At 32.3% G+C, this 60,948-nt stretch overlaps 6 protein-coding genes and 1 pseudogene across 7 annotated transcripts; 5 read left to right on the top strand and 2 right to left on the bottom strand.

Moving 5' to 3' along the window:
- Positions 1 to 703: 703 nt before the first annotated feature.
- On the top strand, positions 704 to 5,819 carry LOC131616118 (zinc finger BED domain-containing protein RICESLEEPER 2-like). 2 transcript variants are annotated; one of them, XM_058887369.1, is made up of 8 exons: positions 704 to 869; positions 1,035 to 1,156; positions 1,642 to 3,692; positions 3,773 to 3,842; positions 4,002 to 4,201; positions 4,315 to 4,384; positions 4,481 to 4,648; positions 5,115 to 5,819. In XM_058887369.1, the coding sequence occupies exons 3-4, from the start codon at positions 2,249 to 2,251 to the stop codon at positions 3,829 to 3,831; spliced, it is 1,503 nt and encodes a 500-aa protein (XP_058743352.1). In that variant the 5' UTR covers positions 704 to 869; positions 1,035 to 1,156; positions 1,642 to 2,248; the 3' UTR covers positions 3,832 to 3,842; positions 4,002 to 4,201; positions 4,315 to 4,384; positions 4,481 to 4,648; positions 5,115 to 5,819. The 2 variants fall into 2 exon arrangements, with proteins under 2 accessions (XP_058743352.1, XP_058743351.1); XM_058887368.1 differs by having other exon boundaries at positions 5,132 to 5,814.
- A 13,175-nt stretch (positions 5,820 to 18,994) lies between these two features.
- On the top strand, positions 18,995 to 21,930 carry LOC131617999 (transcription factor bHLH19-like). The gene is made up of 4 exons (XM_058889272.1): positions 18,995 to 19,124; positions 19,273 to 19,686; positions 21,139 to 21,516; positions 21,667 to 21,930. The coding sequence occupies exons 1-4, from the start codon at positions 19,077 to 19,079 to the stop codon at positions 21,745 to 21,747; spliced, it is 921 nt and encodes a 306-aa protein (XP_058745255.1). The 5' UTR covers positions 18,995 to 19,076; the 3' UTR covers positions 21,748 to 21,930.
- Positions 21,931 to 24,557: 2,627 nt separating this feature from the next.
- Positions 24,558 to 25,728, top strand: LOC131617998 (ATP synthase subunit delta', mitochondrial-like). The gene is made up of 2 exons (XM_058889271.1): positions 24,558 to 24,900; positions 25,141 to 25,728. The coding sequence occupies exons 1-2, from the start codon at positions 24,652 to 24,654 to the stop codon at positions 25,483 to 25,485; spliced, it is 594 nt and encodes a 197-aa protein (XP_058745254.1). The 5' UTR covers positions 24,558 to 24,651; the 3' UTR covers positions 25,486 to 25,728.
- Positions 25,729 to 26,572: 844 nt separating this feature from the next.
- LOC131617997 (putative clathrin assembly protein At4g02650) lies at positions 26,573 to 29,078 on the bottom strand. Its single transcript, XM_058889270.1, has 2 exons — positions 28,875 to 29,078; positions 26,573 to 28,521 (listed from the first exon to the last, which is right to left on the bottom strand). The coding sequence occupies exon 2, from the start codon at positions 28,459 to 28,461 to the stop codon at positions 26,686 to 26,688; it is 1,776 nt and encodes a 591-aa protein (XP_058745253.1). The 5' UTR covers positions 28,462 to 28,521; positions 28,875 to 29,078; the 3' UTR covers positions 26,573 to 26,685.
- A 5,166-nt stretch (positions 29,079 to 34,244) lies between these two features.
- LOC131617996 (FCS-Like Zinc finger 3-like) lies at positions 34,245 to 35,395 on the top strand. The gene is made up of 2 exons (XM_058889269.1): positions 34,245 to 34,463; positions 34,768 to 35,395. The coding sequence occupies exons 1-2, from the start codon at positions 34,303 to 34,305 to the stop codon at positions 34,931 to 34,933; spliced, it is 327 nt and encodes a 108-aa protein (XP_058745252.1). The 5' UTR covers positions 34,245 to 34,302; the 3' UTR covers positions 34,934 to 35,395.
- A 5,350-nt stretch (positions 35,396 to 40,745) lies between these two features.
- On the top strand, positions 40,746 to 42,330 carry LOC131617995 (F-box/FBD/LRR-repeat protein At1g78750-like). Its single transcript, XM_058889267.1, has 3 exons — positions 40,746 to 41,269; positions 41,368 to 41,813; positions 42,003 to 42,330. The coding sequence occupies exons 1-3, from the start codon at positions 40,794 to 40,796 to the stop codon at positions 42,020 to 42,022; spliced, it is 942 nt and encodes a 313-aa protein (XP_058745250.1). The 5' UTR covers positions 40,746 to 40,793; the 3' UTR covers positions 42,023 to 42,330.
- An 8,916-nt stretch (positions 42,331 to 51,246) lies between these two features.
- On the bottom strand, positions 51,247 to 60,576 carry LOC131619817 (uncharacterized; annotated as a pseudogene).
- Between the last annotated feature and the right edge of the window lie 372 nt (positions 60,577 to 60,948).

The following is a 60,948-nucleotide window of genomic DNA, read 5'->3' as shown; positions in this document are numbered from 1 at the left end:
ATTCTCAACAAAAAAAAATCCAAGAAGCTCATAACTTAAAGGTTAATGCACAAATAATTCAATTTTAAAAAAAATAATAATAAATCCAAAATAGGAGTCTAAATTTTTTTTATCCATAGACAAAATAAAATAGTAATAATCATTAAAAACTCAAATACAGAAATGTGAATACTAGAGTTTGAACAATAATAATGACGTCTAATATAACAATATTAATTTTTGTTAGTTGAGTTAAAATTAACAAACAAATAAAAGTCCAATTTAAAAGCGCTTAAATATACTTTTGTACTTATTTTTTACACAATATCACCATTCTTCCTTTCTTATTAGTGCAGGAGCTTGTTTTATGTTATTTAAATCAAATGAAGCAATAATTCTGTAAATTAATTTTTGAACTCAAACACTCCTTGAGCTTGAAGAGGCTCCATAGCAGCACGTGCATCGCATTGCATAGTAGTTTGTCCTAGGGGTGGACAGAATTTTACAATCCAGCCCAAACCGCCCTACCCAAGGGGCCCGATAGCTAGCGGGTCGGGTTAATTGGGTAACCGGATAACCGATTGGAGTACAGATGGGTTTAATTGGTTTATGTAGGTCGGTTTAGGGTGTTGATATTGGATCCAGCATAATCCATACCCGACCGATTCAGTAGAAGATATTTTAACTAGGGAGAAATGTGTGGCTTAGAAAAAAAACACTATTGAAGTCAGAAGATATTTTGCAATTTTCACTTAGAAATATAGGGTTTCGTTTCACTTTCTCATCTCCATCACTCACAACAACATCTAGAGCTCTCTCTCCATTAGGGTTTTTACAATCGTTTCCGATCTTCAATCGCCGCCACCGTTTGAGAACATACCGCCATCACTGTAACTATAAGTTTCTCCTTTTCTCTCTTTCTCTCTTTATCTCTTTCGTTATGTCTCTTTCACTCTTTATCACTTTCTATGTCTCTTTCTTTCTTTATCTCTTTCGATGTCTCTTTCTCTCTTTCTCTTTTGCTATGCTAATCCAGTTATTCTTTGTTTTATTAGAAAGATGGAACATGGAGAAGTGAACTTGCAAGGAGTTGAAGAAGTGAACTTGCAAAGAGCAGTCGAAGGTAGCTTGCAAGAAGCTGGAAGTGGAAATGCTAGCTTGCTTGGAGTGATTCAAGGTATTTTTGTGTGTAATGCTAGTTGTTAGTATTTGTATGTTGGTGTAAGATTTGTGAATGACATGTTAGAAGTTGTAGAACACGACAGAGGTATTCATTTTCTTCTATTATACTCTAAACTAAGTTTGTGTGTTTTCCTGTCTAGTGATTTGTACCTTTTATTAAAGGTTCTGGTTGTTCATAAAATGTGTTTTCGTGTTCATGATGTTTGATAAGTTCTGGCTGTTAGTGTTTGTATGACACTTTCTGAACAGGATGTTTGTATAATAAAAGTTTCGGTTGTTAGTGTTTGTATGATAGTTTCTGAACAGGATGTTTGTATGATTAAAAGTTTTGGCTGTTAAGTGTTTATTTGTGTGTCTTCTACTAAAAATTCTGGCTGTTAAGTTCCTGTGATGGTTGTTATTGTTTTTTTTTTCTGTCAATTCTGAATATATTGTTATTAGTTTAGGACTGATTGTTTTAGTTTATCACAATATTTTCAGTGCCGGAACATTCTGTTTCCCATGCTGAACCTACACAAGCAGAATCCACACTTCCTCCTCTTCCCCCTGCTAGGAAAAAAAGACTAGTTAATGCTAGTGGAACTAGGAAAACCTCGTCGGTTTGGTTAGATTTTAACATTTTACCGGATGAACCTGAACCAATAGCCGCGTGTAAACATTGTCATAAACGATACCGATGTGATCCTAAAACACATGGAACCTCCAACATGTTAGCTCACTCAAAAGTGTGTCACAAAAACCCCAACCTTTTACAAAAAGATCCCACACAAAGAAACCTTGTAAGTGGCGAGGGAGGTTTTTTAGGTTCAACAAGCCAAAGGTTCAATGCTCAATCATGTAGGAATGCTATTACTTCCTTTGTACTTCTTGATGAGCATTCCTTTAGAGTGGTTGGGGGTGAGGGTTTTAAGAGACTATGCAAACAACTACAACCACAAATGACTATCCCTTCAAGGAGGACTGTTGCTAGGGATTGTTTTAAGCTTTACCTAGCCGAAAAGCTAAAACTTAAAGCTTTTTTAAATCTGATTGTGCCAGGGTTGCACTAACCACAGATTGTTGGACTTCAATTCAAAATCTTAGTTACATGGCCATAACTGCACATTTCATTGACAATGAATGGAACTATCATAAAAAGATAATCAGTTTTAGCTTAGTTCCAAATCACAAGGGTGACACCATTGGTAAAAGAGTTGAAGATGTTTTGAAGGAATGGGGTCTTAAGAAAGTGTCAACAATAACCCTTGACAACGCAACATGTAATGACGCGGCTGTTTCTTACTTGGGAAAAAGACTTAGGAGCAAGAATGCTTTAATTGGTGTAGGGAGTTTTTTTCATATGAGGTGTGCTGCCCACATATTAAATTTGGTAGTGAGAGATGGACAAAAAGATCACGAGTTGTCTATTGAAAGTGTTCGCAATGCTGTTAGGTTTGTGAGGTCCTCACCACAAAGAGCTTTAAAGTTTAAGGAGTGTGTAGAAATTGTAGGAATAACATGTAAAAGAAAACTTGGTCTTGATGTTTCCACACGATGGAACTCCACCTTCTTGATGTTGGATGCTGCCGAGAAGTTCCAAGCAGCATTTGAAAAGTTAGAGGATGAAGATCCGGGTTACATGGAGTTTTTTGACCTTTCTGGTCCACCTTGTTCTACTGATTGGGAAAAAGTTAGGGCTTTTGTGATTTTTTTGAAAACATTCTATGCAGCAACCAAGTTGTTTTCATCTTCGCAAGAAGTGTCGTTACATTTAGCCTTTCATAATTTGTCGGACATTTTGTGCAAGCTTCAAGAAGCGTCCTTGGACATGAATTCATATGTGGCTCCAATGGTTTCAAATATGAGGATCAAATATGATAAATATTGGGGGGATGTTGAAAAAGTGAATCATTTTCTTTATTATGGAGTTATCTTTGACCCAAGGTTTAAGTTCGGTTATGTTCAATGGTCTTTCAATGACATGTATGGGGCTGACAGTGAACTTGCTAAGAAACATATTGAGTGTGTCAAAAAAAGTCTATTTAACTTGTACAATTGGTATAAATCTGAGCATGATAAGGTTGTTGGGGCTGCCCTCTTAGATGCACCATCTGGTAGCACTCCTCGTGGAGAAACATCTACCCAAACTAGTAAATCATCACTTTTTACAAGGGCTGATGCTTTTAAACAACACTTGAAGGAGAAAGACACCATTGATAATCAAAATGAACTAGAGAAGTACCTAGGTGACCCGTGTTGGGGAGATGCTGAAGATTTTAACATTCTTAAATGGTGGAAGGAGAATTCCACTCGTTATCCCATATTGGCTACTTTGGTTAGGGATGTTTTGGCAACACCTGTTTCAAGTGTAGCATCTGAAAGTGCTTTCAGCACTGGGGGGAGAGTTTTAGACACGTATAGGAGTTCTTTGAGTCCGGCAATGGCCGAGGCGCTTATTTGTTCTCAAAATTGGTTGATGCCTTCTGACGAGAGCGAATCAAATGTCCTTGATCTGCTTGAAGAATATGACATAACAGATTCAATATGTTCAGGTATTTTATCAAACAAAACTGTCTTTTTTTAACATCATTTCAACTACTTTAGCCTCACTATATTTTTTGGTATGTTGCAGAATTTCGTGTAGGTGTTACCATTGGAGCAACTGCTCCTGAGCAGGCTGGGCCTGTTTAATCCACCTCTAGGTATTTGCTTCTGTTATTGTAATTATCTTTACCTTTTTGCTTATTTTATTGTAATTCTGTTTATCTTTTGCTTCTATTATTGTAATTATGTTTTTTGTTTATGTTATTGTAATTCTTTTTACCTTTTTGCTTCTGTTGTAATTCTGTTTCTATATGCAGGAACTTTTTTGGAGTCATGAATGACTCAACTTTTTGAAGTCCAAACACACAACCAACCTACATCAGTTTCGCACATCAATTCCTGCACTGGGGTCGTTTGACAAGGATATTGATTTTTGGAATATTGATTTTTGTGGGATAGATTGCGGAATACTTTTGGATTTCTGGCATCAGTCTCTTTAGGGTCTTTGCAGCCTCCTGTATGATGCTACAAGTTTTATCTCTACATAATTCAGATACATATTTTTCTAGATTTGATATTTGAGTCTCTGTTGGAATTAAACATTTTAATCATTAATATCTTGTTTTTTAGGTCATTCCTGATTCTTTGACAACTTTGTCCCAGTATCTAAGTCACATGAGCCATGAATTTGATGCAATTGGTAAGCAAACCATTTTGAAATTTTTAGTTATCATCATTAGATAGCTCCTGCTGCATTCTTGTTATTTTAGAATGATGGAACATATTTTATTGGCAGTCAGAGAAGGGGAGAATAATGCCCAAACAGTTGAGGCTCATAGTAATGGTGAAATGGGATCTGTTTCTTCACGTCTGGGTTCAACACCGGAAAATATTTCATCACCCGCATCCTTGGCAGAAGTGCATACTTGGAATATTAATTTGGAATATTGATTTTGTTCTGCAGGTAATGATTTCATGATGAAAGATTGTAGTAATGAATTCTTTGCTAAGTGAATCATGTTGAAAATGGTTTCAATTAAATATGATTTCTTTGCTTCTGTCTTGATGATTCACTTTTTCAACATGGTCTAAATGGTATAGATATTATTCTGTAGGTAATGAATTCACTTTTTCACTATTGTAGTAATGAATGGTAGTAACAAATTCCTTGCTAAGTGAATCATGTTGAAAATAGTTCTAATAATATGTACAATAACTTGCTGTTAAATTCATTTTTTCACTATTGTAGTAATGAATGGTAGTAACAAATTCCTTGCTAAGTGAATGTGAATCATGTTGAAAATAGTTCTAATAATATGTACAATAATCTTGCTGTTAAATTCATTATACTAGCTGCTTGTTCTACATATTTCATTGTGTTTTACTTTTGTCAATGTTACATTTGATTTCTGAATCTTTACATTTGTCAGTATTGGGATGCTTGCAGGAGAAATTGAGGAGTCTCTTATTGCAGCTTGGAACAATAGCTCCCAGTATGGAAGTATGATGATGAACAAAATTATCATTAGTGTTGGTTGTGTTAATGTGTTGGCTTTTCATGTTAATTTTTATATCAAGGATGATTGTAATTTATATATTAACACAGTATTTAAGCTTCAACAAAACTGAATGTCAATTGAATGTCTAATTTTAATATAATTATGAAGGATGAATGTTTATTATAAATTTTAAATTTTTCAGCAATATCATTTATGATATATGATTTTTTTGAATTGTCAAAGAAAACAATTATTTGATTGAAAAGTAATCCGATCTAACCGAACCGTACAAACCGGTAATCCGACAAAACCGTAACCCGATCAAACCGAATGTGTTTTGGTCGGAATTGGGCTTTAATATGACACCCGAGGTTTGGGCCGGATTGAGCTTTTGGGCCCGAATCCAATCCTACCCGACCGGTTGTCCACCCCTAGTTTGTCCCTTCCATTTTCAAAGGGACGTCTTTATATAATATACCAAATGCAAATAAATTGACACTTAATGCTTATTCTTTTAGATGATCTTGACTCGCCCTCAAGTTCTTTAAAATAAATGTTTAGTTTGTCTTGAAGAAAATTAATTATATGAAATGATTTTATAAAATTGATTTTTTTAAAAAGTGAAACGAAAATAGAGTGATTTATATTTTGATATATTGAGTTAACCAATAAAAACCTGTACTCATTTAGCCAAAAACTAAGAAAAAATTGAATTTGGTCTACAACTTTCTCAGCACATAAAGTGTATGCTCCAACATTACCGGACGAAACTTAAGTAACTAACGTGAAACCTAAGTGTCTAATACAAGCAAATATGCTTTAAAAACACATATTTTATACATATATCTTAATCATTAGCTGCATCTCCAATAGAGATTGGAATGACATGCTTTTGCTGCTAATTCTAATGAAGGACTTGTAAAAATATAAATAAGGTGCAAAAGAAAGTATATATGGGGAAAATATATTGAAATATTCAATCACACTAAATTATTGTTGAAATCTAATAGTTATAGTCGGAGAGCGTCGAAAATATGAACGGTTAGACGTTTAGGATTCAAGAGATATTAACATTACATATTCACTAAAAATCTTAAGGTAATGAGTGTATGAGTCATTTCTTTTATATAACCAATAGTTTCTGTATTTCTAACCGATTTGAGATTTAATCACTCAAACTTGAATCTCAACAATCTCCCCTACAAGTGTGAGCACTCGCATCATTAGCCTTGATCCATACTAAAATACCACTTCCACTCCCTCATCGAGTCTAAACATGCCTCTGATACCACTTTTTAGAGAGTTCAAGAGTGCCAGAAATATCAAGGGGCTAAATATTCAAGATCCAAAAGACTTTGACACCATATGTGAACCCAGGACCTTATGTCAATGGGTCTACGAGTCATTTCTTTTATTTATCCAATATTTTCTCCATTTCTATTTGATGTGAGATTAATCACCCACTCTTGAATCTCAACATTCAATAATGTTAATTTCATTGGTAGTAAAGATGTGTGGGACAAAGAACAATCACAACCAATATAAATGGCTTCAACAAACAAAATAACCTACAATCAGTGTAAGCAAATCTTCAACAAGCAATAGGAAAATAAAATACGAGGACACAAAAAATTTATACACATAGAATTTGTCTACTCAATTTAATCAAACTGGTCTATTTTGGATGAGAGAAAATCTCTAATTCACTATACTTATAAATTTTTTTACAAGAGGTTACAAAAAAACACTCAAATTCCCACAAACAAACTTTATTTTCTATTTGAACACGACAACAATTTTGACCTATAATAACCTATAATAGCGCTTTTACTATAGCTATTGTAGGATCCATCCTTTAATAGCGCTTTTCTTAAAAAGGTTATTATAGGTAGTTACAAAAATAAAAAAGAGATATATGAGTTAAATAGTGCTTTCAATATAATTGCTTACACCACATTTGATAGCTTTATTTGAATTTATATTATTTTAGGTATACTTACTTTTATATACGTCAAAATATTTTTAATTGATTTTCCTTTTATGGTGGTTTAGAGGACTTGCTCATGTGAGGTGGAAGACTTTGTACATGAGTGGTGCACTTAGGTATAAGTGTATTTAGGGGTGATCTGTATGAGTTAAGATCTGTTTCATCTCCCCCTCTGGGGGAGAGGTGCTTATAGAGGGCATTTAGGCCTAGGGTTTAGAAAACCCTCAAGGATGACAACCGCTCCCTCATGACTAAGGGAGATTGTTGACCACCTATACTTCAGAGAATCATGGAGAACTCCCTCTTCACTGACTAATGGAGACAATCATATTGTACACATAACTAATGCAATGGGAGAGCCCCCTGCTCTGTCAGGATGTCTCTTAGGAAACGTTACTTATAGGTGAGGACTCTGAGGCCACCTTTTTTTAGAACCTCCACAAATATAACCCTACAAAGTCCCTTAAGTAGATGAGTTTATAAAAAGGCAAATTGTTTTCATAGCATTTTTCGTTGGCGAGGTACATCCTTTAGCATGGGGCGAGTATCTTGACCGAAGGCAACCTTTTTCATGAGAGGCGGGTCCCTCAATTTTTGGTGATTCTCTTGGCTGAAGGTGACCTTACATAATTAGAGGCGAGCCCCTCAACTTTGGGTGAGTCCCTTAAATGAAGGAGACCTTACTTAATGAGAGGAAATTTCTTCAGCTTATTGTGAGTTTTTATTTCTATGCTAATGTCTCTTAGATATCTAGACAGTGTGGGGATATACGCAATTTCATTTTGATTAGACTCTGAGATGTCAAAACATCAATCACTCTTGAAAGCTTGAGTGTTTTATTAGGGGAAAAGCGTGGGTGGCACATAATGTACCTCATAATGATGTTCTTTGGGAAAATCAATTTATCCTTTTTTTATTACATGTGTCTTCTAGGTGTAGAAACTTTCCCGTTTCTCATTGAAATAACCCAATTGGATGGATGTATGACTTGTGCTATAGGGTTTCCCCTATATAATTTTGGGAAAACACTTTCTTTTCTTCTTCTTTTTTACTTCTCTTTTCTAGAAAAATATGCCAGTTGATGGTAACGGTGGAAAACATTTTATCTCTTGTTTTTCTACCCAAGGTAACAATGGGAAATGAATCTAAACTTATTCACATTTGAGACATTGTGTCCATGTATTCTACTGCAGATGTGATCAAATGAGTTTCATCATGGCATTAGACTTTCCAACACATTATGTACAGAGGATGTGATAATGGAGCCTAGTTGAGAGAGAGAGAGGGAGGGAGAGGGAGAGAGAGAGGGGGCAAACATGGATACCTCAAGCGAGCCGCATGCTCCCTATTTTTACACCCACCTTCTCATTATTCAGGAGATGAGGGTTTTGACAGCTTTCAACGAGGTGAGTGTCCAGTTCCATTCACTTCTTTCAAAGAAGATTATTTTACGACTATCAACGTCGCCCCTTCTCATACTACCCCAAAATTATGGTATACTCAAGGCTATTCAGATAGTCTGTTGCAGCATGGGTCTGTCCCCCAAAGTTAGGGCATTCCTTTCTTTCTTTATAACGGATATTCTTTACAACTATGATCGAGTATTATTGCGCCCTTTGCACGGTGGATGTCTTTCTCCCCTTGATCATAGAGTAATCCAGATTTTGAGATTTGTTTGTTCTCTAGAATCGCGTATCCTCATAACTCAGGACCGTGAAGATGATGATGAAGTAAAGGTGTACACAGGTATGAAAGAATACCCTTTTGACTTGATCATGTGCTTATAACTTTATGTGTCCTAACAACATTCCTTTCTCTTCAGGGGACATGGTTGAGACCCTCCTTGATGATAAAAGAGAGTTCTTAGTTAAGATACAGATCGAACAACAGCGGGCGAGTCTTCTCGCGCCCATCCCCTAGAACGTAGCTATTGATGAGGGGAGGGAGGCAGTGTGAAACTTCACAGGCTAGAAAGCCCTGTCTTCCCAAGATTCCACAATGGGAGAATGCCCCCTTCGGGCCATCAGGGAGCTGCGAGGTAGTAGAAAGTGAGGAGAAAGTAGGGGATGAATTATCCCTTTCAAACTTTCTTTGTGTAATAGTCCTTATTTTAACACAATGGAGTTTTCCGATCGCCACTTTTCCTTCCCGAAGAATTCTCCAAACGATTATCAGTCACTCATAGGCATATCCTCCATAGGTTATTTGATCTACTGGAAGTCAAACTTTTGAGATGCTTTCTAGTGGAGAAATACCAGAGGGAAAAACATTTTGATACTATTCGAGGACTATAATCCAAGGTGAACCATATAAATAAGAGTGTTCATGAAGGTGGGATGACAGTAAGATTGTTGAGGAAAAAGTAGAAATGTTGTGAAGGAGCTTACCAAGAAAATGTCCATTTAGGCTCTCACCTAGTTTGAAGAGGTGGAACGCTTGGAGCAATCACTTAAGAGGGCTCGTGATACGTTGGAGATTCTGGTGGAGAGAGTTTTGCTACTCGATCAAGGATGGAGTTATGGCGATCTCCATCCATCATTTTGAGAGAGCGGGAAAAAAATAATTATAGTTGCTGGGATTTAAAGTGTGTCCCCGAGAAAGTTTTCCACTTAGTTATTTCTATATTCTATAGAATAGATTACTTATTTTTTTAATTAAAAAATAAAATAAAAAGAATGAAGCCATTTTAAAAAGAAATAAAAAACATAAACTGCAATTGCTGGAATTCGATAAGATAGTTTTTCCCCCTATTGTTAAGTGCACTGAGGAAACGACCAATTAATTTTTAATTAAAAAATAGTAGTTTCTAATTAATGGGACATTAATTCAGTTAATTTCCTGACCGAGCTAAAGCTTTGTTAGGAATGATATTATTTGCAGTAGTGGTTCTTAGGGATTGCTCCGTCCATCAAACTTTGTGAGTGAAGGCGACTTTAAGCTTTCTGGTACAGAGGCTTCCCAAATCTCATCTGAGAGAGGTTGGGGATCCAAAATTTGTGTCTCCATAGTAGGATCTATATCTTCCTGGCGCTGTTGGAGGTTAAGGACATTATCCTCACATATTTTATTGTGGTGTAGTAAATCGTTCATAGCGGTGCACATCTTTGTTATGGTTTCTTGGTCGCCAGCAGAATTGCTGTCGACCAAGTTAGTTGCTTACCAGCAGAATCGTTGTCGACCAAGGTAGTTGCTCGCCTGTTCATAATAATGGAGAAGATGATTGAGGCGGAAGGTGAATTAGTCTTTGATTACGAGGGTAACTCATGTCATTTTTTTCATAGTCTCATAGTGGACGTCAATTTTACATCCTAAAAGGTATCATAAGGGGTAACCTTGTTTGTCTAGGGTTGTCTAATTATCTATCACATATGAGTATGCTAATGCATACTCACATAGGGTTGTGAGAGGCTCAACTTATTTGGAAAATTGAATATCTTTTCTCCTTCTAGAAATAAGGTGTGTATATATATATATATATATATATATATATATATATATATATATATATATATATATGTGTGTGTGTGTGTGTGTGTGTGTGTGTGTGTGTGTGTGTGTGTCAGAGAGACCCCGTGAACCTGGATCAGTGGCCAAGAAGTGCAATTACCCCATCTTTCGGTAAAAAATGGAAGAGTAGGAAGATTGTATTCTTCTTGCGATCATGGAGGAGGTGGTTCTTCCTCATTCTTGAACGGATTCTATGCACGCCACATATCTCATCAGTTGAATTAGTGTGAAATATGGTTATGTTAGACTAGACCAAATAAGATCACTTCTCGTGCATTATGGGCGACCATGTGGCCCGAGCAAGAGGAAATCACGCAATATTGATGTGATTGACTCAATTTGTGTCCCTTTAGACTATTTCTTCCTAGACACAATAAAATTATCCCAGCCTACATATTATAAATATCATAAATTGTTTTTACACAATAGATTATTTAAATTAAATACTTTCTCTTTAAAATTATACAATATTTTAAATACTTTCTCATTTCATATATATAGAGGAAAGGTATATTTACTTCAGGAGTAAGTTATTATAACTTACCTCAAATCCAGATCATTGATTCTTTTCAATCTAGTGGTTAAAAATAATAAGTAATTAAATGTGGAGAGAAAAAACTATTACTTATTATTTATAACCACTAGATTGAAAAGAATCAATGATCTATATTTGGAGTAAGTTATAATAACTTACCCCTGGAGTAAATATAACTCTCCTCATATATATATATATATATATATATATATATATATATATATATATATATATATATATATATATAGGGAGCGTATCTGGTGAGAACTGATATCTATTATGAGAAATGAGAACTATTGATATCAGTCTTCAGATTTTATTAACGTTTAAGATTTATTGATTCCATATTAAGAGCACCTTACTGAATTTTTATCCATTATGATCAACATTTAAAATTTCCATAAATAAAATATTTTTATTTCTTTAATTATTATAATATTATTAAAATAAGAGAATCTTTTTAAGAATCACTACATTTGATATTTAAATGTTATCACAATTTTTTTATTTTCACTATTATTCTAACTACATTTTAATTTGATTTATAATTTATTTTGAACGAAATAAATTATTTTTTTTATAATATTTTTTTTTATTTTTCTTAATTTATATTGATTCGTTCATTGTTTAATTTTGAATAATATTATGAATATAAAATTTAATTTATACTTTAGAATTCATTTAATTTTATTCTTCACATAATTATAAATCAAACTTTATATTAATTTGTCACTTATATTTTCATTTAATTATATAAATTTAAGAATGTAAATTTATTACTTATATTATGATTCGAATGATTTATTTATTTTTAAATTAATTTTCTTTTTGCATGCTATATATACTATTGTGACAATTTTAAATAATTTTTTTAAAATTTATTACTTATATTTTTATTTGAATAAAAATATTGAAGAAAACAAAATTATTACTTGTATTTAAATTTGGTTGATTTATTTATTCGAAAATAATATCTTTTTATGAAAAATTTAAATACTGAACAGAATAAATAAAAAACAATAAAGTGCTATTTGTATGGAATTAATAAATCTTATAAGTGACAAAAATAGAATATAAATTTTAATCTTATTTATTACTCAAAAAATTTATTAATTTCATACAAATAATAGCACATTAGCACGAAAAAAAATTGTGTTAACATTTAAATATTAAGCATAATAATTCTGAAAAAGATTCTCTTATTTTGATAATATTCTAATAATTAAAGAAGTAAAAATATATTTTTGAAAAAATACTTTATTTATGGAAATTTTAAATGTTGATCATAATGGATAAAAATTCAGTAATGTGCTCTTAATATGGAATCAATAAATCTTAAACGTTAATAAAATCTGATGACTGATATAAATAGTTCTCATTTCTCATAAGAGATATCAGTTCTCACCAGATACGCTCCCTATATATATATATATATATATATATATATATATATATATATATATATATATATATATATATATATATATATATATATATATATATATATATATATATATATATATATATATATATATATATAACAACTTATATTTTAAGGTGGAGGAGTAAAATATTGGAGAAAGAAAGCTAGGGGTAATTATGATATATTGATTAATGATGATTGTGATTGAATGTTATTTATTCAATGATGAGATCTAAAATATGTTACTGGTTGAAATACGAGGTTAAGTAATTTATATTGATGCATGAATTGTGGAATTATGATGGAGATTACTCATATGACTATCTGTATACTTCTCGTGAAGATTATTAGGTTTAATCAGCACTGTGATGTAGACATTGCTATTAAACTGGATCACATCAAGAGTAGTGGTTCAAGGACCAATATTTAAGAGTCAATTTGGTCTATATCTATCAATGTATTTTTAGACTTTGAGAGTTACAGACTGGCTATAGACTAAAATAGCAATCAAATCCATAATAACATATTAATGAAGATAGTGATATATTGTCAAAGAGTCACAAAGTTATGTAAAAAAAACCAATCCACAAAAATATTCGACAATATAATTCAAGAAGATAATATATAAGTTTATAGTTTAATTAACTAATCTAATAGAATCATTAATTCACATAATGATGTGATCTTTGAAAGAGATTTTAAGAAGGTGGTTAAAGCCCATTGCATCATTTGGTAGACGATTCTTCGATTAGGCATTAAATTGAATATTCATAAGGAGATATTTTGGCATTCGTGTAATGGTAATAAACATCACGAGGGGTTGTTTTCTTTAACATTGGGAGGTTGGTGTTATGGGTGAAATTGCTTTGAGAGATTGTTAGGCGAAATAAAGATTTTATCAAGGGATTATCTATGAAGAAATGTGTTGAAAGTGTTGAGCCAATACATCTTCTTCTAGAGTTAAGAGACCCCAAAATAAGATTCTTTTGCTTCAATCATACATGAGTATCACTAAACTATGTTTTAGCCTAAGAATTTGCTAACCAAATCACATGAAGGAAACAACTATTTGGTTTAATAAAGAGTTGTAATGAAAGGTTGAATACTTAGTTGTTGGTTGAGGTCATTTATCCAGAGACCTTAAACGAAAGATGACTTATTTAAATATTAGACTTGGGGGTAAAGATTACGCTTAGCAATGAAGGTTGCCTCATACGCTTTTGTACCTTCCAAAGTCTAATATTCGGTGTTACAAGATCATTTGTTGAGAGACAGAGGAATATGTGATATAGAATCTGATTTTGACAGGGATTTAGAAGGTCTTTGTGGTACGATTTTGGTTTTGACCTTAGTTATTGTGCTAGAAAATACACCATCTTCCCTAAAGGCCAACATGTTTAGGTGAAATACCTTTTTATTAAATGTGTTCAAAACATAGAAGTAAAGTTTGACATGACCATAAAACATAAATGAATTTTTGGATGTTTGCAAGTGGTACTTGATAAGAATATTCTTTTAGCTATTTACATTGATAGGTTAGGCCATCATATGTCACTAACTAGTAGAGTGTCGTACCATCCTTGTGTATCTCCTTATGATTCTATTATTTTATATTGGTGAGGTTTGTCATGTTTGGGTAAAGCGTGTTTGGAAATCTTTAAGAAGTACATAATTTATTGTATGTGGCTTTTAGACTTCAAATATATGCATGACTTTATCAGAGATTCTATTTTTGATAAATTTAGCCAAGGGGAGTAACTGTGAACAAATAGTCTCTTATGAACTTCTAACCAATCTAGAAGAGAGAAACTTTATACTTAGGCCAACAAATATTCTCGTGTATGGTTAGGTAAGAAAGAAACGTATATTAAGAAATGTGGTTAAGTCTAACTCAACCTTACTTAACCAACTTATAAGGTGAGAATTGTTGTCACTTATGAACATGTGTTTAAACCATAAATTGTAAAGATATGTGACTCTTTTAAACACTCTATCATGCCTAGGACTGGACATTTGAAGTCTGGACATAAATGGTGGGTGGTCCGATAGAGGAAACCTAATATCAAGTGACTCAACGAGTCTTGAACAAGACTTTGATACCATCTTAGAATTGTATGGGTTTGGCATAATTCATATTTACAAAACATGCTTGTAAGGCGGGGATTGCCCTCACTTGTAAACATATATTGAGATCATATTCTTTTCAATATTAAACACTTTAACAACATGCGCGTGCGGACTTGAATAAGGTTTACCCACTTGTGGGATTGAGGACCATGGGCTTTACTTTGAAACGTGCATCCCTTAAAGTTGCTTCATGCAAAATGGATAAACCTGAGAAAATGTGATAAGGCGGTCAACATAGTTTTATATCATTTTCATTTGACACTTTGGCTTCCTATTACCAATGGTAGTAGATGTTCTACAAATGTTTATGCAAGCAGCACACACTCAAAATTTTCTCCTTACTATCCTTATTGGTGGTCTTGGTTAACATATATGTCCCTGATAGAGTACAATACATCCTTAAATATTAGCTTATAATTCCCTTATTTCCTATTGATGAGGTTTTCTCTGTTTTCCGCAAGGCATGCTTGGATACATTTGGGGAACATGTGTTATTTGATATATTTCAGCACGCCGGAGTATTTGTAAAGAAAGAGGCGTCTGAGAATTTCTTCACTGACCCACAAGAAGGGAGATCGAAACTTAGGCCAATAGATATTATGGTGTACGGGAGGGAAACATGCATTAGTAGACTTATCAAGATTTTCTCATTGGTGGGACTAAGAACTAGAGAATTTATTATGGGACACACACCCCTCATAGCCGATTCAAGTAAAGTGACCAAGTATGAAAAAACATGTTCCGACAATCAACATGCATGCTTTCATACTATTTTTCTTTGACACTTTTGTTTTTCTAGCACCAGAAGCAATGGATCTTCTAAATAAAGTGTAAAGGCTCATGCATATCAATATTGTGTTTTTCTAGAATTATAAATTTAAATTTTAAGAAAAATGATTTTGTCATCTAAAACAAATAGTCTACTATTTCTATACAATATTTATTATACATCTTATATGATTAGCATATTACTTTATTTATAAAAAAATTCTAATGAGTGATCATTATGTATAAAAGATATAAATAAAATATCAAATTTTTAAATAAAAAACTATTAATTGACTACTATCAACAACTTTATTATAATAATAATATATTATAAAAAAATATTAATACTGAAGAATAATCTTAAAATAATTTATATTCATCTAACTCAACTAACCCATATCATTTTGTTTTTTAAAAGTTCATGGATAATTACAGAAAAACAAGTCTCATTTTAATATTTAAACTTAAAATATCAATAATTTATAAACTTTATATTTGATATAGTAATTAAGAAAACAATTGAGCTCATTAAGCTTTTGTTACATAGATTATTTTAATTATATAAGTCTTAGTGCACTTAATATGCCGAGGGCTGTCGCTGCCTATCTTGATACTTTCACATAATTCATGTCAACCACATGTGTTGTTTAAGAATATTTATGAGTGGATGATGCCAATGCTATGAAACTTCAATTTCAACAAATTGTGTCAAATCGTGATTAATTTATCCTTTTTTAGTAACATCAAGCTTTATATCTTTTATTACAGTATGCGTGTGGAATGAATAATGATGAAAACAAAGAAGTAATTAAGCGACAAGAATAATCTCACTTATTGAGTTGAATGAAATAATCTCCTCTAATCTCAATTATTGAGATGAAAATTATAATCTATGCCAATGTGCCATAATATAGGAGTATAAAGTTAACTTTTTCTATCAAACAATAATGATGATCTAAAGTTGAATATGAGTAATTGTTAATTTTTTGAAAAGAAATATATTTGAGTCTTTTGAGGAGAAAAATTAAATATTCTGTTGTAAGTGCTCTAAAATTTTGAGTTTGTTGAATGAAAAACAATTAGATGGAAAGAGTTTTGAGGAGTTACTTATAATATAAAAACTTTTTAATTTTGGAGAAATTAAAAATTGCATGAGGAGGAGATCAAAGAATTTAGATATAATATTCAAATATAATCTATATTTTTATAATATTTTAAAAATTAAAAATATGATAATGATAAATATTTATTTGTTATTTTATATCAATTATTATTTTAAAAAATATTAAAGATTTTTTTCTTCAATTTTTTCTGATAAAGCCCTTCATTCTCCTCCTCTCTTAACTAACAAACAAAGACCTAGAGTCTTTTCTTTCTTGAAAAGTTAAAATAGACATTATCCTCTCATTTTAAATTTAGTTCTATTAAAATAATTATTCTTTTTTGCGACGAATCTTTTTTTTGAGAAATTCATATTTACTCAGATAGAGGAGCAAGTTATCATAACCTGCTCTGGTTTCAATTGTAACTATAGAATTCAATCTAAGAGGGAGTGAGTAAGGATTTCCTTTTTATTTTTTCCAGGATTGAGTGTATGAACTTTGAATGAAAGTGCAGAAAAAAATAAAGCGTAAGAAAATTAAAGTGCTGCAAAATAAATGAACGCAAAGATTTATAATTATTCCTCTTATTAACTAAGGGTACATCTAGTTCCTTCACACCTTGAATGATTTTCCACTATGTTAGATCTTTGTACAAGCCTTGCACCAAGACCTCTATTACAATCTTCTAACATAAACACCAAACACTTGGTGGATTTTAAATCTTCCCGAATCAAAGGACATTTTCCACAAACACCGAATCCAAAGAACCATTTACAACAGAAAACTTATCACCAAAACCACGGTGATTAAGTTACAACACAGATTTTGAATAATCTTACGTATTTGAATCTTGAATGAATTCCAAGATAAAGTTTGATTTTTTATTTCAATGTTACAATTCAATAATATATAAATCTTAAGTGCTTAGAATATATTATGAAACTTTTATGAATAATTTGAAGGTTATGCAAAAAGTTTCCCATAATGGATGTTCAATTAAAAGCCCAAATACACAAAAGCCCAATAACATACTAATAATATAAGTTCTATTATTACTTCCTATTAATAACAATACTACTAATATAAATCATATAATACCCTTCTTTTATATAATATAAATCATATAATATTTAAAAAGTCTAAATTTATTTATAAAAGAGAATGCATGGAGTATTTATATATTAAAAGATGAAAATAAGTACAATTTAGAGACAAACCAAAACACCTAATGATAAATAACACAGACTTTGTTAAATTTATTCTAGGTAGGGATTTAGATTCTTTCTTCTTTTGGGTATATTCCAAACTAGTAATAATACTAAGAAAAGAAAATAGTCATGAATTACTAATTATACAACAAAAAGAAGTCCAAATACAGTAAGATTATCTTCATTCGACATAAAGACACAATCTATCAAAAAGTTGCTGGTGGGACGGGTCCAATTAGACTCAATAATTGTCTTAGTTGGTTTGATAATTACAGTATATTATTATCCATTTTCTGTCAAAAACAGTTTTCAAATTTCAATGCTTTCTTTTTTATAACCTCACTAACATTCTTACCAACTATCCATTATCCAAGGTTTTAAACCATTGTGAATTTTATTTTTAATAAAAAAATTATTCAGAATTTGTGTTTATTGATTACTAATAATTTATAGTTGATAAATTAATTAAACTGTTTAGTAAAATTAGCGGTTCAATTAATTGATAAATTAAAATAACTTAAAAAATATTTAATATATAATTATTTTATTTTAAATTAAATTAAATTATAAAAGGATGATAGTGAGTTTTATTTAAAATAATAAGGGCAAAATAGAAAGAAAAAATGATAAGCTATAAGTTAAAATGCAATTTGAAATAACGTCTGGAAAATAAGCTATAAGTCAGTAAAATAAGCTATAAGCTTGCGATAAAAAGACAGTTATCGAACTTATAAGCTATAAGCTCAAAAATTATCTTACCAAACAGAATCATAATATTATTAAAAATATATACATATACAATTATAGTTTAATAAATCAGAATATTTTAAATTGTCAAATTATAAAAGTAATTTAAAATTTACCGTCTGATTTGGTGGGATGCATGATTATCTGCTGGTGTAAAAATAATTTGACAATCCCCTTTCTCATACAATTATTGTAGACACAATTATACTATTAAGTTTTTGTTTTTATTTTATGTTCTTTCCTGCATTTAAAGCAAAATCAATTCAACACCACAAAAATTAAAAATAATTAAGCTATAATTAAATTTACAATCTATATAATGCTCATAGATATTATAATAACTTTTATGTTACATATGCAATTAAAGTTGAAGAAACTTTTATAATTAATTACCTGCAATTTTTGTTGCATATAAATAAGTTGCATCCAACATTATATCAAGTCATGAGAAAACTATTCTATAGTGCAAATTACTTAGTTTTTCAAAAATGAGCTATCAAATGGAAGAATTGCAAGAGAATTGGATTCCTCATTTGGTAATTAAATTTAATGTACTATATAGTTTGAAGTCTATGATGTCAAGTTACTTATATGTATATTATATCAAGTACATTTCTTTTAATATATAAACTATTGTTTTAACATATGAACTATTGTTTTTAATGTTATGAATTTTTGTTATAGGAAATGGATGGTGATAATTTCTTCAATCAACAAAACCATATGAAATATTTGCAGGAACAAATCTCATACCCTTCTTCTACTCTTGTTGAAGCTGCTTATAATAATAACACAAATTTTGAGAACCCTCTTGATGTTTTCATGGGAGATAGAACATGTCAATTCAACATGGTTGATATTCATGAAGATGCTGCAGAAAATAATATTCTATCCACTCACATTATGCCTTTGATTAATTCACCAATTGATCCTGCTTTTCAAAGTGCTCATCAAGTGAATCATGGTTTGAAGCCTATTAAGAGGAAGATTAGAACCACTTCTGAGACTGCTGAGCATATAGCTTCTGAGAGAAAAAGAAGATTAAAATTGACCAGGAATTTCATTGCACTTTCTGCTATAATTCCTGGCTTGAAGAAGGTATGTACATAAAAAGTTGCACATAATATTTATTTACTTAAATTTAGTATTGTTTTTGTTTATATTTACTCTTTCACGAAATTAATCCATCTATATTTTATTTTTTATTTTATTTTTAAAAAAATAATTAAAAAATACTTATATAACATAAATTAAAAAATTTAATTTCAACAAAATTATTTGTTTAAAGAATTTTGTAAATCACTTAAAACTATTATTTTCTTAAAAATAATAGATTTTTATTATAAAGACATGTTCATAAAAAATTGTGATGTTTTGTGTACAATTTTTTTAATAATCATCATAACAATTAAAGTTATTATAAGTGACATGACAATGATATGAAGGCCTATAGTGTTAATTTAAAGTAAATACAATCATTGATAAAAAAGTGGCTTCAATACCTTTTCTATAGTTTAATTTTATTTGAAAAAAATAGACATTTTTGAACATTTTTCAAACTATATATAAATAGGAAAATTAGTTTATGTAAAGGTGATATTGACGCGAGAGTAGCATGAAGATACATATTTTCACTTTATGTCATGTTATACCAAATAGACTATGTTGATTGAAGCCTTATAATTTTATAATGTATTTGTAAATTTATAAAAGCATGAGATTATTTTTTATTACTATTTATTTTGTGTTAATCCAATAAAATATCTCTCTCTTTAAATTTTGATATAATATTCTATATTGTTTTATTTGTTCGCTATTTTTAAGACTAAAATAAAAACAAGAAATATACTTGTATTGTATGAAAACAAATTTATATTTATATTTATATTTTTAAGAACAACTAATAAAAAGAGAAAAAATTTAAATTTTAAATTTTGTTTTAATTGGAATTATAGGGTAGTTATATTGTGTGATAATGAAGAAAGAAAAAACTTTATTTTTGTTTTTTAATTAATAAAAAAAATTATAATTGAATATGTGTAAAATCAAATGTTATGTCCGTGTCTATCTAAATATTTTTCTAAAAACAAAGCGCTTCATGAATTATTTAAAAGGTTTAGTTATTTTGTAATAGGTAGTTCAATAATTTTTAAATATGTATGGGAATCGATAATATTTCATAATTAAATATGAATTTGTCAATAATTTTAAATTGAAATATTTTTCACAAAAAATGTTAATGATTGAAAATCAGGACCTAGACTAAAAACTACAGTGGAAAATTATAAATTATTAAAAATATATATATGTATCCGAATAAATTTTTAATTCAAGGACCTAAATATAAATTATCGATAAGTTTGAGATTTATATACAAACTTTTTAAAAATTAGGAAATTTATCTCATAATTCATAGATAGTTTAGAGAATTCTAGAATAATTAATCTAGATGTATATTTTATATCCTCTTATTTTAAAAAAAAATGAAATTTTAATTTTAATATTTTTTTACTTTGTTTTTGATGTTCTACTTTTTGTAAATGTGCACAGACAGAAAAGTCTTACATACTTCAAGAAGCAATCAATTATGTGAATCAACTTCAAGAACGTGTAAGAGAACTTGAAATTGAAAATGAAAAGATAAATATTGCATATTCAACAATGGTTGATAAGAAACTACAAAACTCAACAACTTGTGAAGCAAATGTGGTTGATAATTATATATTCAATGATGAATTTGCACTGCCTGATGTTAGAGCAAGAGTCTCAGAGAAGAATGTGCTGATTTGTATTCAATGTGAGAAGATGCAAAATGATAATATGGTGCACAAAATACTCAGTTTGGTTACAAATCTTCATCTATCTATAACAAGTACCAACATTTTCCCATTTGGAGCTTCCACACTTCAAATCACAATTATTGCTCAGGTAAAAAAATTGCAATTATAGTTCTTTTCTAATTACTCTAAATTTGATTTAGAGGTTTTTTTATTCAAAATATTTAGATATTTTTTATTTAATTAAAAATTTATTAATATTGTATTTGATGAAATCTAAAACTTTGCTCCTAATTTACAGATGAAAGAGGAGTATAGCTTGACAATCAATGATTTGGTGAAAATCCTAAGAAAAGTAATATTGGAGTCAAATGGTGTTTAACTGTGACATTTACTTGTTTGTTGAATATTAAGAGAAGTTCAGACCTTATTTTCTTTTTGTCTTTTTTTTTTCAAAAATAAATTGTAACATTGAGAATGACATATTTAAATCAGGATGTATTATATGAGAGATGAGATAGGTCAAGGACTAAATGAGACCTAAAGCAAGATCAAAATCGATATATTTTATATTTTAGGTCAAATGTATTCTATTATCCCTTAATTTTGATGATTATAATATGTTAGTCCTAAAAAATATTGTATTAAATTAGTCCTTTAATGTTATACAATATTAGTAGAGGTATGCTATGCATACACCAGTTTTCTACACCAGAACACTTTACACTGTATATACATGCACTTGTTCATGTGCTGCACGCAAATTAAAGTGGAAAAAAATGATTAAAAAAATGATGAACATATCTTTACCGTATAAATTACGGTGTGGGTGTACACATAAGTGTACAAGTAGCATTTCTCATATTAGTAAGGTATCATTTTCCGTCCATCCAAATTGCTAAAAATGGATTTATGTGATAGTTTAATACTATTGATTTATTTCTTATTAGTTATGGAATTGTTTGCAAGGTTAGTTGTTGATTTGTTGTCGACCATTACATTTACTTCTTCTTTTGTGCTTATCTTCATCTCAATCAACAAATAACGAGTCTACACTCCTTGACAAGTTGGATTGGAGGCTGAGATATACCGAGCTTCATGAGAAGACGAGACCATCATTGTTTGCTTTTTGGAGCACCATAAAATTGGATAATTGTACATCTTAAACACATATCCCATTGTGCTTCTTCTTCCCACTGTCTTTGCACCAATATGAGTCACAAAACCAGAAAACTTATCCCTCGAGCAATTAGATTTAAGAAATAAGATGCCATTATATATTGTACCTTTAAGACATCTCATGATCCTTTCAAGTGCTTTCATATCTGATAATTTAGGTCCCTACATAAATCTTCTCAACACACTAATATTGTGACTTATCGGGTCTTGAATTGCAAGTGTACCTCAAGTTTCCCACTATTTACTTGTATAGAGTGATACTAACAACCTTTCCATCTTCATCTTTGCTTAATATTGAATTTGCTTCCATAGGAGTACTTGCTGAGTTGCAATTCAACATATTAAATCTCTAAAAGAACATTGGGGTTATCAAGCATGACATGGTCCCAGTGAATTCAAACACAAGAAATTAACTTTAGCATCTTAATTTAGTTTAATCAAATTCAATTCTCATGTTGAATTTGATATTCTCAATGCCATTGTGAATATGTCTTGTGATGGGTAAATCATCCATATACAACCACACTATACTAGGATTATATTAATTTAGTCCTTTCACATGGATTCTAGATTCATTTTTACACTTGGAAAAACCAATCTACTTTCATCGGATTTAGCTTCTAACCACAAACGCATGCATAAATCCCAAAATTCTCTCTTCTCTTGGGCATTTCGAGGAATTGGTAAGTTATCCAGATCATCACACTCAAGTATTATAACCATTAAAAAAATTAAGCAAAAAAAAAAGTAAGATAAAAATAAGAATACCTAAATTTGTTGGTAGTCAAATGTTTAAAGTGTAAAACTTCAAGGACAACTTGGAAGAGAAGTTGAAAATACCCAAACTTTCAGGAATGGAGAACAAAGAAGGAGACGTTTGGTATTTATCCAATCAATGTTACGAAACTGCTAGGTACGTGGAATCAGTTTAGAGAGTCATCATGGTGAAGAGAGATAGATAGATAGAGAGAGAGAGAGAGAGAGAGAGAGAGAGAGAGAGAGGAAATCTCGTAAGATGCTTACAATAATTACTAATTGAACATGCCATCACACTTCATTAGTCGGGGCGTAGGGACGACCTCGTGACGGGTCAAAGTTGAGCTAGAACATAAGATCAAAGACGAAATATATCGTAGGATTCTTTATCTAAACATTCCCCCTTTCAAGTTTTATGCTTAGAGGATTTATGTACATCCCAAAATTTCTAGCTCAGTCGGGACATCTCTTAGAGTATTCGTTGAGATGGTAGACCGAAGATGCAAGCATTTCCATAAAAAGCAAAGAGTCGAGTTGTTATCTATATGCCATGGTCGCGTATGTGCTTGGGGATAAACACGCAGACCAACAAGCGTTGATTGTGGCCGGATGGCCGGGTTGATAGTCCACCAAAACGGTAAAGAGGCAGCTCAAATGTTGTATGGAGGTTACAAAACTGATGTCTAAACCGTTATAACTCATTATTAATGCTCGTTATTGAGGCGGAAGACATTACCTTAAGCTTATAAAATATGAGAAACATAGCGCGACCCATTATAATTCATTGTTGAAGGAATCAAAGGGAGGGGATGAAAACTAGATAAAGAACACCAAAACAAATGGAAAAAGACAGACATTAGAGAAGAAGTCACACAACAAACTAATTTTCATACATTTGCAACCTTCACTGAACAACATCAAAGAGGTTATCCAAACAATATTTTTTGCAAAAACAATATATTTGAGATATCAATTAATGAGAATGCCGAATGCAAATTTTATTTTAATTTTAAATATCTGATAAAAGTGTATAAACTTTAAAAAAAAAGACCTGTGAATATTGAAAACTTTTCAAAAAAAATTAGAAAAATGCATACAAAGTATAACATTTTACTTTATAGGGGAAATGGATGCAGAGGATTTAGTGTGCCAAAGTAATAAAACTCAAGAAAATGGGTTCCAACCAAGTATTGGGCCGGGCTTTAGAATAACAAAGCCCATACATTGCTTTCAATTTTCCAACCATTCTATTCTCTCTTTCTCTGATTTCACTTTCTCACGCTTACTCATTTTCTCTCTCTCCATTTTCTCTCCGACTTGCGAGCCCGAGCGATCCAACCTTACCGTCACCATGTTCCGCCGCGCCACATCCACTTTCCTCTCCCGCGCCGCCACCACTCGCCGCTTATCCACCGTCGTGGCTACTCCCACCACCAATTCCAGCTTCGTTGAAGCGTGGAGGAAAGTTAGCCCCAATATCGATCCACCTAAGACGCCTCTCGAATTCCTCAAAACTCGTCCACCAGTTCCTTCTACTATCCCTACCAAACTCACCGTCAATTTTGTTCTTCCTTATTCTTCTCAATTGGCCGCTAAAGAGGTATCGATTTTCGTTTTCGATCTGTTCTTGTTTTTTTTTGTTTTTTTTTATTATTATTGTTGTTGTGCTTATTGATGTTGATTTGTGTTGCTGTTTTTGAAATTGTGATTAGTTTTGTCTGAAATATGTTATCTAATTATTTTCTAATGCTGCAATCTAATTTATTTGGGTTTCATTGTCAATGTTAAACAAATTTCTGAAATTCTCTTTCCTTGTAAAATGACAATTTATGTTTTATAGGTTGATAGTGTTATAATCCCAGCTACAACGGGTGAGATGGGTGTTCTCCCGGGACACGTCGCAACAATCGCAGAGTTGAAACCCGGGGTACTTACGGTACAAGAAGGGACTGATACAACCAAGTATTTTGTAAGCAGTGGTTTCGCATTCATCCATGCGAACTCTGTTGCTGATATTATTGCTGTAGAGGCTGTACCAGTGAATCAACTTGATGCAGACTTAGTGCAGAAGGGTCTTCAAGAGTTCACTCAGAAACTCAACTCAGCAACAACGGACTTGGAGAAAGCCGAAGCTCAGATTGGAGTTGACGTGCATAGCGCGCTCAACTCGGCTCTTACAGGCTAAGTATTGTAGTTGAACTTTACATTTTCAATTGGTTATTTCCCCGGTTTTTTGTCTCGATGTAATCAAAGTTGCTGAACGATATTTTCAGCATGTATTTTGTGTAGAAAACTGAATTGATGAAAATAATATATTTCAACAGCTTCCATCTAGATCCAGGAAGTTGAACAAGACATTGAAATCAGAAACAAAAGCTTGATATATATATTTTGGATCACAGGCATTACGATTTCAACTTCTTAAGCCGTGCTTCTTTGCTGTTAGTTTATTCGAATTTTCGACATAATGTTCCATAGGCCTATATCCTATTCTCAGGCTCAAAGCCAGAAACTAATACCCTCAAATTTTACTACATCACTTAAAATATACTCAAGAAAAAACACATTGTGTGTCATTGAAATATACACTATTAAAAATACGTGGGAAGATGAAACTCCTTTATAATATGAAGGCAAGTACTCAATCCTAGTGTTAATTAAGATCATTTCAGCTTAAGAAAATGCCCATTAAGCTAGTCAAAATAGAAGTTGTTTTGGTTAGCTTCCTCAGAGAAATATTTTTAACTGTCATTTATAATAAAAGTGATTTTTACAGTACCAAACTTTTTTTTTAATTTTTTTTATTATATAAAAAATCTAAAAATAATCTCTAAATTATTAAATATCAATATCTCTTTCGTTTTATTGAAAAAAACAAAATATTAATCTCTAAATTAGTAAATATCAATATCTCTTTTAGTTAAATGAAAATAATATGAGTTAGATTTAGAACATTTGCCATATTAATATATGATATAATTTTAAAGTCAATAATTATTTTCAATATAAATTAGCTTTTTTATAAAAAAATATGATTTGTCTTATATAGTTTCAAAGGTAAAATTTAACTTCTTCAATTTATTGTTTAGTTTATTTTATTTAATGTATAAAAAGTTAATAATCCAAAAATGATATTCAAAGAAAAAGTTATACTACTATTAATTAATTATGTGTAGTAACATAGTGAACTTCATTTTCACTTTTGCATGTGTTCAAATTGTAAGAAGCTTATAAACAAGTTCTTCTATTGTATGTGATCATTTGCAAGAAGCTTATAAACAAGTTGTTTTATAGTTGTCCAATTTAGTTTTACTTCACATTGGAAAGAAGGGAGAAGAGGGAGAAAGAGTTAGGTTAGTACAAACTAATAAAACATTATTCCTAGTTAATGATAATAATTCCCATAATGATTTTGTTGATACCCTCCCATGTAGAAATTATTAGGTTGTTGTTGTTGTTGTTGTGTTTGAAATCCAACATGTCCTTGTATTCCACTTTTTGCATATTGCTGCCACATTGCTTGTTCATCAAGTAACAACCTTTGCCTTTTTTCGATCTCCGACATTTGCACATAAGCTGGTGGTGCCAAAGCCATTGATGCTGCAAATGGATCTTCATAACCATTCCTCGATGTTTGCGGTGCCGGCAATGCTAACATTGGTGTTGCGGAAACTCTCGCAACACTACTAGCACTTCCATAACCGTTCACTCCTTGCATCGTTGCTACATTTCTTGTTGATGATTGTTCATACATGCTATCCAATAACAATGTGTCAAATCCACCACCTAATGATGGTTTCTGATTTGGTAAGTTACTACTTGATTGAACTAGTGATGTTTCCCAATCAGATTCATCATCAAAAGCTTGCCATGGAAGAGCTTCTGCTGTTGTTTTTGTTGTTGATAATTCACCATCAAATAATGCTAATGCTAGTTTGTTTTCATTATAATCTTGTTTTATCATCATATTATCACCTAAACCTAACAAATCACCTTCTGTTTGAACTATGTTTTCTTCCTTTATCTCCTTTTCTTGTTCTTTCTCTTCCTTCACAACTTCTTTTATCGGTTCTTCATTGAATTCTTCCGGTGGCGGAAGTGCTTTGATTTCATTCATATCCATTTCTATTTCTTTTTCTTCTTCTTTTTCTTTCGGTTTTTCTTGTGTATTCGTTTTCTCTTTTAATGATGACCTGTCTTTGATGAACTGCTCAACGAGTTCCAATTTCTTTGTTGTGACTTTTTCAATATGTGGATACTCCGAAGAACGTCCGATTCCAATACTTTTGGACCAGATATAAAATAATTCGAGTTCATCGTATTGTTTTCCGATACGACAGAAAATGTCATACACCTTATAACATTCTTGTATTTCTATCTCAGTGAAACGATCAATGAAGATACCTAGTATTTCTGTCATGTCATGATATATTTGAAAACTTTCCTTCACAATTGGGTAGAGTGCCACTATCACAATTCTATGAGTCTTTGCTCTACCCGTGGGACGACACGCCATAAAACGCTCAAGCAACAACTGCAAATGCTGCATTTTGGAAAAGAGTTGTTCAGTCTTCATTTCACACAATGGCATTGATGTCACAACAATTTCTCCGTTTTTATCTCTTTCTTTTTCTTTTGATTGATCTTCCTCGTCTTCATCATACGAAAACCTACCACTTCTTCCGCGCCTATGTTGCATCTTATACTCGAGCCTTTCATCTAGATACAACGCATACGTGCGAACAAACGAAGAGTAATCCCACGAATTAGACTTAGACTTGTCCCTAAAATCACACATGTTTAGAAGTCGAGTTCCGCGTCTAGTTGAGAAGAATATCTCTTGTTCATAAGCAGGATCACCTTCAGATATCAACCTTTGAATCAAAACAAGTGTTTTCAAAGCAACCGTCCAACTACTCGTTTTACTCAAACGTTTAGCGAGAGTGTTAACACAAGCACTTATGAACGCGCGCGAATAACACGTTAGACTTAGAATTTCCCTAACGTGTTTCTCGGCCGCTGGATTTTCCGCGTGTTTTGTTGCTTTCACAATGGCAACTTCAAGGTCACCTAGTGAAGAGCTGCTTCCAACTTTTGCTAGGCTTATGCTTGTTTGATCCTTCACTGCTCCAATGGCTCTTCTTAATGTGCTTTGGGACATTGTTAATTTTAAGGATCAATTTCACTTGTTTGATTAGGCTCTGAAGTTCTTAAAAGTGACCTGGAAAAATGAAAAAAAATAAAATTTGCACATTAGTCATTTCAAATTATTCTAACTTATCACTCAAATTTCATAATCATACAATTTAGTTCGTCAAACTAGCAAAATTTAAAAACAATATTTAAAATTCAAAATCTTCTGTTACATTAGTCTATAAAAAAATTTCAAAGGCAAAATTATTTGATACAAAAGTACTCTGAGATTGGAAATTTTTTATTATAATAATTATTTTGAAGTTTTCTTAATTTTAAATACTATATTACAATTTTGAATTATTACATCAATTTTACTAATTATAATTTTTATTATCATTAACAAAAAAAACTGGAAAGAAACATAAAAAGAGAATGTACCTGCTTATGAAGAAAATATTATAAACCCAAGTAGCACAATAAGATATGTGAAATGGGTCTGACCTTAATACCAAATATTGAGAAGGAAAATGAACAAGAAAAGAAAGGCTTTTGATTATTATTATTATTTCTGTTTCAACCTTTTCTTCTCTTGTTTCTTCTCCGTTCTCTCTGATTCTTTCTGGGTTAAGGAAGGAGTTATGATCAAAACTCAAAATGGCCAAACAATAAACCAATTTTGTAGCATTAAAATGTGGGGAAAGATATGAGTTGTCATCACATATCTTTGACCTTTTCAAGGGATATGTCACCAACTTAAATAAATTCTAAAATTTCCCTCTTTTTTTCCAATATTTTAATTATTTTTCATATTTAAAAGCAAAAATGTGTATAATAAAGTTGTTTTTATTATGATGTTATGTCACATATTTAGAGCTAATCCAACATATTTAAAGATTTATAATAAATCGGGCAAAAACATATTTATAATTAATTTAAATATTTATAAGAATATATTTTAAAGCTTTTTTGAGGTTTATAATTTTAAATTAAGATTTTAGGCTTATAATGGTATGCCAGCCTTTTTATATTTTTCACAACAAAAAAAAAATAATAATCAAAACCTTTTGTTGTATTAAAATATATCATAAAATACAATATTTTATATTTCCTCAATCCATATATGGTTTGAATTATTAACGGGGGATTACTCGTATATACCATATGTCTTACTCATATATCTTGGCAAAATTTAAAAAATATTTTCATAATTTAGATTTTAAAATTTAAACACACTAAATACAAAAATAACTTTGAAAATAAGCTAAAATATAGATAAAGTATTTGTTTGGAATTTGAAATCCAAATTAACAACATATGGAAATTAAAATTCAAACACGCTTCAACAGACTACTCACACATAATATCGGAATCAGATACATTCAAAGTTAAAGAATTTGTCTGAATTTCAAAATTCAAAGTATGATATATTATCATAAAAAACAAAAATAATTTTAAACAAAATATGAAGATTATAACTTAACATAAATCTTTGCTAGCACACGAACATAATACATAAAATATATATTTGTTAACCTTAATATAACATGATGTTAATCACCAACTAATAATTCAAGACGTTTCAACATCTTTAGAATATCGTTGGTCGTTTTTGCAATTATCGCATCCACCTCAATTAGATCCTTATTTGCATAACGATAAAATGTACTTCGCATAACGCTTACATCTACATTTGTCTTTTGCTCAAACTTATTGAACTTGATCTTCCCTTCGTTATCAATCGAGGGTGAACGACGCTCGATATTAACCACTATTTAATTGTTTGAGTAGTGCAAGAGATTCTCTAGTTTGGATTTCCGATCTACAAGAGAGGTTTCCTATATGATCCTAAATTCAAAAGGAGATCTCACGCCGTTGAAGTAAACACACAATATTTTTCTATTTTCGTTTATTTTTGTTAACAAAATATGAGACATATTTATATAAGTTTTAGATGAATATGGACCATACAAAAAGCAATGTCTCAGAGATGAATTCGAATTTCAATTTTCAAATTCATTCTATTATGTGCGAAATAACACAAAAAGGGGTTTGTCCGATTACTAAAATTTGGAGACACCCCTTTTTTAGAATACATATGGGGTTTCTCTAAAATTTGAAATCCAAATTCACCCTTACATAGGCCAACTTACGGAACATGTTTTAGCAAACACTAATTACTTTTATGATATACAAAATGTCTCATAGCAAACAAAAAAATGCTACTTGAGAGGATTTACAACCATTTACCAACCTTTATGGTTGAACCGACCATGAGGACAATGTCAATATTCAGGTGGAGAGTAATGATAGGTTTGGATAAGGGGTGGTTTTATTACATATATGGCCCATTCAAAAGTTCATGAAAAAATGGGTTGACCCAATAAACAAGCCCAATCTCCACATGTGGAAAATACAGAAGAGAATGCTATTGAGCAAAGACGTCGCAAGAAGCCTACATGGTCGTGTGACTTCATCATGACAATTCTCGAGTGATAGAGAGGAATAAAAAAATTGGTTACAAGGCTAGCAAATTTAAAAGAAAGGTAGTATTGTTATTCTGATGATTGCTTGATTGGTATATAAAAAACCTAATTGTATTGTTTAAGTTATGCTTGATTTCAGTTATTGTAGTCAGGATTTTGACGCTAACTCTAATAACGCGTCTTCTGGTCTTTTTTTTTTTAAACTGAAAAATATATTAAAGAAAAGAAAGAAGAAATACAAAATACACAAGGAGGGACCAAACCAAGATCCCTTAAAAGCAAAGCCTAAACCTCTAATCACCATATTCTCATCCGTTGGCATCCTATTATGATGGATTCTCCAAACAAACATAGATTGAGAAGGAGAAACCCCCTTATCCCAAAAAACCGAGTTGGCATTCAAGGAGGCATTGGAATTCTGCCTATGAATGGAGGAACCCCCTTCTTGTCTAAGTTTCAAGCAAATAAGATTTTTTTGTATAAGTTAAAAAAGCTGATTTGTTTCACAGTTTGTAAGTTAAGGTAAAAGAAAAAAAAAAGTTAATGAGAGTAACATGATTTGTGAATCAGTTGAATAATTAAAAAATTTAACTAATTAGATGAAAAATTACAAAAAAAGACGCAGCGTGGCCCTATGCTAGTAAATTATAAAGGAAATAATATTAATAGTAATTACTTGTTATACTAAATGGTATATAATTTTGAACCAGAACTACATATAAATAAACTAAATTAAAAAAAATGAGTTTCAATTGCATTATATCATTGAGTTTCTCCTTGATAAAAATTCATAGTAACATTGAGAAGCACATTCGCACGTGTAATTCTTCTCCTGGTTTGGAGTTAGAGACCGCACGTGTAAGGTGCAATAACTAAGAAGAGGTGTTATAGGTGACCGGGAAATCCGGGCAGTTGTAGTGGACCCGTGAATGTTAACGTTATCAAAAAACAATAGTTGAGTGGGTCCCACTTTTGAATGTATTTGTCGAGTTCTCGTTTTCGTGGGTCCCTTGCCGCGTCAGCTCCAGGTTTGCTTTTTTCAACTTGTTAGCAAAAAATGAATTCACAAAACAAGACAAACTTTTACACTCAAAGAAAATACAACTCTCTAGTCATGTTACATCATTTTCAATTTTCATATATTATTTTCATATACTTATACTACTAGTATTAATAGTATATTTGAAAAGATTGTTGATGTCAAACTTTGTATAAATGTCACATGTATTTTATGTTAATTAAATACAATATTATGCACACAAATATTATATTATAAAAGAGAGTAATTGATATTATTACTATTTTTAAATTAATATAGGTTATGTTAACTCGTCTCTTAAATGTATAATAAACAATTAAGAATATCTTTAATTTGAAAATGAGAAAATCAGATTATTGTACCAATTGAACTTGTATTCGATCAAAATAGATGACATCTGGCCTTACTTTTTTCGAATCATATTTCATTCTCTCGACCATGTATTAGACAAAACTAAACAAACATTCCTTCAGTAATACTAAATAAAATAATATCACAAATATTAAATAAAATAACATCACAAAAATCAAACACAACTAATAACAAATATAATAATACGTTATTTCCGTGTTAAAGTTATCAATAATCTCTGTCAATTACGTTATTTTGTTAAACTAAGAGTGAAAATTTAATATAATTTATACCACGAAAATTCACAAGTGGTGACTGAAATTATCATTCCATATAGATTGTTTTAACATCTATAAAACTAAGGTGATTATACTTGTTATTAGATAAATAAATGATATAGTAAAAAGCAAGGGGGGTACACATAGCACAATTGGATTGATTATCCGGTTATTGGAGAATTTGAATAAACTAACTAATGGTGATGATTCAAATTAGAGAAACTATTAAGCCCATCTCCCCATTTAATCCTTTGTCTTTTTTTTTTATGTGGTTAGTTCAAGCCTTAACTTATAAAAATTCTTTTTATATCACAACTATTTTTAAGATAGTCATGTACGATGTTTTGCTGCAACCCGCTTCGTATGAGTATGATCTTCAATGTCATATGCAAAGTCGTACTTGAAAAAGGTTAAATTGAATGTAAAATACGTATGCCACAACTTCGTATATCCGATGTCTAGTGATTAAAAACAACCTCCCAATAATATTTAATTCCAATAGTTTATCATTAGTTCTCAAAGTTTTTAAATAAGGATAAAAAGTTTATCATTACAGACATCATATCTAAATAGATCACATGATTCACACTAATACGGGAAAATTCATGTTAGGGAAACTTAATCTAAGAGAGTTAGTCATTCATTCTTAAGAGATTCATTGAAAATTCAATGTAAAGAAAACAATTATACATTGCAAATGATGAGGGTTAAAACCCTTATGATTCATTGTCTTCTCTTATGTAACAATGCTTCAAATAGTGTCTATTCTCTCATAAAATTCGAAACTCTAACAACTTAAAGTGTTTGGCGTTTCGGTTTATAGAAAAATTATGTTCTCACAAAATCACGCCACACTCCCCTAGTGTTACGCCTTGATTTTGCGATGTTGGTGATGTGGTAACATTGTGATCTTAAAAAATTGTGTTGCGCTTCTTATTTTAAGCTTCGCGATATTTTTAATTATGAATTGTTATTTTCATGCTCCAAATTATGTCGCCCTTTCCAATCTTGTTTGAGGAATTTTTCTTCTTTTCTTCAAATTCGTGTGTCCAAGTCCATTTATTCTTTCGTTATCCTAATTTCCGCTGTGAAATACCACAATTTTCCTGGTTAGAATTATTTTGACACAAATTAATCTTATTTATGATTCTTTAAATTCTTTATTAAAATTGAGAGAAACTTAAATAAATTATAATTAAAAAAACTTAAAATGAATGCAAATTATACAAAAACACACAATGACAATCTCTCAACAATTAAAAATCACATGTAAAAATGATGAAACTCTTATTAAAAAAGAGAGATTAAAATTGATAACATAAATTTTTCAAAAATCAAAGTTTGAAAAAAATTTCTAAAGTAATTAAATGTAAAATTGATAACATGAAATTATTTTTTACTTAAAATATTTCTTTGAAATTTTCTTGAATGTGGAAAATAGGGCTAATGATTTGTGAATAGTTTTACTATATATATAGTATTTTTTTTTGTTTGGTTTCAAGCTTTATTATATTGTTTTTATATTATATACTCCTTCCTCCAAGTATAATATTTTTATTATTAATATACCATATACTAATATATTGTATACTATACTATGTGCTCTACTCTATACCGTCCATTTTGTGTGAACCTTTCCTTATTTAATTCCCCATTTTCCTTCATTTCTTCTCCCTGCTTTTTCCAACTCATTCTCTCTCTCAACTCACCCATCTATGGCTTCTAACTATTCTTTCTCTTCTTCAATTATTTCTCCAAAATCTAGCATGTTTTATTATGGTGGAAGTGAAGATTTCTATGATCAACCTCAGTTCCTTCAAGCATGTTCTCTTTGTAGAAAACATCTTGGCCAAAACAAAGACATCTTTATGTACAGGTAAATTACTTCATTGATTAATTACCTTAATTTTCAATTCTAATACATCTTTTAGTCACACACCCAAATGAAAATTCTACTTTTTATTCATAAAAGTTTGTTTTTTATACTTAACTTTCACTTGGGTCATAGAAAGTAGAATTATTTTATACAAATTAAGATCCATTGAATAATTCAAATCTAGTAAAAAAATTAAAATGATTATTTGGATGATTGAGATTTATTTTTAATTATTTAAGAATTTGCAATTTATTGTTGAGATTCTTGTGATATTGAATAGATTTTTGGAATTGTGATTTTGCAGAGGGAACACACCATTTTGTAGCAAAGAGTGCAGACAAGAACAGATGGAGATCGATGAGTCCATAGAAAAAGGCTGGAAAATTTCTTCAAAAAGAAGTGTTAGAAATTCAGAAAAGAATTCTACAAAAAACAATACTGTAAGAGCTGGCACAGTAGCAGTGGCCTAATTCACAAGACAGTGGTGAAAAAATAATCCAAAGTTTAGGAAAAAAATGTTAAAGTTGAAAACTAAGAGTACTTCATTTCCAAGATGAAGATTCAAATAAAAAAGAATTAGTTGATGATGAAAAGATTGTTGTTGAGATTGAGATGGATAAGAGGTTGAATTCCTCTTTAAGGGATGTGATGTGAAAATTTTGAAGTGGTTGAAAAAGAAAGTGATGAAAGTGAAGAGTTAGAAAGTATAGTCGATTAGTTATAAATAATTAATGCAAAAGAAAAGCGAAAGTGGTGTCAGAAAATCCTAACTCAACCGGAAGAAATCAATATTACCAGATTCAACATGAAGATGAAAGGAAAAATACATTGTATGACATCTATATAGACTGAATCAAACAAGTGTTTGTAGGGAGCATATCCAGTTTTCTTTCTTGTACTCTTTATATATTTCAATTATTAGTTATTTTGTACTTGTTTTGATTGAAAAGTGAGTTTTTCAAATTTTGTGTATCTGACTATCTATCACCAAAACAAGAACAACATGAAAATTAAACAAAGTAAAACATTTCTGCGGATTTTGCTGGGGAGTTCTATTCCTAAGGAAAATTAAACTACGCGTGGGTAATTCTGCAGAAAAATTTTCAACGGATTTTGCTGCAAATTTTATTTTGTATTTTATTTTGACAATTTTTCAACATATCCAATGCATCTCTCACGTACCACCGAGTTGACCATTTTGTCCTCTTGCTTCCGTACATGCATCTCCGGAAGCATCTTTTTTATTGTTTAACGTTGTTATGTTCCGTAGATGCACATACGGAAGTCTTCCGCATGTGCATCTACGGAATCAGCCCAAACCCAGTAAACCAGAACAGAGGCATTTTTAATCATAAAAGACATTGCATTGATTCATTGATTAATCGATATTACAACGAAAATTTCAAACAGAAAATTAAAAAAACTAAGAGATCTAAGAAATTACAACGGTTAAAACAATGACATCTAATCCATGCATCATTTGAATGCAATACATGTCGAATTTCACTTCATCCCACCAACGTTCCGTTTTTCCGGTCTCAAACGAGGCCCTTGTTCTAAGCCTCTGGATCCTTTTGATTTCTTCTCCGGGTTTGTACCCCCTCTAAAAAAGACATGATAGTCCTCTTGAGTTGATCGAAGGAATGGATATTCCAAAACTTCACCGGCACGGGGGATTTGACGGGAGAGAAAATGACATGCCCTTTCCTTATGCGGTATTCCGATTTAGGATCGGGACGCTTCATTGATCTTCAGTGACATCCATCTGGCCTAATGCGAAACATTTTTGTGTTTGTATTCAGGGTTTGTGCTTGTGTGTAATGCAAACCTAGAAACCCCAAATTTATAGAAGCCTTTGGAGAATATGGACCACACAATGGCTGTCACAGAATGTTTCGTAAATATATCCACAGAAGGGTCATAGATTTCTCTGTTCCGTAGATGCATCTACGGTAGAGACCCTTAATTTTCAATGTAACATCCTTCCGTAGATGCATCTACGGCAAAGACCTATAATTTTCATTGTAATACCCTTCCGTGGATGCATCTACGAAAGTTTCCCTGCTATTTTTTTAGCAGCACAGAAAGCAGCAGTAGGCAGCAATTTTGGTAACAAATTTAGGATACAAACATACATAGGAACAAAACGTAAACAATTTGAAACACATAGACACAAACACACATACACAAAAAAGGATTATATTGCAATGTTATAGAGTGCATATATTACACTTTGAAACTAGATAAATACATGAAAAGAACTGTTGCCGGCTAAATCTATTGGTGGTTCCAATTTTGACTTTTTCGCATTCGATATTTTATCGATATTCTTCAATCTTTCGAATTCATGCATCCTATCAACAAATACATGTGGTCACGTTTCGGTAAGTTCGGTATGATGAAGATTCCATCCTGGTGACGTAGGTGGTATGGCATCCCGGTTTCAAGTAAACTTGTACAAAATGACGTGATTTGGGGAGTCATCCAACACATTAATACGATCAATTAGATTTGTAGGAGGTGCGGAGCGGAGCGGAAAAAAGGTTTACGAAAAACCATAACGCGTCAAGTCAATGCATTGCCGATCAATTGAGAATAAAGGATGTTGTCCTTAACTCGATGCTCCAAAATCGTAATGCTCCGAATGAACGAGGTTTGTATTTCGTTGTGTTGGTTCAAAATCATGTGATTTATGGTGTCTTATGCTTTACACAAATCACCCTTGCTATTACACAACCAATTTTTCAAAGTAGCATGTGCCGACTCAACTCTATTGGTGGTTGTATATCCAAGGTGTCGGACCTTATCATTCCATGCACAAACAAACTTCTCCTTCACTTTGTCAAAATGGTGCTTTCAATGTATTTCAATAAATCGAGATATTTTTCACATATTTTCCAAAATTTCAATAAGGCATCGGCATATAATTCTTTTGTCGAAGAACTTGCAATACGAACTCATGCATCCATTATTTGGTCAACAATCACTTCGGGCTTCACCGCTTTCCCACCTTCGGTCACTACTTGTATTGTCCCCACAACGGGTTTAACCTTACTTCTCAAGTTACATGATATGTGATATCGACAAAGTAATGCATAGGAAGAAGGAAATACCTTTGCAACCGCATTCATGAAAGCGGGGTCGTGGTCCGTAACAATCGCCTTAGGCATCTTGACTTGTTTTTTCAAAAGTTAGTGACACGCCTCTAAGGCCCACCTAAAATTATCCTCTTTTTCACACTCCAAAAAAGCAAAACCAACGGCAAATGTCTTCTCGGTGGATGTAACACCTACCATCTCGAATAATAGGAGTCGATATTTGTTGCTCTTGTAGGTAGAATCGAGAAGGAGTACTGTCGAGAAAGATGTAACGCCTCTTTTTCACGAACTATTGACAATTCCTCAATCGTTCTCTTCTCATGAACATCCAAAATTGACAACAACATAAACAATTCAACTCCATCTTGCATGCACTATCATTCATAATCACGTTAAGAGATGATAATTAAGTGAGTCCTCCTTACCTTAGCCAAATTCTTGATCTTGGTCTCTTCCTCTTCTGTTCCTCTTTACGTTCCTCAACTCTTCTCTTCAACTTCTCCTTTTTCACGTTCCTACTCTTTTTTCCTTATTTCCTTTATTTTATGAAAACATAAAATAATTAGTAATGAGCTTACTCACTTAGCACCCCACACTACTAATCTCACCATCCGACCCAATGACTCTTAATCCATAATTCTTCAATAATCCCAATTTAAAATACTGATATTAATTTAATTTAAAAATTAAATAAAATAAATAAATCAGAATTTATGGGGTGTTACACCATGTAGCCAACTCTAAGGCCACATACCCTTACATTCGTCTCATATTACTTATTTATCCACTTACTAATTAATTAAATACACACATTACACACATATAATTCAAATTAAATAATTAAATAAATACAGGGCGTTACAACTCTCCCCCACTTAAGAGATTTTTATCCTAAAAAATTACATGGTGGAAACAAATCCGGATACGCTTCTCGCATCTAAATTTTCAATTCCCAAGTTGCATTCTCACCAGCAGCTCTGTCCCAAACAACCTTCTCCTGAAAGCCCTTTGGTGTGTACTGCAGATAAGTAGTCGTTTGAATTATGTATTGACTTGCTTTGTATGGATCATGTGTGATGTTATGAGAATGGATCATGTTGTAATGTCATGAGAATTGGTGGTTATGCACACCTAGTGATTGATGAGAGCAATCACATTATTGTACTGAGCATAATCACGGATTCGGAAATAACCCTTGATCGTGCACGCCAAAATTGAGATACTTATGTAGAGTATAATTGGGGATGCGGCGCTAATGATTTGTTTCTCAACTGGGTTTTAGTCCCAACCATGGCGGACATTGGGAAGGGTGGATATCTAAGTGGGTTCGAGTCCCATACAGTAAAAGATACTCAAAGTGTGTTTGAGTCCCATATAAGATTCCGACGTCACTTAGGGCATTATACAATAAAGAGAACTAATTTTGATTGCTTGAGTTATTTGTATGAGAACAAATTGTCACATTGCATTTAAGTAACATCTAAGCAATCTAAACCAATTTTACTCAAATAGTGATTTGAATAAACAATCTATACGTGGTTCAATCAATTTATAATTGACCTACCAATTATCAAGATTAATATTATTTAATACTAAGCAACACACTTTTTGAATGACTTCATGATGCAACTTACACAAATATTTAAGCAACGAGAAAGCTACATAAATCTACTCCAATAATAAAAATGTTAAGTTTTGAAACTTATAAATCCTAGTGTGTATTAAACAATCTCCATCCGGAGATACTCTTATGTTCAAAATAAAATAAAATAATATATATATTTTTTGAAACAAATAAAATAATTTTTTTTTTTTTGTGTAAGCAAGAAATATATTAATGGGAGAACTAAGGGTTCTCCAACCTTGATACACAAGAGCGGAATAAATCCGACAAAAAAGAGAATATTACAAACCAATTACATTACGATACCCAAGATAGCGGATCTTTGCAAAAATCGTAAAAGTTACAATTGGAGTGAGTAATATTACCAAAAGACGACCACCTCCACATCAAAAATTTGATCTTCCACACTATATCATTTATATTCCAATTCTCATTCTTAAAGCAAAAGCCATTCCTTGTCAACCAAATAATCCAACAAGTGGCCAACCAAAACACCCCCAATTTACCTTCTTTAATTTTTTTCAAGCGACTCATGGCATACCATTCCATAAAAAACGGCATGCACTCATTCTCCTTCCAACCCGAATAATCCACCCACTCACCAATATCTTTCCAAACAAGTTTAATTACATAACAATTGAAGAAAATATGATCTCTATCTTCCAAATGCACCCCACAAAAGACACAATTTAAATTAGAAGTAGGAAAAGCAATACCTCTAACTTTAAGGAGATCTTTGGTTGGAAGCCTATTAACAAAAAGTCTCCATGCAAATGCTTTAATTTTAAAAGGGATCTCCATCTTCCAAATATTTACCAACGCCTCGTCGAAACGTATAAGTCAAAATTTGTGATTAATTGATATAACCAAAATTTAAATAAAATAAAATAAAATAAAATTTTAGTTCTAATTTAAAATCAAATCAAATTATAATTTAAGATCAAATCCTTGAATATATTTTAACAAATAAAATATTTAAGTTAATCTAAATATAAATAAAATAATTTCAGTTAAAAGGTAGCGCACTGACATTGTAAAATAATTTTACACAGTCATCTAATAGAAAGCTATCAATTAGCCATGTCATTAAATTATTTTTTAAATTAAAGAGTGGTTTAATTGAATACATGGTGGTGATTGGTTGACAGTGTAAAAATATTTTACACTGTCAGTGCATCACCTTTTACACTGTCAGTGCATCACCCCTTTTCTCAAATAATTTTATGTTGCTCCAAAAGAAAATCTAGGATCCGTTTGTTTTATAAAAACAGTTTATTTTTAATTTTCAAAAATAAATTTTAAAATATTAAATATTTTTCTAAACAGTTTTTTTAATAAATTAAAACATTAAATTTGATATCTAGTAAAATAATTATACATTCAACTAAATCACATTTTAATTTTTAAAATATTAATATAATATGATAAATATAAATCTTAGTTGTATTTTTAATCCAAAAAAAAGTTGAAATAAAGGGATGGTGAGGAGGAAATAAAAACTAAATATATAGGCTGTAGAGATTATATAGCCCTTTCTCACACACAAATAACATATCTAAATAGTTCTTCTAGGGTTTGAGTTTGGCCCTTTGCAGAGTCCAAACCACGATGCCGGAAGAGTCGAAATCCAAACAAGGAAAACCAAAGGGAGGAGACAGGATGAGTAGTCTATCAGATACTTTGTTGATCCGCATCCTATCATTCCTGCCAAGCAAAACATCTGTTCAAACAAGCATCCTCTCCCCCAGGTGGCGCAACCTCTGGAAGCATCTCTCAGTTCTCAATTTATCCGACGAAGACTTTATCCAATTCAATTCCGAACCATTCAAAAACTTCAGAAGATTTTTCTATTTTGTTAACTCCATTATCTTTGTCCTCAAGCTCTCTCAAGTTCAGAATGTGCGCCTCTCGTGTACTAAATCGTTCACCGGCGACACGATGTGCAGAGCCTCATTTAACGCTTGGATGATATCCGTCATTGGACCCAGCATCAAAGAACTCGACCTCACTCTCTTCACTTTAGACGGTTATTGCTGTCGGCTTCCCGTTAACCTCTCCGTCTGTACTAATCTCGTCTCCCTCAGGCAAGCAACCACATTCAATTCTTTTTTGAAATTCATAATATGATTATCCTAACTAACTAACTAACTAACTAACACTGTTCTTCTTAACTCAATAATAGTCTCAAAGGTGCATTGTGTTTTGAGTTGTCAGATGCCAAGTCTTCTAGCTTACCATCACTAAAGAAGTTGCGACTTGACATCAGTCCTCCTATCAATGAGCCTTCTCTCAGTGTCTTCTACCGCAGCATCTCTCCTATGACTGTGGCTTCCCTCAATGACTTCTTCCACGCCTGTCCTTGTCTGGAAACTCTGGATCTTTACTTTTCTCTTGAGGATTACGATAGAATTTGTGTTCCAGCTCTTTGCCTGCCATTTTCTTTGAAGAGGTTGAAAATCGTTGTTAATAATTCCGACAAAACTCAAGTGCTTCTTCTTGACAACCTCAGCATTAGTGATGCTGGTAAGTTGCAAAAAGCATCTCTCTATGCCTCAAATGCTTCGCCCTCCACTCTAAGCAAGCTACTCCACGCCCTATCTGGAATAAAACATATAAACATCAACAAAGGTACGCCAATTGTTCCCCACTCTTTCAATTCACACCATTCTCCTAACATTACGCTAACAGTAATTATTTCATATATCAAAAACAAGAATTTGAAGTTATGATTGTTGGAGGATTAACATTGTTTACTTGGGTAATTAATCTGCACTATGATTGATCATGATTAACTTATGTATCCTATTACTGCCGCAGGATTAACTTTGTTTACTTGAGGAATTAATGTGCACTGTGATGGATTGGGATTAACTTTCTTGTGTAAGATACAACCTCATATTTATGAGTTTGATCTTCTAGACAATCTAGCCAAACATTTCATGTCGTTTTACAAACATATATATTTTTGGTTTTGTTTAATTAATATGCATTTCTAATTTAGTTTGGTTTTGATTTTATAGTATTTTAAACAACTTATGGTTGGTTTTGGGAATTTTTCCTATGCAATGGTTGACGGACTCTAAAATTTCACTAGATTTATCTGTGATGTAAATTAATTAATAATTGAACAACTTATGTTTTAGAATGTAAGGGCTTTACATTCATTCTTTATTTTGGTCCAGTATTTCTTCAACAATTCTATTTCCATTTGTTCTTAGTTTTTGTGTATTGTCAATGATTCTTCCATGTCAAAAGATGCATGGAAAAAAAACTATTTGGATAGGAGGAAGACAGTGAATTATGGGAAAAAATGCTTATGGTGAATGGCATGCAAAATAAATTTGACAAGTTTTGTATATTATCCTTCCTTTTGTCTAATGTGTCATATTATCCTAGTGCCAATGAAGGATAACAAGATTTACCTTGAAATTTAAAGAAATTACTTGACTTTATTTACATTGAACTGCTCTGTCATAAACTAAAGCTACTATAACTGTATTAAGCTTGTTAAACACAGTTCCCTTGTTGTGTCTATGTGATATTTAATCATAACCTATTTTAGTTACTAGCCTTTTTTCTCTTCTTGGACTAAAAATGTTTTAACTTATATGGATGGTATATGGTCTCAAAATCTATGTTGGTCGAAGAACTCTAAATCCTCAAATATGTGAATCCATGGTCGAATGTAAACCCTAAATTCCCTCGTTGAAGATCTCTAGCTCTAAATCTCATTTTGTTTTACTATTTGGACCCAAAATCTAAGTTCTTCTGAGTCCCATCACCTCATCTTTGTCGGTGTTTTGTTGTTGCAAACTAGAGCATGATTTCTTCATAAGTCAAGCATCTCTTGGGAACCCTGGCGTCGTGCCTCTTGTCTTCTCCATCTTCCCAATTCAACTCAGGTATTCATATATGTCCATTGTATTTTAGGCCGTTTACTTGCTTTTTCATTCGACTTGCTTGTTCATGTTGCTTGTTCTTGTTGATCATTATGGGATTAGGCTAGAATTTCCGTTCTTACTTTAGAACTTTGTGCTTTGAATTCATGACGAGTTGGTTGCAACTACATATAATCTCGAGTCTTTGAAATAAATGATTTGGGCACAACTCTATTAACAAGTTTTTAAAACCTCCATAATTCATACACCTTTTATGTGTGGAGTCAGACGTCCAACAATAACTTTAATTAATCATAAATATTTTACGGTGGTGATTGACAAGGCTTGTTCTTCCTCAAACATCAACCTTGTGGCTACTTTAAAGAAGGTGCAAAAATATTGTATCAACTTCAGCCATAATGTCTCTGATAACATCTTCCCATGGAAAAAACACAGACGCAAGACTTAGGGGAATTCAAATTTATATAAGAGTTGGTTTAATTTTCCATGATCATCTAAAACAACAACTATAGAGAGACTATAGTCACACTCTCTTCTAGGGTAAAATACATTATTTCTAAAGTAGAACTTTCAACTATCCTCAAGAAACTAAGGTGTATCATCCTTTAGAATATAATGTATGAAAATGTCTCGTATGAAAAACATGGGTGACCTGGGTATCTGATAAAAATTTTAATATTCAATTTGTTTTTTTAACCTTGTATATCTAAAAGAAAATAACTACTCAAATCGATGACAAAAGAATATAAATAAATCATGTCTCTAAGCTTCAACTAGGTTCTCTTAACTTGGACTATTATTCATTAGCAAGGAGAATCTTTTTTTTTCCATTTTCCAGTTTAACAAATTTTTTAACTATTACTATGATACATAACGTGGCACATAGGAAATGATGAAATGATAAATTAATTAACACATCTTTGTGATATATCAATGTTAAGATTTGATTTAGTGTCAGTGTATAAATTCTAAGCCTTTACGTTAAAGAGTTACATGAAGTGGGAAATATAATGTAAGAATTTTTCTCTGGTTGGTATGTCTCATAAGACACAACTTGCATGTGAGGCCTATAATCTAGATATTAATATAAGTTTTTTTATATTCTTATTCATGAAATTTTGACATGCAAAGACTTTTTTATTTAAACTAAATTATAATTTTGGTCCCCAAAATATTTTGGTGTTTTTACGGTTTTAGTTACTCTATTTTATTTTGGGTTAATAGTGGTTTATCCCCCTGTAATATAATCGTGTTTTGGTTTACCCCCCTACCGTTGCCAAAGGCAGGTTTTAGCAACGATTTTTTTAAAAAAACCGTTGCCAAAGGATGGGGAGGGGGCAAAAACAAAATTCGCTAACATTACAGGAGGTTGAATTACTATTAACCCTTTTATTTTTAAACACTTTTGATCCCTCATCTCCATTTTGACTGCATAAAACGCTTATGTGACACATTTTAAAATCTATAGCTCATCCCAAGTGAGGATGGGGGATCAAAAGTGAGGATGGAGAACCAAAAAACGTATTTTAAAATGTGACACATAAGTGTTTTTTGTATGCAAAGTGGAGATGAGGGACCAAAAGTGTTTAAAAATAAAATAAAGAGACTAAAATCATGAAAATACATAAATAGGGGAATCAAAACCGTAATTTAGCCTTTGATTTAATATACAAGTCCAATAGATTATGGGTTTAACAAATACAACATGGACTTAGTAAAGAGATTTTAGCTAATTTTGTACGGAGAAAAACAAACGTTATAGCTTATCTCTTTGTTTGAGCGAATACTTTTTTTACTCAAACCAAATTATTATTACCAATTAATTTTATAATTCACTACGATGAAAAACTCATTTTCACAATGGTCGGAAAAGGGGTACCATCACGCGGGTCATACCATTATTAAGTAGGGTGTGGTTGTGAGTTTGTTGTTTCTGTTAAAGTCCAAAATCGTTATTGAAAAGCAAGACGCACCACACTTATCAAAACGGTTATACTTATAAATGTTGTGATACTTACACACAGATATTGGATTTGAAACCCATAAGCACAAATTATGTAAATCATAAATGACCTTTATCACAATTATAATATATAACTGTTGTGAAAAGTGCCCAGAGTTTATTATATAATATGCAGATTGCTTGTTTTTCATACACCTCACTAAATAAATACAAGCTTTCAAATTGATGAAGAATATAATCTGAAAATTAAGTTACTCTTAAAAATCAACTTAAATAAATAATTGTTTTCTGATTGCATGTGTCTCATCGTGCATTTCATGCTCTTATATATATAGTTTATTAGTCTAACTCTTTAGATACATCGTTGTCTTCGATTAGTCAAATTTCTTGTAGTTAATGAAACTTAACTATAATCGAAGACAATGATGCATCTGACGAGTCATGTCATTATACCATAATTAAGAACATCACATGATGAGACACATGTAATCCAAAAACAATGGTTTGTTTAAGTTGGTTTTCAAATACTATTTAATTTTTATATTATAGTATATATGTCAATTTAAATGAATGTATTTTAAATGAGGTGTATGGAAAACAAATAATTTACGTATTATATAATAAATTCAAACAACATCATACAACAGAACCAGGTCTTATAAATTTGTGAGCAATGAAATATATTATAAATTTCCAGTACGCACCTTTTATTGAAACTAATTGTGGAACAGGAATCAAATTTGAAGTTCATATAGTTAATGAAGTAATGAAGAAGAAATATAAGGAGGAATAAGCTTACACAACAACTTCATACTTCTTATATTTCTTCTCAATGTATTTCAAACTAGATGAAGTTTGTTGTCGCTGTTGTTTCTTCATTAACTAAAACGTGTTGTTCTTGTTAAGTCCTACAATAACCATGAAAATTATCAATATATGAAAATGCAAACTTATTTGTCAACATAGTACGAAAAACATCTTGTTTGTGAAGCTATGAAGAAGAAGTACAAGGTGGATGAATTTTCCACCATAACTTCATGCTTCTTGTACTTTTTTCCATAGCTACACAAATAATATGTACCATAGCCAAACTATGGTCGTTGTTAAGGGAGTGAAGACAAATTTAAAGAAATGAGAACAATTAATCAACAAAAATAACATGCAACAAACGAGATAATGTGGAACTATCTAACAATAAGATGTAAGAAGAAGAATACCTTAACGTATGAAGCACAAGATTCACGGCTAATGGCGAAGAAGAAGAAAAAATGGGTGTTAGGGTTTCACTATGAAGGAAATAGAGCTACGGTCAATAAGTGAGAGTTCATTAGCTTATATATGGGTAAATTCTTCACATCAGTTATCTATCAACCATATTGATAAGTATTTATTTATTATAAATATATCACAACGGTGAAACGTATCAACCGTAGTCATATTCCTTTAACTTTTTTATATAAGAATGAAACGGCGCGCCTTAACATTAAAGGAATAATATATATGGTGGCGTTGAGGTTTCAACCCATGAAAGCTTGATGATTTTACCATAATTGATTGTTTAACCGTTGTTATATACAATTAACTTTTAATATAAAAAAATTAATATGGTAGCGCCTTATTTTAAAGATGTCACCACTGTGGTGACCATAACATTATTATTTATATGTTTTTTTAGTAGTTTTATAGTAGTGACATCATAAGGAGCATAATAGATAGGCGTTCTTGCCGAAACATGAGCATTATCATTAGTTCGTTGTCTAATAAAAACAACCTTAAAATTGTTGTGTCTTTTTACAATATCTTTACGATCATCATTAATATAGTAATATTCTGACGAATTATATATCATATGATAAATATCTAGCTCGAAAATAACATTTGTAAGACCTGTTGTCACAATCCATTGTAACGCAATATACACACCTCAAACTTCTCGTATTTTAGAGTGGAAAACTTATGACTTAATAATTTTATTTTATATTTTTAATTTTATAAATTGTATTTTATGAGTTGTATTTCTTACTATATGTTCTTTAATAAAGTTATGAAGTGATTTTAATTATAAAAAATATACATTCATTTTTTTAGGAAAAAAATAAACATAGAAAAAAGGAGGAGCACAATAACAACATAAAATCTTAACGTGAAAATTTTAAAATCAGAGAACAAATCACAGTCATTGTCAGATGACAACTAGAGAATAACACTATCTAAAAATTATTAGAACACATAGTTTATCGTCAATCACTCCAAGATCACAATACACTCATATTCCAAATCAAATATATAACTACATCTCACAATACTCTAACACAAGAGTATAAGACAAAATATAAAAAGTCAAATGCAAGGTTAAAGTATTTTAGTGTGGTGCAATTTGTAATGAAGAATTTGAATCCATTATATAGCAATGGACTTCCTCTTCTTTTACAAATCTAAACAATGTGTGATTTCTTCAACATGTATATTTTCAATGGGTATCAATAATCTCTACATTGATTAAGAATAATACACCAACTTTCATGATGTTCATTAATAAGCATAGTTTAAAAGTACTATCGTATTCTACCATAAAAAGTATAGTTTAAAGTTTCAAGAATTTTTATATTATTTTCACCGAGAATCATAGTTTAAAAACTATCACACTCTATCAAAATAAAAGTATACTTTACTTTAAAATAAAGCACTCCATAGATTTTTTACATGATGAAAATCAGGTTGAAAACTAATAGTGTAACTTCAATGTTGGCATTAGGGGTGTTCAAAACCAAATCGACCTGATACAAAACCGCAAAAACCCGCATTTGATTAGGATGAGTTTGGGCCATCATTTAACAAAACCGCACGGTTTGGTTCGATTTGCGGTTTGTAATTTACAAACCGAACCAAACCATATTACGTTACAACCAACATTCACTTAACCCACATCCAACCCAAATTCAAACTTATTAGGCCTTAGCCTTACGATTACGAATAATTTTCCTTTCCTCGCACTAAAGGTTTTAGTTCAAGTCTTCTCAAATTTCACCTAGCGGTATCACGCCTTTTTCCCATCTTCTTTTCCAAGAACATATCGCCTTCTTCTGGAGTCTCCCATCTCATCTCTTAAGTTTTTTCTTTTTCATCTTATTATTTTTATTTAACTGCAATATATTTCAATTACGATTTTAAAGCTCTTCCTATTCTCTAATTTCTCCTCTATTTTGCTCTTTTGTTTTCATCTTCTCTAATCTTCCACTCCTTTTTTTTCTTTCTATTTCATTATAATGTTTTTGATATTGGTTTATGTTACTAGTTTATGTTTTTTATTCCATTTTTATCTAATTTTATATTTGCATATTAAATGGAAAGTTATTGTCCAAATATGATGAGTTTTTTTATTTGATAAACGCATAAGTGATTAAATATAAAGTTATGTTGTCATCTATATGTATATTTATGACTCAATAATTTTTTTTAAAAAAAAATTGAACCAACCAAAACCATATTTATTTGGTTTTGTTTGGTTTGGTTTTATTTTATTTCTAAAAGCAAATTGAATCAAACCGAACCACACTTTCTTTCTCTTGTAGTTCGGATAATTTTTTACGAAAAAACGCCCAAACCGCACTGCGAACAACCCTAATTGACATGAATTTCTTCAACCACCAACATAATCTCACAACATATTACATTGATGCTCGTGTTCTAATCCTCTAGCAACAACTCATCCTTTTTCATGAAAGTTGAAACGTCACAAGACTCTTCTCAATTCATAGAAAGATAACATCATCTTCTAAAGCAAAGGATGTTAGCGCAACAATTGGGGGAGGGTCGAGTTCAGAAGCATTGTTAATTCTGGGACATTTCACTTGAGCTACACACCTTTGTGGAAGTCACACTATTTCTCCACCTAAAACTTTAATGTGATAGGTGAGTGAGTTCTCTCACTTATATATGTTCAACTCACCACATGAATTTCTAATATGGAACAATTATTCACACTCACATTTGCATTATTCTCAACAAAGGAAACATAGCATTTAGGTCAAAATATCAAGAAAATAGTAGTGATTAGACTAAAATTCTCGTCATCATCACTACAAATAATTTACTTACCATGAATTATGACAGTTATAACATAGACTTTAAAAATGTTTTAAACTAAAGTTCATTTTTTTAGATTATTTAACACTAGTATTCATAATATACCATTTTTTTATTTGTTAAAGCCTTTTCATTAAATATGTATAAAAATATTTTTTATTTTACTTGAAATTCGAAAATTTAATTATATAATTAACATCGCTATAAAATTATTATTAAAATGATGAAATATGTCATTGTAGGAAGGAGAAGTATAATTGTTATTTTTGCATAATAATGTATTCAATTATCATAAAAGACATATAACATTTGCTCAAAGTTTATCATTTACAATACCATCAAATATAGTAATAATAGTAGTAGTATAAGTTAATGAAGATGATGTAACTTGACCAGAGAGATTGTATTTTTCTTTTTCTTTTAGTGTGATAGTTTTTCTTGCTTTGTCATTTCATGATTTAAAAAAAAAAAAATTGAAAAGATCAACCTGGAGCAGACGGGGCAACGGAACCATGATAATGAGACATGTAAAGTATAAAAACTAAGGGTGCTTTGTTTCAAAGTTATAAAAAGTATTCTTGGAAATATGATTTATAGGAATGTAATATTTCCATATTTAATTTAAATTATAAAAAAAAAAGATTTTTTTATTTTAAAGAATATTTTCGAGCTTATAGCTTATGTCTTATATCTTATAAGCTCATATGATAATTTAGACTCGTTTAGTAACGGTCTTTTCATCACGAGCTTATAGCTTATTTTACTAGCTTATAGCTTATTTTTCATACGCTATTTCAAATAGCGTTTTAGCTTATGTCTTATAGCTTATTACTTTTTCTTCTTTTTTTATCCTTATTATTTCAATTAAAATTCATTTTTAACCCCTATAATTTATTTTAATTTAAAATAAAATAATTATATATTAAATATCTTTTACGTCATTTTACATTTATAAGTTAATTGAACCGCTAATTTTACCAAACACTTCAATGAACCATCCGCTATAAGTTATAAGTCACCAGTCATCAGTCATAAGCTATAAGTTATCAGCTAGCTTATCAATCAACCGCTATTTTTATCAAACATACCCATAGTTTTTATATTTTTATTTCAAAGAGTGAGAATTTAACATTTCTATGAGAATAAGTTGAATCAACTATAACTTTTTACTATTATTCATAATAATAATAATTTTTTATTTTTTTACAATTTAAAATTAAATTAACTTTATAAAATTCAAACTGACTGGAAGTACCTGCACCCAAACTTGAATCAATGGATGAAAACTCAAATTGATTGAATTTGAGTTTGAATTTAGGTGCATGTTTGAGTAATTTGAAATTCGCATCTGACTCAATTCGCTGTCATCTTTAGAGCATCTCCAACCTGTCATCCTTAGAGCATCTCCAACCGTGACCCCATTTTTGGGTTCCTTGCGGGACCTATTAAGTCACGTCAACTTGAAGTAACTCAACTAATTTTTCGCTCCAATGGTGCAACTCTGAAGAACCCATATTGGGTCCCACAAATTTACTTTATTTATTAATATTTTATTCATATTAAATTTTATAGTAATTAAAATAATAATTTTAATTATTTAAATTAAAATTGATATAAAATAAATAAAATTCAAATTAAACTTATAATTTAAAATGATAATTAATATTAATCTCAAATACATGACATATAATTACAAACAATAAAAATTACTTCCATATGTATGTCGTTTGTCTTCCACAATCATGTTGTGCAATATGATGCATGCATATATGGTATGCTTGAGGGTGTCCATGTGTCAGGCACGTGCTGGGCTACGTATAATTGCAAATCGAGATTGAAGCACTTAAAATGCCCGCTCCACATCTTTTCTAGTTGATTCTTGATGTTGAGTAAATAACTATTTCTTTTCTCCCTATGGCATTGAAATGGTCTCGACAAATGTAGCCCACTCAGGATATATACCATCTGCTAAATAATACTCCATATTATATGGTGTCTCATTGATTGTATATTGCACATTGGGAGCATGTCCTTTCAAAATAACGTTAAACACGTTGGATTGGTTTAGCACATTATTGTCATTGTTTGAACCTGCAATACCAAAAAAAGTATGTCAAATCCATAAGTCTTGTAATGCCACTGCTTCAAGCGTGATTGTGGGCTTACCATGATCACCTCGACAAAACTGTTCTTTCCATGCAACAGGACAATTTTTCTATTCCCAATGCATACAATCAATGGAACCCAACACACCTGGAAAGCCACATGACTCTCTCATTTGTAAAAGATGTTCAACATCAGTGTTGTTAGGCTTTCTCAAATACTCAGCCCCAAATACAACATTCACGCCCTAAACAAATATTTGTAAGCACTCAATTGAAGTGCTTTTACCGATTCGAACATATTCGTCTACAATGTCAACAACAGACCCATACGCCAACATACGAATAGCAGATGTACATTTCTGCAATGGTGAAAGACCCAATTTACCTGTTGCATCGACCCTCATTTGAAAATATTCATCATGATTTCCAAGGGCATCTACAATTCGAAGAAGTGCATGCCTATGCATTTTGAACCTTCTTCGGAATTGAACATATGTGTATACTGGATTTTCCGAGAAGTAGTCATTGAACAACCGATTATGCCCTTCTTCACGACCTCGATCTATCGTTGTTCTTCACTTTGGCCTAGAGGAACTTCTGTAACACCCCAAATCTACCCCTCAATTAATAAGAGAAACAGAGTATAAAACATCGAAACAAGCAACAAATTTGAGGCATCACATATTCGACTTAAACAAAACTACAATTCATGCTCAAAGTACATGGATACATAACACTTATATCGGAGGAAACTCATAATTCACCGAACATTTAAATCCAAACAACTTCATCATATTGCAGCGGAATCTAAATAACAACACAATATCTAAATCATATATTCTTGTCAACATGACACAATAGGTCCAAAACGTTTCCACAAGACATAGCATCAAAGTTCAAGAAAAGATAATCAACATAAAACAAGACACAAGCAAGTATCGCAAACATTCCCCCCGAGTGCTATGTATCAGAGTATTGGCACACCGACTCGAGCTATAGGGTACACGGCTACTCCACGTCGTTACCTGCACGTTACCAATGGAGGGTAACATTCAAACATAAGGGGTGAGATATCATTCATTATAAAGAAACGTATGATAATATTCAAAGTAAGAGAAAAGATCAAACATTCATCACCACTTCTCATCAAAATACTCAATACAACGATTTCACATCACATAATCAACTTAAGAAACGACAACAATGTCATTAATTCAACTATGACAATATATACAATTCTTAAGTAAGATTCCACACAATCACAACAAACATCTCGTCATCAAGTCACCATTTCATAATCAAATAAGACTCAAATGCAATTCACATGTGACTCGACTTATGCAAATGCATGTGGTACCATTTGAAGTAAAACTCTCATATCTCAAGATTTGTCATTGGGCACACCGTCGCTAATTGACATTAAGGCCACCGTCGCTTTTTACCATTAAGGCCACCGTCTCTTTATGCAATGGATGTGACTCACCAAATGCAGCATCCATACAAACACGATATTCACAAATACATCATAAATACCGACTAAACATCATTACTTTTATAGTAATTCACCATTTCCCAATCACGTCGCTACGTTGCATCATCATACAATAACACACCACTTCACCACACAAGATCATAACATCAAACGAATACATTTAAAGAAGGATTCAAAAATGTTTATAAGTATTCCTAATTCATATTCATTATAAAGGTCTCAATTATAGCTTCGCATAGGTTCAAACGGCACTTAAAAAGGAGTTACGGTTCAAAAGTTACATCATTTCAAAGTTTAGGAAAAGTTCTGCAAAACAGGGTTCGCGGAGCCAACAAGATTCGCGGCGCGAACTGAATGAATCAAATAATCCCTAAGTTTATGCCAAGCAGTTCGCGGCGCCAACAATGGTTCGCGGCGCGAAATTAGCAAATCCAATTTTCTCAAGTTTCTGCCAAGAGGTTCGCGGCGCGAACTGGCGATTTTCAGAAAACCCCAAACACAGAAAACAGCATACGAAACCCATCCCAAAACCCCTAAACTCAACCCAATCAAGTTGGAAAACACCAAGCATCACGAATATCAATAGAATACATGTTATAGACACAATTATAACACCTATTATGGTTATTCTAACATCATAACATCTTCAATCATGCTTAGATTCCCAATTTCATAGAAGCCTAATATAAACTCTAACAATCTCTATTCAATTTCTACATAATCGTGGATAACAACATATAATCAAAACCCCACCCAAAACATCATCATACATCCCTTTAGCATGAAAGAATCCCACTCTTACCTAAGGTTTTAGATTGAAGCCAACTCTATCTTCAACCTTGAGACTCTCCTCTTTCTCTTCACTCTACTCTTCTCTTCTTTCACCAAAAACCCCAAAATGAACTTCTAATTTCTATTTCCTCTAAAACCCTTGTTTTAGTTAAACCCTTACTATCTTAAATTACTAATGGGCTCTAACTAACACCTCTCACTTACTAATACCAGCTTAGGCCCAATTATCAACAACACTTACTATCTTAAATTATATACTAATAATTCTCAAATAAAACAACATAAAATCAATTAAGTATATAATTAACACATAGTTCACAATTAATTCACATAAATCACATAAATAAAGAATTAAAGAAAAACGGTCGTTACAACTTTCCCCCACTTAGAATATTTTTGTCCTCGAAAATTACCTCAATCGATAACTCGGGATACGACTCGCGCATCTTGCTCTCCAACTCCCACGTCATACTTCCACCGGTAGTTACCGACCAAACCACCTTCACCAAAGCAATATCTTTTCCCCTAAGCGCCTTCATTTCGCGATCCTCAATTCTTATCGGCATAGTCTCCACCGTGAGATTATCCCGCACTTGTACATCATCCATATGAATTACATGCGAAGGATCAGGAATATACTTCCGAAGTTGCGACACGTGAAACACATCATGCAAATTCGAAGGATTAGGCGGTAAAGCCACCCTATACGCCACATTACCAACCTTCTCCGAAATTTGATATGATCCAATAAAACGAGGAGTGAGCTTCTTTGACTTCAAGGCTCTCCCCACTCCGATAATCGGCGTAACTCTCAAGAATACGTGATCACCAGCTTGGAATTATAAATCTTTCCTCCTCTTGTCATGGTAACTCTTCTTCCTACTTTGCGAAGTCTTCATCTTCTCACGGATCAACTTAACCTTCTCAGTAGTTTCTCGAACAATCTCAAGTCCAAGTACTACACTCTCAACCAATTCATGCCAACACAACGGAGTCCTACACCTCCGACCATACAACGCTTCAAACGGTGCCATACCGATACTCGAATGGTAACTATTGTTGTATGTGAACTCTATCAATGGAAGATAAGTATCCCACGTACCTCCCTGCTCAAGAATTCAAGATCTCAACAAATCCTCCAAAGATTGAATCGTTCTCTCCGTTTGACCATCGGTCTGAGGATGATACGCCGAACTCAACCTCAACTTAGAACCCAACGCCTCTTGCAAACTCTTCCAAAAATCTGAAGTGAACCTCAGATCTCTATCCGAAACAATATACAAAGGAACACCATGCAACTTCATAATCACACGGACATAAATTTCCGCCAACTTCGAAACCGGATAAGTGATGTTAATAGGTATGAAATGAGCCGACTTCGTAAGCCTATCAACAATCACCCAAATCGAATCATGTCCTCTCATGGTATTCGGCAAACTTGTCACAAAATCAATGGAAATACTATCCCATTTCCATTCAGGAACTTCCAACAGTTGCATTAATCCAGTAGGCTTCTGATGTTCAACCTTTGACTTCTGACAAGTCAAACATGCGTACACAAACTGAGCTATGTCACGCTTCATTCCAGGCCACCAAAACAAATTCTTCAAATCTTGGTACATCTTCTTAGCTCCAGGATGAATACTCAGATTACTCCTATGACCTTCTTCAAGAATAGATCTTTTCAAATCCACATCATCAGGTATAGAAATCTGATCACGGAACCTCAACACACCGTGCACATCTAACTTGAAATCACCATTGTCAGCTTGATCGACTCCAATCATCAAATCAACCAATTTCACGTCCAACTTCTGGGCTTCTCTGAAACTATCCAGAAAATCATTGTTAATCTTCAACATACCCAATCGAACACTCGTAGGGGTCACTTCACATACCAAACTCATATCTCGAAATTGCTCAATTAATTCTAACTCCTTAACCATCATTGTCGACATATGCAAAGTCTTGCGACTCGAGGCATCGGCAACAACATTAGCTTTTCCTGGATGATAATTCAAACCAAAGTCATAGTCCTTCAATAACTCTAACCACCTTCGTTGCCTCATATTCAATTCCTTCTGATCAAACAGATACTTCAAACTCTTATGGTCGCTAAAGACTTCAAATCTAGAACCATAAAGATAATGTCTCCAAATAGTCAACACGAACACTACAGCAGCAAGTTCCAAATCATGCGAAGGATAGTTCTTCTCATGAACTCTCAACTGTCTCGACGCATAAGCAACAACTTTACCATTTTTCATGAGCACACCTCCTAAACCCATATTAGAAGCATCACAATAGACCACAAACGATTCTTCCGGATTAGGCAATATCAAAATCGGTGCTGACGTCAACCTTTTCTTCAACTCGGTAAAACTATCTTCACAAGAAACATCCCACACGAAAGCCTTACCCTTACAAGTCAACTTAGTCAACGGAAGGGCTAACTTAGAGAAACCTTCAATGAACCTTCTATAATAGCCAGCTAGTCCCAAAAAGCTTCGAATCTCGGTAGCTGACTTAGGAGTATCCCATCCCAACACGACATCAACTTTAGACGGATCCACGACAATGCCATCACCAGAAATGACATGCCCCAGAAAACTAACTTCCTTCATCCAGAACTCACACTTGGATAACTTAGCATACAACTTCTTCTCTTTCAAAACTTGCAATATCAACTTCAAATGCTCAGCATGATCTGATTCTGATTTAGAGTAAATCAAAATATCATCAATGAACACCACCACAAAACGATCCAGATACTCATGAAAAATATGATTCATGTACTCCATTAATACTCCAGGTGCATTCGTAACACCGAAGGGCATCACAAAATGCTCATAATGTCCATAACATGTTTGGAAAGCCGTCTTCTGCATGTCCTCATCTTTCACTTTAATCTGATGGTAACCCGACCTCAAATCGATCTTGCTAAACACACGAGCACCAACCAATTGATCCATTAAGTCGTCAATTCTTAGAAGTGGATACTTGTTCTTGATTGTCACCTTATTCAACTGACGATAATCAATACAAAGTCTTATACTTCCATCTTTCTTCTTAACCAACAACACTAGAGCACCCCACGGCGACACACTAGGTCTCACAAACCTCTTCTCAAGCAATTCTTCCAACTGCTTCTTCAATTCAGACAATTCAGATGCAGACATCATATACGGTGCCATAGACACGGGTCTAGTACTAGGTACCAATTCAATAGAGAACTCAACTTCTCTCTCAGGCGGTACATCAGGAATTTCATCAGGGAAGACTTCAGGAAAATCACACACCACCTTCAATTCTTTTATGATCGCTTGGTTCTCGACAGACATTGATGCAACCAAAGCAAACACTTGAACATCCTCTTTCACCAAAAAACAAAACTGTCTAGCGGATAACAACTCAACACCTTCCTCTTCAGGAGAAGAAAACCTCACAGACTTATCATAGCAGTTGATGTGAACACGGTTATGCTCTAACCAGTTCATCCCTAAGATCACATCCAAACCTCTCAACGGCAAGCACACAAAATCAACAAGGAAGTCTCTGTCAAAAATCGACACATGACACTTCAAACACACAAGAGAAGTGGTCATCGAACTCTTAGCCGGAGTATCGACAACCATCTCTCTGTTCATGGCAGAAAACACAAGACCCAATTGATTAACACAATCAACAGGTATAAAGCAATGAGAAGCACCGGTATCAATAATAGTAATTAAAGGAATGCTACTAATGAAACAAGTACCTCTGATGAGCGAATCCTCACTAGTGGTCTGAGTTCCCGCCAAGGCAAACACCTTTCCACTAGATTTCTCATTCTTTGGCTTCTGACACTTGCTTCCAATATGTCCTTCTTGACCACAGTTGAAACACATCATCTGCTTATGCTTGCAAGCAGGTGACGTATGTCCAATGTCTCCACAACGATAACACCTCATGGCATCAACAGTACACACAGTGCTCTTATGGCCAACCTTGCCACACTTGAAGCACGTAACACCAGCAGGTGCATCTCCCCCACTAGTTCTCTTGCCATCAGTAACTTTCTGCTTACCCTTTCCACTCGGAGCGTCATAAGGCTTACCACGACCTTGATAACCTTTTCCCCTCTTCTCACTTATCACACGATAATGAGCATTGTTGTCCTCTTCATAGATCCGACAATAATAAACCAAATCAGCAAAGATGCCAATCTTCTGGTAACTAATTGCTTTCTTAATTTTCGGGTGCAAACCGTTCTCAAACTTAATGCACTTGGAAAACTCACCATTCGGCCCATCATAGTATTGGTAAAACTTAGCCAATTCACCAAACTTAGCAGCATACTCCACAACATATTTTTTCCCTTGACTTAGCTCAAGGAATTCAATTTCTTTCTTGCCACGGACATCTTCAGGAAAGTACTTTCTTAAGAAATCCATGCGAAACACAATCCAAGAGATCTCTTCACCACTCGCTTCCAATCTCCTACGGGTCTCTAGCCACCAATCATCCGCCTCACCTGCTAGCATATGAGTCCCATACCGAACCTTCTGTTCAGGAGTACAATCCATGACACGGAAAATCATCTCAATATCCTTAAGCCATGTCAATGCGCCACCAGGATCATAAGTTCCCTTAAACACAGGAGGGTTCTCTCTTTAGAAGGTAGCCAAACTCCGAGAAGCACCACTCTCTCCACCATTCGGTTGGTTCTCCAAATCTTGAGTCATTGCTTCCAAAGCAGCAGCTATTGCAGCATCATTCCTTCCCGCCATCTCAACTCTTCACTACAACACAAAAGCAATCAGCACAAAACAACAATACAACGTTGTTAGACCACACTACGACACGACACATGGCCGGGCAAGACCGACCTGCTCTGATACCACTATTGTAACACCCTAAATCTACCCCTCAATTAATAAGAGCAACAGAGTATAAAACATCGAAACAAGCAACAAATTTGAGGCATCGCATATTCGACTTAAACAAAACTATAATTCATGCTCAAAGTACATGGATACATAACACTTATATCGGAGGAAACTCATAATTCACCGAACATTTAAATCCAAACAACTTCATCATATTGCAGCGGAATCCAAATAACAACACAATATCTAAATCTTATATTCTTGTCAACATGGCACAATAGGTCCAAAACGTTTCCATAAGACATAACATCAAAGTTCAAGAAAAGATAATCAACATAAAACAAGACACAAGCAAGTATCGCAAACATTCCCCCCGAGTGCTACGTATCAGAGCATTGACACACCGACTCGAGCTATAGGGTACACGGCAACTCCACATCGTTACCTGCACGTTACCAACGGAGGGTAACATTAAAACAAAAGGGGTGAGATATCATTCATTATAAAGAAATGTATGATAATATTCAAAGTAAGAGAAAAGATCATACATTGGTCACCACTTCTCATCACAATACTCAATATAATGATTTCACATCACATAATCAACTTAAGAAACGGAAACAATGTCATTAATTCAACTATGACAATATATACAATTCTTAAGTAAGATTCCACACAATCACAACAAACATCTCGTCATCAAGTCACCACGTCATAATCAAATAAGACTCAAATGTAATTCACATGTGACTCAACTTATGCAAATGCATGTGGTACCATTTTGGAGTAAAACTCCCACGCCTCAAGATTTTCCATTGGGCACACCGTCGCTAATTTCCATTAAGGCCACATTCGCTTTTTACCATTAAGGCCACCGTCTCTTTATGCAATGGATGTGACTCACCAAATGCAGCATCCATACAAACACGATATTCACAAATACATCACAAATACCGACTAACATCATTACTTTTATAGTAATTCACCACTTCCCAATCACGTCGCTTCGTTGCATCATCATACAACAACACACCACTTCACCACACAAGATCATAACATCAAACGAATACATTTAAATAAGGATTCAAAAAGGTTTATAATTATTACTAAATCATATTCATTAGAAAGGTCTCAATTATAGCTTTGCATAGGTTCAAACGGCACTTAAAAAGGAGTTACGGTTCAAAAGTTACATCATTTCAAAGTTTAGGAAAAGTTCTGCAAAACAGGGTTTGCGGCGCCAACAAGGTTCGCGGCGCAAACTGAATGAATCAAATAATCCCTAAGTTTATGCCAAGCAATTCACGGCGCCAACAAGGGTTCACGGCGCGAACTTAGCAAATCCAATTTTCTCAAGTTTCTGCCAAGAGGTTCGCGGCGCGAACTGGCGATTTTCAGAAAACCCCAAACACAGAAAACAGCATACGAAACCCATCCCAAAACCCCTAAACTCAACCCAATCAAGTTGGAAAACACCAAACATCACGAATATCAATAGAATACATTTTATAGACACAATTATAACACCTATTATGGGTCTTCTAACATCATAACATCTTCAATCATGCTTAGATTGACAATTTCATAGAAGCCTAATATAAACTCTAACAATCTCTATTCAATTTCTACATAATCATGGATAACAACATATAATCAAAACCCCGCCCAAAACATCATCATACATCCCTTTAGCATGAAAGAATCTCACTCTTACCTTAGGTTTTGGATTGAAGCCAACTCTATCTTCAACCTTGAGAGTCTCCTCTTTCTCTTCACTCTACTCTTCTATTCTCTCACCAAAAACCCCAAAATGAACTTCTAATTTCTATTTCCTCTAAAACCCTTGTTTTAGTTAAACCCTTACTATCTTAAATTACTAATGGGCTCTAACTAACACCCCTCACTTACTAATACCAACTTAGGCCCAATTATCAACAACACTTACTATCTTAAATTATATACTAATAATTCCCAAATAAAACAACATAAAATCAATTAAGTATATAATTAACACATAGTTCACAATTAATTCACATAAATCACATAATTAAAGAAAAACGATCGTTACAACTTCCAGATTGAAGCTCATTCTGAAGCTCTTGTTCTTCATCACTGTCGTCCATAAATTCTTCTTCAACCAACTCCCAAAATTCTTGATCATAATTATTTGAATTTTCTGAATTCATTTTAGTAAATAATGAGAGAAGAATAAGATGAGAATGAGAAAACAATGGCATAAGTGGTAGTATATATATATATATATATATATATATATATATATATATATATATATATATATATATATATAATGGTTTGAATAACGGCTAGTTTGAATGACATAATATTTATTATAATTTAAAGTGGTACTAATGAACATGTTACATAGGTGTTGATAAATTTAAGTGGTACTAATGACCATGTTACATAGGTGTTGATAAATTAAAGTGGTACTAATGACCATGTTACATAGGTGTTGATAAATTAAAGTGGTATTAATGATCATTTTACATAAGTGATACTAACTACATTCCATTTTTTTCATCTTATTACAATATTTT

Source organism: Vicia villosa, linkage group LG7, assembly GCF_029867415.1.
Source record: "Vicia villosa cultivar HV-30 ecotype Madison, WI linkage group LG7, Vvil1.0, whole genome shotgun sequence".
Classification (NCBI taxonomy): Eukaryota; Viridiplantae; Streptophyta; class Magnoliopsida; order Fabales; family Fabaceae; genus Vicia; species Vicia villosa.
The sequence above is the reverse complement of the archived record's forward strand: the minus strand, read 5'-3'. Positions and strand labels throughout refer to the sequence as shown.

Excerpts from the sequence above, each read along its gene's own strand:
- LOC131616118 (XM_058887369.1), top strand. The coding sequence starts at position 2,249 with ATGGCCATAACTGCACATTTCATTGACAATGAATGGAACTATCATAAA. Across the intron at positions 3,693-3,772 it reads AACAGATTCAATATGTTCAG|AATTTCGTGTAGGTGTTACC; the intron begins GTATTTTATCAA and ends GGTATGTTGCAG.
- LOC131617997 (XM_058889270.1), bottom strand. The coding sequence starts at position 28,461 with ATGTCCCAAAGCACATTAAGAAGAGCCATTGGAGCAGTGAAGGATCAA.
- LOC131617996 (XM_058889269.1), top strand. The coding sequence starts at position 34,303 with ATGGCTTCTAACTATTCTTTCTCTTCTTCAATTATTTCTCCAAAATCT. Across the intron at positions 34,464-34,767 it reads AAAGACATCTTTATGTACAG|AGGGAACACACCATTTTGTA; the intron begins GTAAATTACTTC and ends GTGATTTTGCAG.
- LOC131617998 (XM_058889271.1), top strand. The coding sequence starts at position 24,652 with ATGTTCCGCCGCGCCACATCCACTTTCCTCTCCCGCGCCGCCACCACT. Across the intron at positions 24,901-25,140 it reads CTCAATTGGCCGCTAAAGAG|GTTGATAGTGTTATAATCCC; the intron begins GTATCGATTTTC and ends TATGTTTTATAG.
- LOC131617999 (XM_058889272.1), top strand. The coding sequence starts at position 19,077 with ATGAGCTATCAAATGGAAGAATTGCAAGAGAATTGGATTCCTCATTTG. Across the intron at positions 19,125-19,272 it reads AGAATTGGATTCCTCATTTG|GAAATGGATGGTGATAATTT; the intron begins GTAATTAAATTT and ends TTTTTGTTATAG. Across the intron at positions 19,687-21,138 it reads TAATTCCTGGCTTGAAGAAG|ACAGAAAAGTCTTACATACT; the intron begins GTATGTACATAA and ends AAATGTGCACAG.
- LOC131617995 (XM_058889267.1), top strand. The coding sequence starts at position 40,794 with ATGCCGGAAGAGTCGAAATCCAAACAAGGAAAACCAAAGGGAGGAGAC. Across the intron at positions 41,270-41,367 it reads ACTAATCTCGTCTCCCTCAG|TCTCAAAGGTGCATTGTGTT; the intron begins GCAAGCAACCAC and ends ACTCAATAATAG. Across the intron at positions 41,814-42,002 it reads ACATATAAACATCAACAAAG|GATTAACTTTGTTTACTTGA; the intron begins GTACGCCAATTG and ends TTACTGCCGCAG.